A 72,089-nucleotide genomic window follows, 5' to 3' on the forward strand; every position below is an offset into this window, starting at 1 on the left:
GTGCATAAGGGGCCAAGACACATTATATTTTACATATCGCTATCCCATTTAGCCAACACCATTCTTAACAAAGACCGTCCTTTTCCCACTGCTTTGTCTTGAATCATATATCATAAATCACGTGCTCACATACATGTTCTGGATACCATTTTCTGATCCATTGATCTATTTGAGTTTCTTGTTGCCAAAACCCACAATGTTTTACATATTAGAGCATTTTAATAAAACATAGTTTCTAATAGTACAAGTTCAACTTTGTTTTCTTCAAGGTTGTCTTGGTAATTCTTGGCCCTTTGTACTTTAATTAAGTTTTAGAATAATATGGTTAGTGTCAAAACCTTGTTTGGAATTTTATTGTGATTGCATTGAATGTACAGATAATTTGAGGGAAATAACTTGTTCCCAATATTTAGTTTTACCCTTCCACAGATATTTAGTTTCAGTATATATATCTTATATAACTTTTGTTAAAATAAGTTAAATAAGTATATGTAACATATATATTTTGTTAAAATTTATTTCTAGGTATTTAAAGTTTTTTGTTCTTCTTTTAAATGGCATCTTTTAATAATTTTATTCTATAGTTTATTCTGGTCTCATAAGAAGAATTGGAAAGTGTTAATATTTTCTAGAAACAATTGGCACATGATTAGTATATCACTTTCTTAACTATTTGCAAGGATTCCTCAGAGAAGCCATTGAGACCTGTAGTTGTATTTCTGGGAATATTTTTCTATTTTTAGAAAAATAAAGGTTCAATTTCCTTAATAAATGTTATGGTATTCAAAATTAGTGATGTTTTCCAATTTTTTAAAATTTTACTTCTAATTAAAAAATTTTGATATACAGTTATTTGAAATATATTAATGTATTTTTAATATCTGTGGGACTATAATGCTGACCCCTTTTCATTCTTGTTACCTGTAGATTTTAGTTTTTTCTCCTCTCTCTGCTTCTCCCTTCCTCCTCCCACTCTCTTTCTGTCTCTTCTCCTTCACTACCTTCTTCTAGTTCACTTCTTCCTCTTCCTCCTCCTCCTTCTCTCCTCCCTCCACCATTTCCTCCTTTTTCTCTTCTTCTATAAGACTTTTTAGAGATTTGTTAAGTTTTCAAAGAATCATTTTTGTCACTGTGGATTCTTCCATATTGCACATTTCTTTTCTCTTTCAGTGACTATTGTTCCTACCCTAACTTTATTTGATCCCTTCTTTTATTTTCTTTTGATTTTTGTTGATTTAATACATTTTGATTGATGCCAACCATTGTGTGTTAAAAAAATTCTTGAGATGATTTGAGGTTCTGCATGATGTTATCTTTCTAATGAGAATTAACTTTAGGCTAGGGAAAGATAATTTCAGTACAGGCTAAGATTGAATTGATTGGATACAGGTGTCCAGCTTGTTTTGCCAATTTCTTATCTTTCCTTAATATTATATAATTAGTCAGGAGTTCCAACTGAAAATCTAAGGTGTTTACCTTGGGGACTTCATCTTGGTGGGACTTGAACTCTAATTTTTATGTCCTCAGCTCTATGAGACTGCTGGACGTTTGCTATGCTTCTCAACTTGTGGGTGGCTGCTTGCCAGTTGGCAAATACCTTACATATAGAGGAAGATAAGAACTACATCTGACTTCTCCTCAGAAACCAGGCAAGCAAGAAGAGGGTGGAGTGAAGTATTAAAGTGTTGATAGAAAAAACCCCTCCAACCTAGAATCCTGTACCCTGCAAAATTATCCTTCAAAAGTAAAAAAGAAAGAAAATATTTTCAGACAAACAAAAAATTGAGGGAATTTGCTGCCAGTCATTCTGCCTGGCAAGAAATATCAAAAGTTTTTCAGAGAGAAGGAAGTAAAATAGCCCAGGATCTACATAAAATATGGAGGATCTACATAAAGAAAGGAAGAACATCAAAGAAGGAATAAATAAAGATACAATCAAAAATATTTCTAGTTTTAAAATTTTCATATTATTAATTAACCTAACAGAGAATATCTAACCATACTGAAGGGGAAGAATAATGTTGGAAGATTGATATTACTTCACATCAAGAATTACTATAAAGCTATAGTAAACAGGACTGTGTGGTATTGGTAATAAATAAATAAATAAATTAATTAATTAAAAAAAAAAAATAGTGTGCCCAGAAACAGACCCACATAGTCAACGGATCTTTGACAAAGAAGGAAAGGCAATGAAATGGAGAAAAGATAGTCTTTTTAACAAATGCTGCTGGAACAACTGGATACCAACATACAAAAAGTGAATCTGGACACAGACTTTACACCCTTCCAAAAATTAACCCAAAATAACTAATTGTAAAATGCAAAACTATAATACTCCTAGAAGTTAAAATGTTAGAAAATCTAGATGACCTTGGGTTTGGTGATGACTTTTTAGATACAACACCAAAGACATGATCCACAGAGAAATATATGCTAATTTGGACTTCATTAAAATTAAAACTTCTGCTCTGTGAAAGACAATGTCAAGAGAATTAGAAGAAAAGCCACAGACTGGAATAAAATATTTGCAGAAGACACATCTGATAAAGAACTGTTATCCAATGTATATAAAGAACTCAGAACACTACAATAAGGACATAAATGACCTGATTAAAAAATGGGCAAAAGACCTTAACAGACATCTCACCAAAAAAATGTACAGATGGCAAATAAGCATATGAAAAGATGTTCCACATTGTATGTCATGAGGGAAATGCATGTTGAAACATCAATGAGATACTACTAAATAGGTATTAGAATGGCCAAATTCTGGAACACTGACTACATTGAAAGCTGACAAAGATGTGGACAACAGGAACTCTCATCATTGCTGGTGTGAAAACAAAGTGGTCCAGCACTTTGGAAGACAGTTTGGTGGTTTCTTACAGACTTAAACATACTCTTACCATATGATCTTTGGTATTTACTTAAAGGAGTTGAAAGCTTATGTCTACACAAAAACCTGCATATAGATATTTATAGCAGCTTTGTTCATACTTGCCAAAACTTGGAAGTAACAAAGATGTCTTTCAGTAGGTGAATGGATAAATAAACTTTGGTATATCTAGACAATGAAATGTTATTCAAAGCTAAAAAGAAATGAGCTATTAAGTCATAAAAAAGACATAAAGGAACCTTAAATGCATAACAGAAATTAAAAGAAGTCAATCTGAAAATGCTAAATAATGTATGATTTGCAATTATATGACATTATGGAAAAGGCAAAACTATGGAGACAGTAAAAAGATCACTTGATTACTAAGCCTTAGGGACAAAGGAAGGATGAATAGGCAGAACACAGAGGATTTTTAGGGCAGTGAATGTACTCTGTGTGATACTATAACGGTGGATACATGCTGTACTACAATTGTCCAAGTCTGTAGAATGTACAGCACCAAGAGTGAGCCTAATGAAACTGTGGACCTTGGGTTACTATGGTGCGTCAATGTAGGTTCATCCATGGTAAAAAATGCAGCAGTCTGGGAGATGTTGATAATGGGGAGACTATATATGTATGGGACAGGGGTATATGGGAAATCTTTTACCTTCCTCTCAATTTTGTTGTGAATAAAACTGCTCTAAAAAATCTTAAAAAAAAAAAAAAGATGTATCCACTGCTGTAATGGCTGGCAACGTATTAGTCCACCATCTCCAGGAGCTGCAGTGCTCAATGGCAGTATAAATTTTTAACAATTCTTATAAATGCAAGTCGTTTTAAGGTGCTGTAATTTACCAGTTTTAGAATGTAGCAACTCTAGGTGTTGGGAGTATGAGGATAGTTTGGATAAGCCACTAATATGTTAATATATTTCTTATAAATAGTCTTGTCTTGTGCACACCCACTAGTTAAGAAAACTGGGTTTACCTATTGTTATGATTCTTATTTCTTTTAAAAAGTGTAGGTGTTCAGAAAGTTGATGTTAACTTTTTTTCTCCCTCTCCTTAACTTACATTCACAAACTTTCGTAAAAGATGATCAATTGAACATAGAGTTAAACACTTCTCCCACACAGGCTTCTGCTTTATTCATCAAATTCTATGCTGAAAGGAAAAAAAAAAAATGCCACATCTGTAGTGCTTAACCATTTTTAACTAGAATAAGAATTCTGAGGAGTAATCTTTCCCTTTCCAGTCTGACACAAGAGAATTGAAAAAGGACTGCAGAGGGTAAATCTATATGGTTTTAAATGGAATCTTTCATAAAGGTTAAGGTGGAGATCTCAATATAGATATTGAAATATCAAGGAAGAGATGTGTCATTTGCATAGTCGTTTGAATTTCTGAGAGCTTTGAATCTATAACTTAGTTCACTAAAATGGGGAAATGTAAGTTAATGTCATTTTACTGATGAAGAACCTAAGGGGTAATTGTTGTTTTGTCCAGTATAAGATTAGAACTGAACACTCCTGACATGATCTGATCTTTTTCTAAAATAATCATACACTGCATATTGTGCACATACTCACACATGCAGTTTTAACAGTATGTAGAATATATCATACACACAGATCCCCTAAGAGCTTTAAACGGACAGAGAGCAGTTCTTTATCTTACTCTCCATATGCACACTCCAGTTTTTGTTTACCAAGGAAAATCCAATCAGTGCTTTTGGAGTTTATGGGTGTTTATAGAATTCTTTCATCCTATAAGGTATTTCAAGCGGTTTTATTGCAGCCATATCGTTTCAAGTTTACAGTACAATTCAAACAGCTCAGATCTTAGATAAAAAACCAAGGATGAAAGGATGATTGCCCACACCGCAGTTTAAACAGAAACTAGAATCTGCATTACACTTTGCGACAACACTTTTCAAATATCTCAAAACCACGACACTAAGTCTAACCCTGAACAGGAAATTATCCTAAGGCCTGAGTTAAAATTTTTTGTTTTCATGAAAATTAATGAATACATATTTTGCAAATATATTATAAATAAATTTGTAAGAATTACTGAATTAGGATATTTTCATTTTATAAGTTATTGATAAGAAGGAAAATAGTAAAAATCACACCAGTCCCACAAATTAGGAGTCAGTGCCCTATAAGGGGCATTAGCAGCTTTCAACAGGACCATGGACTGTGAAAGCTAAAGATGATTTTCCAAGTGGCCGTAGTAAGTAGTGGTGATTTTGTCATTGTAGAATCATCCCCAGCATCTGAAGCTGTTTGGGAGGTGGTAACTCAGGCCTATAGAGACGTGTATCCAAGCGTGCTCCTGTTATTTTACACTCTGTATTGATTGCCCACGTGGCCTGAATTGAAATGGGGTGGGAGAACAAACATAGGCATATTTGCCTGGCTGTTTGAATGATTCAGATCAGGTTCTTCAGCAGAAATGCTCTGGCGGGTGGGAACTCTAGGTCAATAGCCTAAAATTCAAGCGCAAGAACTTTTTTTCTTAGTTGGTGGGGGGGGGAGGCCTTAAGGAGAAAAGGAGAAGGATAACATTTTGAGAAACCTCAATTGTATCAGTTTTTATATAGGGATGGGGGGGCTTGAAAATGAGCAGTAACTTAGAATATACTTGATCCATAACAAAAGCTATTCACTTAGCCATTTTGTAGCCATTCTCTCTCTCTCCTCTCTCTCTTCCTATGCTCTTTTTTCATCAGTTTCAGGGCTAGGCTACATTCTCAAAAACCTCTGCCCATTTCCTTCCAGGCCCTCGTACATACACATCTCAAACACACTGTATCTCACTGCTAGAGCTAGGCATACCCAAGAGTGTACATTGCATTTTCCGTGTCAGTATAACTCCAGTGACCATATCAGTTAGTGAAGTCAGACCCTCTCCGGCTGGAAGTGTAGAAATCCTTTCAAATATAATATTCCCTGCTGTGTGTTTCTGTGGCAGTTTACTTTTTCTGAGGAAAAACTCAATGTCTGCTTTCTTATCCACTGGCCTTTATTTCCCCCTGTAACATGGTACAGCTCTAGAATAACGGCTCGTTTAAGAGCTATTACAAAAACCCCTCCAGGGTACTTCTTTTGGGAGAAAAAAAAAAAGACTTCAATGACATTTTCATAAATCCGCTGTTTCACTACACAGAATTCTGTAAATAGAGATAAAACATCATGAGGATGGACAGGGCAAACTTTGATATACTTATGGGAAGAGTGATGTTTGGGAAGTAGGCTGGCACCTACTTTGTATTCACACTTTGATGAAGCTAATGCAAGCCTATGTTTCTATATGCATGATGCACTCAAAACTTTAGTGGGTCTGGTCCACTTCATTACAGGGGTTCCACATCGTGGTGCTCGTATTTACGGGTCACTGCTTCTTGCATGGCTGTGACCTGTGTGGCAAATTTTCAGTCACATTCAATCCTATTGTACTCATACCAGCCTGGCTTCAAATCCCAATGCGTAGACATGAGAATGGTTTAGAACCTTTTTTGTTGTTACTGCTACTATTGTTGTTTTTGGATACACAGAAATTTCTCTGGTTACTATGGAATAAGAATGCATTAGTTTTATTAACTGTGTACAAATTCAACCAATGTTTCAAGTATTTTATGTTGTTTGTCCTATTTAATCTTCAAAACAACAATGTGAGATAGGTATTATTATACCCATACATTATATATAAGGAAACTAAAGTCTGGGAGGTTAAGAAAAGTCACAAGTTGGCAGAAATAAGATTGAAACTTTGGTCTATCTGCCTCCATAGCCCAGTTTCCTGCCACAGTGTCAAACTATCACATCCTATGAATAAATTCACAAGTATACCCCAGCCTGCTAGAAAGTTGAAATGCATTAGGTAGCTTAGGACTCTTTGTTTAGAACTGGTAGCTGACTTGAGATCTCAACTTCTTAAGGTGCAAGGTGGAGGATAGGTGGATTATAAGTAGTTGTGTGCTGGTAAATGCAACAATCAGCTCTCTGGGAGTAGAAAAAAAATCAATGTATCGAGCCCTGGCTTGTAGTGTTTGCTGGTTTCCAAGGTATAAATACTCTTACTGTGGCTGATTTCAAACTACCAAATATACATGACTGATTAAAAGCTGGGAAGGGATTTGCATAGCACACTTCATATGTAGTACTTCTACCATACAGGTAAGGATAGATATAATTAACCTCAAAATAACAGTAAAATGGACAATAGTAAATAGTGAATAATAGATACCAGTAAATTATAGTAAAATAAACAGGAAATGATGAGTTTCGTGTATTTAGCTCTATGATTTTAACATAATTTATTTCACTGTAAGTTTATATAATTTAATTTTTAGTAATGCCTGTATTTAACCACTAGCTCGCAAAATTCATGACAATTTAACAGTTGATTCCCAGATGGATATAGGGCAGCTCCAGCACTCCACTGAATAAATGAAAATATTAATGGGAAAAAAATAATGCAGGTGTACCCTCAGCAAAAGATACAACCCCATTATGATGAGGCAATTAATTAAACAGAATTGAAAATGGCCCTTGAGAAAATGGAACTAACTTATAGCCTCCTGTGCTAGTTTCTTAGTCTCTTGTATGTAAGTATTTAGGTAGACTTATCATGGGTAGAACACTATGCAAAAATTAATCTTTCATTAAAACATCACAAGACACCAACATCCTTAAAGTAATATTTCTTTTTTCCCCCACTGCTCCATCCCTTCCTCAGAGCTCATCCCCCCATTCTCTAACCCTTGGTCTCAAAAATTGCCAACTGAAAAGACAGTGGTTTGGAGGCAAGAAATATGAAGTTTCAGCTTGGCTTTTCCAATTACTGAAAGTGAAACGTTGAGTAAAATGCATTCTCTATGAGACTGGGTTTACTAAATTATTAAGTGAGGGCATTCACCAGGTGATCCCTAAGGTCTCTTCCAGCCCTAACACCGTGAGATTAATATCTCTCAGGATATTATTTGGCTGATCAGTTTGACTTTTGCTCACCATCATGGAAGTTGAACACAGGCCATCAATCAGATGGACACTCACAGTTTGTTTTTTCTCCCATTGCTGTCTTCACAAGTAGATCAGATCAACTGTTTAGGAATCCAATTTGATTTGTACTACCCTGGATATAGTCCAGCAAATTGAACATCATGATACTACCTTGGTCAGTTCCTACGCATACTGTTTGCCATAATTCCCTTCCTGATTAGTGGTAAACACATCCCCGATGGCCTGTGGAGGATTTGGATGAAATAAAGGTTTGAAAAATACATCTAAATGACATTCAAGTTAAAAAGCATTTCCTTAAGAGCTTGTGGTCACTAACATTAATGAAATATACTGTGCCACACCTGCTCATCTAATCTTAGCAAATATAATAGTAAATCCTTAGTAAATTCCATCAGCATTTAAGCAAACAAGAAGGAAATTTGTTCCTTAAATCATATGATTGGATTTTGCCTTGAAATATCTCATTGTTCTTGAAAATATTCTTTCAAAATATTTAATTTCTTAGTTTCTGTGATTCAGATAAGTCAGTTTAATACAAATTATTTTTTTCAACAATGAACTGAAACTAGTTCTAATAAGTACAGTTAAAAATAGTCCAACAGCACATGTAAGACAAACAAAAATATCCTTTACAAGAATGTGCTGTACTTTTATTGTTTATTTAAAGTGCTTTGGGATGGAGATGAATTGGCTTATCTACTGCAGCTCACTATGGGGAACTGCTCATTTGAAAAGCAGGATAATCTCAAAACCCTTGAATATAGCTGTTTTAACATAGTCACAAAAGGCCAATCTAAATATAAAACAGTTCCAATAATTCTCTATAAACCTATACCATACCATATTTACAAAGTAAAGACGGAAGTTACCTAGCTTTTCATTTTCTTCAACATCTCATTTAATTCAGTTAACCTAATCTATTTGCTTACCTACTCTATTCATGACACTGGGCTAAGCGCTTCAAGAGATGAAAACAAAAACAAAAAACTCTATCTGAGAGAAGTGGTGACAAGACAGATACAGAGTAAGTGGAAAAGTAGCTCCCTATTAGCACATGACCTCAGGAAAAATTAATTAAATAATCTGAACTTTGATTTCCCATCCATGAAATGAGCATACTATTGATACTTAAATCATATGTTTGATATGAGAATTATATGATGAATATATTAAAAAGATATTTGAATGTTTCTTGGAACATAGTGTTATGATACATGTTATAAGCAGTTGTTGGTTTATATTTGGGGGAGATAATGAGCATACATTTATATAGGTCTCGTGTCCTAGTGATGATATCCGGAATTTCCTTTCCACCCTCATACTTCTTTCTCATTGAATTTGCAGTTTTAGGTCCCAGAATTTCAGATGAGAAAACAGGGACTTATTTAATCCTGCTTTTTGGCTGCAGTTGAGGTGGACACCTGGTCCAAGCTTGATTAACCCAATTCCTTCTCCTAGAAATTTGAAATTATAATAAAGAATTTCCAGTGACTTTTGGCAGTGAAGCTGGAATGCATGGAAAACTGGAGCTAGAGAGAACCAGAAAGAGGCAGTCTGCAGGAAGAGAGATAGGAAACCACAGAGCATTATGGAAACCAAGAGAGTAATCCTTATTTCTCAACCCGCAGTTCTTAATCCCAGACCTTAGTGAGGGCCTACTTTTCTTCCTACCTTCTGTGTTCTTCCATAAATTTTATTTTTTCTTTAGGTTTGTGACGAGGATTTTGCTTATTTATACCTAGACAATTCCCTACAATCTACAGTAAACAATAGTACCATGGTTTGGAGTTTAAAGGACTTTAAATTGTGGTACAGTAATTTCAGAGTGGCCATTTTGGTTACACAGATGGCAGTGCATACGTCCAAGGAGATGATATTCTTAAGACCAAGTGTGAAGAGCAACCTCTGGAGATGTGCACTGAAGCAGCCACTGTAAACAGCCCTGCTCCCTACAACTGAAAATCTTTGTCTGCTGGAACTTATATAACTTTCTTTTGTTTCTGGGAGTAGGGGACTCAGAATGCAAAAAAGGATCAGATCAATGTCAACAAGTATTTATTAATGACCTAATATATGCAAGGCATGATGTTAGGCCCTCGGTGAAAAGTAGTGAATAATGAGTGTCTTTCCTCAAATTACTCTGTGCACATTTTTTGAAAAGCAATGATCCTGGAAAAAATGGGAATGAGTAGGAAGAGTGATATAAAATGACTTTTAATGTTTTTAATGAAATTAAAGAAATATAGGATCCAGTGAGTCATCACATTGAAGAGCTCAAAACAACTTGGGGATATTCTGATTCTGTGAACTTGAGAAGAAACGCCCAGTGACACAGGGAGAATAGACAGAGAGGTAGCACATTTAGAATTCACTTATTTATAATTATGCCTACAGCTTGTCCTTATTAACAATATCTTTCTTTTCCATCCTGTAGGAATGCTCATTTCAAAGCATTCTATGCCAAAACATTTGACTTAATTTTTGCTTTATAGCCCACTCTTCAGGACAGATTGTGAATTATCCTAAGCCTAGAAAGGTAACAAGAATACACAAACACTTGCATTCCACAGAGAAATGTAGCTAGGAAATAGGAAGTCATGTGTACAAGTCTAATCTCTTTTTATTGAATTCCATGAGAAACTCAGATTCCCACATTTTTTTTAATCCATCAAAATAAAAACCTACTGCTGTAACGTAAATAAGACCTTTATTTAAAACAACAACAACAACTTTTAAATAAGGTAAAGTATCTGCAAACAATAACTTGGGGAAGGGATGGAAAGCCTAAGAAGGGAATACAAGATATGGGAAAGGAATAATATTAAATATTCATAATGATGCCTTCATTTGAATAGCTGAAACTGCAGGGAGAAAGGTCAGAATCTATGGGAAACAGGGGCTCTGTAGTTGCCTTCTTCTGATTTTATGTGACCCCAGATCCTGACATGCCTTTGTAGGACTGCAAAGAGGGATCTGTGTGGGGTTTTGTATAGAGAAGAATATGACTAGGAGACATCAGGAGTTATTTTTGGGGGGAAGAGAATTTAAAAACTGATTAAAAAAAAACCGCACACACACACACACACACACACACACACACACACACACACAAAAGAGAATTCCCTGGTGGTCCAGTGGTTAGGACTTGGTTCTTTCACTGCCGAGGGCCCAGGTTCAATCCCTGGTTGGGGAACTAAGATCCCACAAGCCATGCAGCGTGGCCAAAAAAAAAAAAAAAAAAAATAGATTGCCAATTTTTATTCCTTATAAAGTCTATTTCCTTTTACAGCCATTCTTGTTCTGCTCCAATGTCCACTTTAAGAGGACTGAGTAGGTGAGGCGGATAATGTACTCATTCTTTGGATCAGTCTCCTACTGCAGCAGGTAAATGGGGGGCAAGGGAGGGAGTAGTGGAAGGAGGGTTAAGCACACTTGTATGGCATAGGTATAATGTTTTCAGTCATTACACTTCAAAATCACTCGTAATCATTCCTAAAAATTATCTTTCCCTAAAATCTGTGGAGAGGAATATTTTAAAAATATGTAAAAGTATATGCATATATACTAATAATAGTATAATTAATTCGAGGGAAAAAGAGCTGTTTTTAGAAGAGAAAAGAGAAATGAAATGTGGTTTGCTTCATAGTTTTTAAAACTTGAAGTTGTGAGATACTGGTCCCTGGGAACTGACACAACACTGAAATAATTCCTAAACGTGGCCCTCACCACCCACCCCTCCCCCTCTATCCTGAATCTCTGAGCAACTTGAAGGGAGGGGTGTTTATTTTTATACCCTAGCTCTTAGCATAATGCTTGGCACAGAATTCATACTCCTTATTTTATTTTTCTGGAATTGGAATTGAAGTGAATTAAATTTCTTGGCAGTTTTTCTTGTTATTGATATTGTTACTACCTTAGGATCCAGGCATCTAAGCAATTTTTTTTTTCCCACAATATACTTCACTTTTACTTCAGATACTTGCTACTCACACATTTCTCCTCTTTGGCCCAGTATTAGTTAACTTGTGCTGTGTAGCAAACCATCTTAGTGATTTAAAGTAGCAAATATTATATTTCACATGGTTCTGTGCATTGGCTAGGTTGTTCTTCTTGGCTAGGATGGTTCAAGTGGAAGCTGCAGGTAGCTTGATCTGGTGGTCTCAGCTGGGTCTCTTTGCTCTAAGTGGTCCCTTATCTTTTAGTAGCCTAGCTGGACTTCATCACATAGTGATCTCAGGCTTCCAAAAGCGGGAAGAGAAAGTAAGCCCTGATGCACAAGAACTTTTAAAGCCTTTGAATGCATCACATTTGCTTGGCTAAAGCAAACTGTATGGCCAAGCTCAGATTCATTGTCAGAGAAAAATACTCAAAAGTGTGGATACAGGAGACTATGAACCAAGTGGTTGCAAATACTTGATCTCATATTTGAACATGGTCATACTTCAGAAGTCTCTCCCTTGGCACCTTGAAAACCAAGCATCTGATCCATCCACAATTCTTAAATTTTAGGCCTAATTTTTATGTAATTAATGACCCCCTCATTGAGAAATTAGCGTTTGCATTCAAATTTCCATAGTGTTTATATTTTTAACCATAATTCCCTAAGCTATCCCCTGTTGACAACTCTGCTTCTCCTAGCTCTTTCTCATTTCTTTCACTCTAGCATCTTTGTTATATAATATTTTCATATTAATTTCTAAATGTTTAGGAATATATGAATACATGTGCTCTAGTGCTGATTTTATTTTAAGTCACATAGTGTGCTTACTGGTCACATCCCCTAGAATATTCTTCCCAACAGTTTTCCAGTACACTTTCCTTCTCATTATCCAGATTTCAGTTCAAATGTCACCAACTCAGAGAGCCTCAAACAAAGTAGTTCTTGATCAGTCTCCCTTATACCATTTCTGTGTTTTATTTTTGTTAAATCAGTGTGTTATTTATTTTGTATTGTTTATTACCTTACTTCAAATGGTACACAATGGTAGGACAAACCAGTTGATCAACTATTGAAATAATTTCATATAGTTTGATAAGTAGCCATTGCTCTGAAATCCCCAGAACCCCCTAGTCACCCAACCAGTCCTCTCTGGCACCCACTATACATCCCCATCATCCAGAAAGAAAAGGGTTAATTCTGACTTAGCAAGGGATTCTAAGCCAGCTCCTGAACTATGGCCAATGTCTCCTCTAAATGACCTGAGCCTGTGGTGTAACAGCTGTTAGATATTTGTAATGATCATTGCTTATATGATGCTTCCTAACCTGCCTCTACCATTGAGCAGTACATTTCCTTGATTTACTATTAGAGGCAAACGAGTTATTTTTCTACAACTCTGTGAACCAGATCCTCTGGGCTTGGGCCTCCAAAACTCAAACTAGACCTAAAATAGCATATGTCTTTGTTAACAATAGTGATATTATACTTTTGTATCACTTCTAGAGGAGCAAATAGGTGTGTGAGAATGAAGCTTACGAAAGATCAGTTTTGAGGATATGGATGACATAAGAGGAAAGGTTTATCTTTTGGGGCTTGATTTAGGAAGAAAGTGCAAGCAGGCCACTTGATCTCTGAATTGTTATGGGTTGGCATTAAATCAGCCAGTGCCTTTGTAATGAGAGAGGAATAGAAATAGTGTACTGAAACTGTTTCTGCTTGCTACATAATTTTAGATTTGCCAAAACATCAAGGATGGTATTTTCAAAGAGTATTGCAGAATTCACTTCAGTTCTATGCAGTGGCTTATCCTTTACCTCTGGTGCATCATATGGCAATTCAGAAAAACGAAACCACCTCCACTCAAAAGTAGTTACATATTATGACAGCAAGAAAACACCTCAACTTTGGATCTAGAAGATCTATTTGACATTGCTGTGTTCTTGACCACTCTTCCCTCTTACCCTTGTGTACTTCAGCTTCTCCCTTCAAACGAACAGCTGTGGCCACACACTTGGCCGTTGGCAGCCTAACCCCCAGAAGCCAAGCTCTTGAACAGATTTTCTAGGAGCAGACTTGGGCTCTATAGTGGCTGCCTGCACACTCCCTCCTTGCTAGCTGGTTTCTTGGCAAGTTCTTTGATTCATTTGAGTTTTGGCAGAGCAACTCCCCTGCTGACTGTGAAGTCTCTGATTTTGTCAAATGCTTTAGTCAAGCTGAATGTTTATTTGACTGCCCTTTCCTATCATACCTAAAGATTTAAGTTTTCCAAGATCTATGTTTAGTGTCATACAGAGCTAAATAAAGAAGGGTTCTGCACAGTTGTATTGATATGAAGGATGAGAGCAATCCTTTGCCCTAGGGCCAAACCCTCATTGATTCTTTCCAGTGAGAGGTTTAAACATAACACTGTGACCATTTCTTGGCAGAGATGACTTTCCCCACCTTCTGGAGTGGCAAGTTACCAACATTCTCAAAGCAAATGCTTGGCCCAGATACGAGGCACTCTCTTTCTCTCAATGGTGAAAATCTGGTCCATTATTTCCCTTTAATTTCTCTTTTTTATGGGTAAAGTTGCTGAAAGGATTCTGGAAAAATTTGCTCTAGGTACTAATTGGAACTGGCCTTCTATCACTCTTAGACCTGAGTTCTGATATGGTTAAAATATTCAGCAGCATCTCATCTGATTAATTCCCCGTCGTCCCACATGCATTTGAAAAATAACACAGGTGGATATCTGGATGTAACAGGAATTTTACAGAGGGAATTGAGAAGATATTTTATTTCTTTGAGAAAGTCTCTTCTTTAAGATCAATGCTTATCATCATGCTATGCAATAATTCACCAAGACCAAAAGAAGGAGAAAATATACATTTGGGGTAATAGCTGGTAAATGATGGCTTTACAAGCCAAGAGGACATGGACTTATTTCCTGCTTTGAGAAGATGAATTGAAGAAGAGAGCTGCAATCCCTTTTCCTGTATGAAATATGTATACCAATGCTACTCAAAATCTCTTCTTCAAATATAGTTTGTTTTTATCACATATTCAGCTAATTGTTTTAATCTTCTTATTTAGTTTTACTATTGAATAGTCTATTATGAAGAAAAACCACATAATTTTGTCATAAATTCAATCTGATCCTGAAATATTTATTCAGCACTTAGTATGTGTGATACATATCAATAATAAATATGTCAGGAACAGAAGACTACAAAGATATTAAAGGCATCTTCATTGCCATTCAAGTTTACATTTTATCTTTTTTAGGGAATTAAGAAAGAGAGAGAATTTGCCCTATTTGCATCTTTTTGTTCCATTTGGACTTCCAGTGTATTTTTTTTGACCAGATGATCTCTTATTTATTTATTTTTCACCCCCTTCACCCATTTCTCCCATTCCCCTATGCTCCTGCTCCTGGCAACCACCAATCTGTTCTCCATATCTATGAACTTATTTTTTAATTTTAATTTTTTAAAAATTTAGATTCCATGTATGAGAAAGATCATATGGTATTTGGCTTTCTCTGTCTGACTTATTTCACTTAGCATAAGCCCTGGAGGTCTAGCTATGTTATTGCAGATGGCAAGATTACATTCTTTTTATGGCCGAATAAGATTTCATTTTATGTATATGTACACCACAATTTTTTTTTTCATTAATCCATCAATGGACACTTAGTTTGTTTTCTTATCATGTCTATTGGAAATAATGCTGCAATGAACATGGGGGTGCATATATCTTTTGGAGTTAGTGTTTTCGTTTTCTTCAGATAAATACCTAGAAGTGGAATTGCTTGATCCTATGGTAGTTCTATTTTTACTTTTCTGATGAAACTCCATATTGTTTTTCATAGTGGCTGCACTAATTTACATTTTCACCAACAGTGCACAAGTGTTCCCTTTTCTCCGTGTCCTTGCCAACACTTTTTATTTCTTATCTTTTTAATTATAGCCATTCTAACAGGGGTGAGGTGATATTTCATTGTGGTTTTGATTTGCATTTCCCTGATGATTAGTGACGTTAAGCATCTTTTTGTGAACCTGTTATCCATCAGTATGTCTTCTTTGGAAAAATGTCTCTTCAGATCTTTTGCCTGTTTTTTAATGGGATGATGATGATGATTATTATTTTGCCATTGAGCTGTATGAGTTCTTTATATATTTTGCTTATCAACCTGTTATCACATATATAATTTGCAAATATTTTCTCCCATTCAGTAAGCTGCCTTTTCATTTTGTTGATGATTTCCTTTGTTGTGTATAAACTTTTTAGTTTGATGTAGTCCCATTTGTTTATTTTTTGCTTTTTTGCTTTTGCTTTTGGTGCCAGGTTCAAAAAATCATCACCAACACCTATGTCAAGGAGCTTACTGCCTATGTTTTCTTCTAAGAGTGTTATGGTTTCGGGTCTTATGTTCAAATATTTAATCCATTTTGATTTGATTTCTGTGTATGGTATAAGATAGTCATCCAGTTTTATTTCTTTGCATGTGGCTGCCCAACTTTCCCAACACCATTTTTTTTTTTTTTTGTAAATTTATTTATTTATTTATTTATTTATTTATTTATTTTTGGCTGCATTGGGTCTTCGTTGCTGTGCGCAGGCTTCCTGTAGTTGTGGAGAGCGGGTGCTACTCTTTGTTGCTGTGCTCAGACTTCAGTAGTTGTGGCACATGGGCTCAACAGTTGTGGCTTGTGGGCTCTAGAGCACAGGCTCCGTAGTTGTGGCACATGTGCTTAGTTGCTCTGCAGCTTGTGGGATCTTCCCGGACCAGGGATCGAACCCGTGTTCCCTGCATTGGCAGGTGGATTCTTAACCACTGCACCACCAGGGAAGTCCCCCAACACCACTTATTAAAGAGACTGTCCTTTTCCCATGGAATATTCTTGGCTCCTTTGTTATAAATTAATTGACCATATATGCATGGATTTATATCTGTGCTCTCTAATCTGTTCCATTAATCTGTGTGTCTGTTTTTATGCCAATACCATACTGTTTTAATTACGATAGTTTTGTAAAGTAGTTTGAAATCAGGGAGCATGGTGCCTCCAGCTTTTTTCTTTCTCAAATTGTTTAGACTATTTAGGGTCTTTTGTGGTTCCACACAAATTTTAGTATATATTTTTTCTGTTTCTGTGAAAACCAACATTGGAATTTTGACAGAGATGGCATCAATTAACCTGAATTTAAATTGAATCCTCCACTCTGAATATAATTTTATCTGTCAGTATGGACTGTATTGGTTTCACACATTGAATTATAGTTTTGCAGTTTGAAGTTCTACCGGATATTTTGATCTATAATAGTAAAAGTATGTCTGTATTTTAAAAAGGGGACTTTAAATTTAAAAATAAAATGTCCAGTTGCAGCTGTGTGTGTGGTTGAACACACACACACGCACACATCACCCGAAAATAGAAGACATTAGTTTTCTTATACCAAATACACTTTTTCTTGAAATTTATAGGTATTCAGAGACAAGTTTAGATCAAGTTTTTCACAAAGTACATTTTTAAAGAAAAGAATAGTGCTTCTTCCTTCTTTATAGGACATGATTTTACTAGTCTATTATTTAATAAAGTATAACATATAGTATTATCATCTCTTGTTATTACATATAGGTGAGGTATTACTGACTTCCATTACTAGAACGATTCGAATAACTTAACTGTAAATAAACTGTCAATGTGTTCCCTACTCTCATATACACAGAGTTGTCATGTGTAAGATCTAACTAATTAAAAGTCACACCTATAAATTGGCAGTACTTTAGGGTCTAAAAAGTATTCATGTGCATAATTTGCATAATAGGAAATCCAGGGACCATGATTCAATGTATGGTATTTTTGAGGTATGCACAAATTGCTTCAGCATAAATATTAAGCAATGATCCATTTTTAGGAGGTGGTGGTAAAAATGGATTGACTAAATAACTCATCAGTAGAAAAAAAGAAGGCTAAGTAATAAGGATAGAATTTTTAGATGTTTTGGGGAAAATTAGCATATCTAAAATAGTAAAAAGCTTATCAATTATTTGTACATTTAATAAAATCTTGCAAAGCTTTTCATCTCAAGAGATTTAAAACTGCTAAATAAAAAGTTGGCTAGAAGTAGATGAGATGAGATAGTTTATTTTTTTAATATTTCAAATTTAAAAGAGACAGATGGAATTATAGACTGATAACTCTGTGCTTGCGGTATAAAACACACACTGCTGCAGTTTGTAAGTAACTAGGAACTGATAGAGCAAATCTATATTATAATCAGTTCATTTGAATCCAAAATGTAGTCTATATATTCCAAGCAAACATACCTGAGCCAAGTGATACCACTACTATGCTTAGTACATTAAAGTGCCCTCATGAAGAGCATTGATTGCTTAAGGTCAGTAACTCAGAATCATCATAGATTTGTGCCAGAATGTTCATTAAAAAAATGACTTGAAAGCCTTCAGCATGAAGCCAAACTAAACAGAAGGACATCAAACTATCATTATGTATGGAGATATTTATTACTAGATATTTAATAGAAAACTTTGCCCTTTTGGTGACTTAGTTTATGCCACATTGCCATTACAGAAATGTAAATTTGTATTTTCTTCTGGGTGCAGTGAGGTCTCTTTTGGTTAAGAGAACAAAAGCAGAGGGGGCATGGCAACTCTTAATCTTCTGTCCAACATTAGCAGTTATTGCTTCCAATTCAGCAACCAAGTCATTTAACAGCCAGCCAAAGTGATGCCTCAATTCATACTCCATAGCCATAAGAAGCAGAGACCTTTGGGGAAATCTTCCATACACTGCTTGCTTTCCTATGCCCATCCATCAAGCAAATGAGCAATTTATTTCTGCCATGGTACACTGCCACCTCAATGAATTCCTGAAAGACATCCACCGCTGTCAATTTGAGTATCAGCAAACAAAACCACAAATAGGTTCAATTTGTTCAATTTTATAAGGGATTTTCAAGTAGTGTCCAACATACCTGCTGTGGTTGTAGGAAAGGGACTTAGTTCTGAAGGAGCTTTAGAAATTGAGTGCTTAGGATACCCTCAAAGGATTTATGAAATATCCTAGGACAACTGAACTGGGCATGCATAACCATACATTGCTGGTTTGTTGTAATTCAGCTAGGAGAAAATGATTAAGCTACAAGTAATTGTACTTAACCTGAAATTTAACTTATTTATGCAGTAGCCCATGGACATGTGTCACAAATAAAAATATATCTCATAGAAGGAAAAACAAGATCCTCAGCTTTATGTTGTATACTTATATATTATACTCTATTGAGTAATCTGACATATTAGCCAGTACAAACAATTCAATTGGATAAAAGCTGAAAATAAGTAATTAAGTTAAAAAATCACCTTATGTCAACATATCTTGACCTTAGAATTTTAGTGATATACCTAATAACATCGATGTATATTTCAACCAATGTGCCTAGATTGAGCTTTGGTTATAAATATAAGATCATTTCTAAAAGGCAGGATTTCTTTGTGCAGATGTAACATTACAATAAAGGCATATTCTTATACATATAAGAAAAGGTTTTCAAAGCTCTGTAATTTTAATATTTTACTATGATTCCTGAAATGACCAATGTAGTTACAATTATGCAATAAAATACAAGCATATTATCTATAATATTTTAACCTTAAAATCTCTAAAGTATTATTTAATAGAGAAGTACTAACATAGCTGAATTTAGGCAAAAACTATCTTTAAACATAAAAGATTTTCATTTTCATTCTGTCAACTGCATCAAAAAAACTGCTTTATCATGATATGATATAAAGGAAATTTGCAGTGCATTTTAGGGAATAAAAAAAGATGAGGGAGAGTAAAAAGGAATATTTTTCACATAACAATGGAAGCTGAGCTTGTACATTGTTACCTGTGTAGCAATGTCTACAGGCAATACTTTTAGTATTAAAAATTATTAGAGTACCTCCTGAAGCTAACTGTAAACAGTTTTTACACAGAGAGATACTTTTCAGTGATATAGAAAAAGGGGAGGAGTATACCTGGAATTAAAAAAATCTTGAAACAAGGAAGCAATCATATCACCAATTCAAAACTTATATAAAGGAATTTTGTATGCTGTACTTCTTTACAGCAGTTACCTGTGGAGTTGGAAAGTATCTATACATAAGGGAAAAGAATTTGATGAATACAATGTTAAAAAAAATATGGTTCTCATCTAGAGCACATGAGAAACAGTTGGAAGAATCCTGGAAAGCCAAAAAATACTGTGTTAAAATTTCGTTGAATTTGAATGAATTTGCATCAGATGGACTTAAAATACAAAAAAGGTGGGGTATAAGAAAGTGAATACTAATGACCTATTCCTTGTTAGAGGTGAGGGCTAGATTCAGTGTTACAGAGAACCAATGTTTTACAGAAAATGTTACCTATTTATTATTTCCTTTTTTACTCCACTTGTAAAGAGAAATATCAGCTTCCACTTCCCTATTTTTAAAAATAAATAATAGAAGACATAACAGTCTACTCAGTAAGGACATCCAAGTGTAAACATATACTTCACTTCCTTAGGATTTAAATTAAGGAAAAATAGAAGGAAAAGAAGAGGTGAAAGAAAAAGAATGAGAGTGAGGGAGAGAAAGTAGAGACATAAACAAGAAATAGAAAAGTATACAGAGAGTGAGTTAGACAAGTATTATTTATAACAGAGCAGTGAGCTTTAGTGTGCCAGTATCTCTTTAAAAGCACTTTGACAGTCAATTAAGTACTATCCATAACTTTCCAACTACTCAAAATATTAAATCACAAAATCATGAAAATATTAAATCATGTAATATTAAATAATTAAAGTGGTTTCTCAAAAACCACCTAAAGGAAAATTACTATTTAAGGAAAACAGATGTATTTTTGAGGAATTATTAAAATCAAGCAGAAGGCTGAAGTCTTCACCCCAGGATTTATCATTTTGGACTTATATGTATTTATAGTAATAAAAAACCTATGGCGAAAAATAAATACTAAAGTTAGTCAGCCTACAATATCAACACCATTTTTTCAGAGTGAGTTTTTTTTGAAAAAGATAGAATATAAAATTAGCAGCTACTATATATATTTCTTTTTTTTTTTTTTTTTTTCTGAGCCACAATTTGTATTGCTAGACTGGGGATGATTATAAACATCCTATTTAAAATTATGAAACTAGTGCACATTATTACTCATGATACTTAGTTTTACTCCATTAGTCTACCTGTTGATATTAAATTATATTTCTATTATGGATAAGATTATAGAATTTGTTGTCAGACAGACTTAGGTTCCAATAAAATATCTTTCACTTATTAATTACTTAATTTCTGTAATTAATTACTTGATTTCTATTATATAGTCACCACTTGTGAAATTGTGACTATATAATATGAATTTCAGAGTGTTGTTAGGAGAAAAATGTGTGGTGACTAGCAAAGTGTCTGACAAAATTTCAAGGCACAGAACCTATAGCTATTTATTTTTATTTTTTACACAAGTGTGACGAGCTTATAGGTTTAGTTGTCATGAGAAGGAGGTAATACAGTTTATAATGGCCATTTTCTGTGTAGTTTTGTAAAAGTCCATTTAAAGCAGGTAAGATCATGTTAAAAATGGTGAAACTTCCTTCAAATGAAGATATTGGGTGGGCCAAAAGGTTCGTTCGGTTTTTTCCATAAGATGGCTCTAGAAGCACTTAGTTGTCTTTAACTTCATTTGAAACAATTTTGTTAGATTGTATGTGACAGCTGTCATATCAGTGCGCATTTAAAAGTAGACTTATCAAAATTGGTGAATTTTTGTGTAGCCATTTTAACATTGAAGATGGAAGAAAAAAAGCAACATTTTCTGCATATTATGCTTTATTATTTCAAGAAAGGTAAAAGCACAACTGAAACAAACAAAAAGATATGTGCAGTGTATGGAGAGGGTGCTGTGACTGATTGAACGTGTCAAAAGTGGTTTGCGAAGTTTCGTGCTGGAGATTTCTCGCTGGATGATGCTCCACGGTTGGGTAGACCCGTTGAAGTTGATAGCGATCAAATTGAAACAATAATTGAGAGCAATCAACATTATACCACGCGGGAGAAAGCCGACATAACTCAAAATATCCAAATCAAGCGTTGAAAATCATTTGAACCAACTTGGTTATGTGAATCGCTTTGATGTTTGCGTTCCACATAAGTTAAGCTAAAAAAACCTTCTTGACCGTTTTTCTGCATGCGATTATCTACTGAAACGTAATGAAAATGTTCCGTTTTTAAAACAAATTGTGTCGGGAGATAACAAGTGGATACTGTACAAAAATGTGGAACAGAAGAGATCGTGGAGCAAGAGAAATGAACCACCACCAGCCACACCAAAGGCCGGTCTTCATCCAAAGAAGGTGATGTTGTGTACGTGGTGGGATTGGAAGGGAGTCCTCTATTATGAGCTCCTTCGGGAAAAGTAAACGACTAATTCCAACAAGCACTGCTCCCAATTAGACCAACTGAAAGCGGCACTCGATGATAAACATCTAGATTTAGTCAACAGAAAACGCATAATCTTCCATCAGGATCATGCAAGACCACATGTTTCTTTGATGACCAGGCAAAAACTGTTACAGCTTGGCTGGGAAATTCTGATTCATCCGCCATATTCACCAGACATTGCACCTTCGGATTTCCATTTATTTTGGTCTTTACAAAATTCTCTTAATGGAAAAAATTTCCATTCCCTGGAAGGATATAAAAGGCACCTGGAACAGCTCTTTGCTCAAAAAGATAAAAAATTTTGGGAAGATGGAATTATGAAGTTGCCTGAAAAATGGCAGAAAGTAGTGGAACAAAAGGATGAATACATTGTTCAATCAAGTTCTTGGTGAAAATGAAAAATGTGTCTTTTATTTTTACTTAAAAAACCAAAGGCACTTTTTGGCCCACCCAATACAAGGATAAGGAAGTTTATTAGATTTGTCCTATTGTCCAAGGCTCAGATTCAAAGGATTCTCAGAAAGATGACTGAAGAACTAGATTTCAGAACACACTTTTAAATTTAAAAATGTTTTAAAAAAAATATTAGAACTTTAAAATACATGTTTGTAGATGGAACTTTGGAAAATAATTGTTCATGTTACAATACCTCAATACATTTCCAAAAATTGATGCTGTAGACAAAATCTGACAGGTCTCCAATAAAATCTGAAATAACAAGTGATTATTATTTTTCTTTTAGTCTTTTTTTTAATTGCATTTTTACCGACATCCTTTTACAGCACAGATCTATGAATTTTATCATGTGTATAACTTTGTGTATCCACCACCACAAGTGGGAAACAAAACAGTTCTATCACCCCAAAAAACTCCCTTGTGCTATCCTTTCGTAGTCACGTCCTCCCCTTTCTCCTAATCCCTGGCAACCACATATCTGTTCTCCATCATTTGTCTCTTAGAAAATGGAGTCGTGCAGTATGTGAGATTTTGAGATTGGCCTTTTTCACTCAGCATAATGGCCTTAAGATCCATCCAAGGTGATGTGTGTATCAGTAGTTGCTGAATAATAGTCCATGGTCGGGATGTACCATTTTATCCATTCACCAACTGAAGGAATTTGGGTTGTTTTCACTTCAGGGCTTTTACAGATAAAGCTGCTATGAACATTCATGTCTCTGTGACTAAGAACATGCATGTCTTTGCACGGATCTAGGTTTTCAATTCTCTGGGATAAATGGCCAGGAGTAGTACAGCTGCATCAGAGGGCAAGAATATGATTAACTTTTTAAGAACCTACCAGACTGTTTTCCAGAGTGACTGTACCGTTGTGCATCCTTATGTATAATGTACGAGAGTTCCAGTTGCTCTGTACTCGTCAGCACTTGATATTGTCAGGTTTTATTTTTTTATTGGAGTAAAATTGTTTTACAATGTTGTGTTAGTTTCTGCTGTACAATGAGGTGAATCAGTTATATGTATACCTATATCCTCTCCCTCATGGACCTCCCTCCCACCCCCGCCCCCCATCCCACCCATCTAGGTCATCACAGAGCGCTGAGCTGCGCTCCCTGTGCTATACAGCAGGTTCCCACTAGCTATCTATTTTACACATGGTAGTGTATTTATGTCAAACCTAATCTCCCAATTCATCCCAACCTCCCCTTCCCCCCCGCCATGTTCACATGTCCCTTCTCTATGTCTGCGTCTCTATTCCTGCCCTACAAATAGGTTCATCTGTTCCATTTTTCTAGATTCCACATATATGCGTTAATATATGATATTTGTTTTTCTCTTTCTGACTTACTTCACTCTGTATGACAGACTTGAGGTCCATCCACATCTCTACAAATGACCCAATTTCGTCCCTTTTAATGGCTGAGTAATATTCCACTGTATATATGTACCATATCTTCTTTATCCATTCATCTATCATTGGACATTTAGGTTGTTTTCATGTCCTGGCTATTGTAAATAGTGCTGCAGTGAACATTGAGGTACATGTGTCCTTTTGAATTATGGTTTTCTCAGGGTATATGCCCAGTAGTGGGATTGCTAGGTCATATGGTAGTTCTATTTTTAGTTTTTTAAGGAACCTCCATACTGTTCTCCATAGTGGCTGTCAATTTACATTCCTACCAACAGTGCAAGAGGGTTCCCTTTTCTCCACACCCTCTCCAGCATTTATTGTTTGTAGATTTTTTGATGATGGCCATTCTGACTGGTGTGAGGTGATACCTCATTTTAGTTTTGATTTTCATTTCTCTAATAATGAGTGATGTTAAGCATCTTTTCATGTGCCTCTTGGCCATCTGTATGTCTTCTTTGGTGAAATGTCTATTTAGGTCTTCCACCCATTTTTTAATTGGGTGGTTTGTTTTATTTTGATATTGAGCTCCATGAGCTGTTTGTATATTTTGGAGATTAATCCTTTGTCCATTGCTTCATCTGCAAATATTTTCTCCCATTCTGAGGGTTATCTTTTCATCTTGTTTATGGTTTCCTTTGCTGTGCAAACGCTTTTAAGTTTATTCAGGTCCCATTTGTTTATTTTTGGTTTTATTTTCGTTTCTCTAGGATGTGATTCAAAAAAGATCTTGCTGTGGTTTATGTCAAAGAGTGTCTTTCCTATGTTTTCCTCTAAGAGTTTTTTAGTGTCCAGTCTTACATTTAGGTCTTTAATCCATTTTGAATTTATTTTTGTGTATGGTGTTAGGGAGTGTTCTAATTTCATTCTTCTACATGTAGCTGTCCAATTTTCCCAGCACCACTTATTGAAGAGGCTGTCTTTTCTCCATGTGTGTTCTTGCCTCCTTTGCCATAAATTAGGTGACCATATGTACATGGGTTTATCTCTGGGCTTTCTATCCTGTACCATTGATCTATATTTCTGTTTTTGTGCCAGTACCATACTGTCTTGATTACTATAGCTTTGTAGTATAGTTTGAAGTCAGGTAGCCTGATTCCTCCACCTCCTTTTTTTTTTTCTCTCAAGATTGCTTTGGCTGTTTGGCATGTTTTGTGTTCCCATACAAATTGTAAAATTTTTTGTTCTAATTCTGTGATGAATGCCACTGGTAGTTTGATAGGGATTGCATTGAATCTCTAGATTGCTTTGGGTAGTATAGTCATTTTCACAATATTGATTCTTCCAATCCAAGAACATGGTATACTTCTCCATCTGTTTATGTCATCTTTGATTTCTTTCATCAGCGTTTTATAGTTTTCTGAGTACAAGTCTTTTGCCTCCTTAGGTAGGTTTATTCCTAGGTATTTTTGCTTTTTGTTGCAATGGTAAATGGGATTGTTTCCTTAATTTCTCTTTCTGATTTTTCATTGTTAGTGTATAGGAAAGCCAGAGATTTCTGTGCAATAATTTTGTACCCTGCAACCTTGCCAAATTCATTGATTAGTTCTCGTAGTTTTCTGGTGACATCTTTAAGATTTTCTATGTATAGTATCATGCCATCTGCAAACAGTGACAGTTTAACTTCTTCTTTTCCAATTTGTGTTCCTTTTATTTCTTTTTCTTCTCTGATTGCCATGGCTAGGACTTCAAAAACTATGTTGAGTAAGAGTGGCGAGAGTGGATATCCTTGTCTTGTTCCTGATCTTAGTGGAAATGCTTTCAGTTTTTCCCCATTGAGTATGATGTTTGCCGTGGGTTTGTCATATATGGCGTTTATTATGTTGAGATTGCTTCCCTCTATGCCCATTTTCTGGAGAGTTTTTATTTTTTAAATGACAAAATTAAAAAGAGTTAATGCTTCTATATATCTCCTCCTTCAAAACAAAATTAAAACTGAAATTAAAAATAAACCCTGAAAGTTCAGTTTATTTATGTGATGCTCTTGAGAATTCTTCATATCTAAACATATGAGTTGCCCAAATACTTGTAGTCAGAAAAATAAAAATTGTGGCTTTAAATGCTTTTAATGTAAAAAATAATTAAAATAAATTAAGCTTTCAACTCAATAGACTAGGAAAACGGGTGCATTGTAAACCCAAAGAAAATAAGTAAAATATGTAAAAAGTAAAAATCTGAAAATAATAAGTATATTATTCATGTATTATAAATATAAATTAACATGTATATATGATTTTTTATATATAGCATACATATATAATTATATATACATATATATAGCATATATATAATTTTAAAAACCAATAGAATATGGCTTTAATATCAGCTACTAGTTTGATTTGTGATCTTTCTCATCTGGACATAATTGATGAGCATCTTACCAATGCTGCTATTGAACATGTTCCCCAGGAAGTTTAGAGTGGAGGTCATGCAAGTTGAGTTTCTACCTTTTGAAATCAAAAGTTTTAATTAATTCAACTGGACAATTCAATAGACAATGTAAATGGTCTATGGCTTGCCTAAAAATATTAATACAAATATCTATGACAAAACTAACAATAATTATTGACATGCCAGTGTATGTGCTTTGCTTGATGGTCCTTTTAATCTTCACAACAAAAAACTAAGAGGCATTTTAAAAATTATTATTATTGGGGTATATTTGTTTTACAATGTTGTGTTAGTTTCTGCTGTACAGCGGAGTGAAGTAGAGTTCCCTGTGCTATACAGCAGGTTCTCCTTAGTTATCTATTTTATACATATTAGTGTATATATGTTAATCCCAATCTCTCAATTCATCCCATCCTCCTTCACCCCTTGGTGTCCATACGTTTGTTCTCTACATCTGTGTCTCTATTTCTGCCTTGCAAACCAGTTCGTCTTTACCATTTTTCTAGATTCCACAAATATGCAGTAATATACGATATTTGTTTTTCTCTTTCTGACTTTCTTTACTATGTATGGCAGTCTCTGGGTCCATTCATGTCTCTACAAATGACCCAATTTCATTCCATTTTATGGCTGAGTAATATTCCATTGTATATATGTACTACATCTTCTTTATCCATTTGTCTGTTGATGGACATTTAGGTTGCTTCCATGACCTGGCTATTGTAAATAGTGCTGCAATGAACATTGGGGTGCATGTGTCTTTTTGAATTATGGTTTTCTCTGGGTATATGCCCAGTAGTGGGATTGCTGGGTCATATGGTAATTCTATTTTTAGTTTTTTAAGGAACCGCCATACTGTTCTCCATAGTGGTTGTATCAGTTTACATTCCCCCCAACAGCGCAAGACACAAAAGACCCTGAATAGCCAAAGCAATCTTGAGAAAAAAGAACGGAGCTGGAGGAATCAGACTCCCTGACTTTAGACTATACTACAAAGCAACAGTAATCAAGACAGTATGGTACTGGCACAAAAACAGAAATGTAGATCAATGGAACAGGATAGAAAGCCCAGAGATAAACCCACGCACCTATGCTCAAGTAATCTGTGACAAAGGAGACAAGGATATACAATGGAGAAAAGACAGCCTCTTCAATAAGTGGTGCTGGGAAAACTAGACAGCTACGTGTAAAAGAATGAAATTAGGACACTCCCTAACACCATACACAAAAATAAACTCAAAATGGATTAAAGACCTAAATGTAAGACTGGACACTATAAAACTCTTAGAGGAAAACATAGGAAGAACACTCTATGACATAAATCACAGCAAGATCTTTTTTGACCCACCTACTAGAGTAATGGAAATAAAAACAAAAGGTACTTTTTTAAAAGTCCCTTTCTAGTTGAAGCATCTGAGGCATAGAAAATAAAGTAACTTGCTCAAATTCATACAGCTAGTAAATATGTTTGTTTGTTTTACTTTTTGTGTTTTTAATTTGAAACTTCTAAGTAGTGAAAACTTAGAAGTTGTTATTGGTTAGGTTATTACTGTTCAGAGAAACCTGGTCTATAGTACTATAGTGCTATATGTATGAAGAAAGGCAACATAATATATTTGTCATAGCTGTTAAGAGTTTGACTCTGAATTCAGCCTCCTGACACCTGTGAAACACTTCCATATGTTCAGAAGTCCATAGTTAGCATATAATAACAACTAAACACTAAGAAGATAGAATTTTTAAAAAATCATATAAGAAATAAAATTAACTTACAGTGTCACTATATGAAAAAAATTACAAATCTGAGAATTTTAAGAAATCAAAAGATGGTATAATCTTATATTGTAAAAATATCAATTTTCTCAAATATAATAGCTAAATGAAAAACTTTTCAATCTTTTTCATTTACACATTCATCTCAAAGATTAAACACAAGAAAACAGGGAAAACAAGTTTGAAAATTAATACTAATGAGTGTGTTCATATGTTTGTACACACACAAATTATTATGAAGCTATAATAATTAAATGATATAAAATTGGCACAAGAAGAAATGAATAAGCAGAACAGAAATTCTGAAAGCAGACATATATATTTATATGAACACAACACATGTGTGCGCAGGCATACGCATGCATTTGTTAAAAGCTGAATTTGAAATCAGTGTGAAAATGGTTTTGCTGATACATAGGAACCTAGGATTCCACTTAATGCTATACACCAAAATAAGTCCTGGGTAGATGAAGCATTTAAAGAATTTTAAAACATGGAATTATGATGTTACTTGGAGAATTATATTTATGATGAATACTTACATATCCATAAGTGAGGAAAATATTTCCAATGTTCTAAGGTTAAAAAAAACAGAAAATATTGATAGATTTGAATAAAAACATTTTCAGCTTCAACACACTATTTAAAACAAAACCTAAAACAATGAAAGCAAAATAAACCAAGGAGAAATAGGACAAACTGGAAAAAATATATTTGAAAAATATATTAAATAAAGTAGGCATCCTGAGTAAAAGAGAACTTTGACAACTGACAAACAACATTCCTAAATATGTACAAAAATTTAGTTTCAGAGATGTTTACTTTAGTGTTGTTTGTGATAGCAAATAGGAGAAAAACATATGTAACAAGATGGTCCTGATTATATGACACATCTTACATATGTAGACATTAGGAACATTAGAGAAGAATATTTTATAATCTTTACAAATCCTTAATGTATTTTTCCATGAAACAAAAATGTTTTAAAAAGTAACTACAACTTGAATCCCACAGAAGGGGCTAGGACAAAGTCAAAACATGTTTCCTGTGTGGTCAGGGAAATCCGTAGAACGTATGAACAATGACATGAGAGATGGACCAGGAAGCCTGGGCTTCAGATGACCTAAAACATATGAATAAGTAGAGGATGAGCACCAACAAAGTGCCCTACTCAGAGTGAATCCAGAGCACAGACAAGTAGTGACTATGAGTACAATTCATACTACAAGGCAGCAAATGGAATGTGGAGAGTGAAAGTATTTTTAAAAAAGGAAATACATTGAATGTAGACCACAGGAGGACAGTAGCAGCAATTCAGAAGAAAATGTACAAATGTCTTTGGTAGTAAAGTTCTTGAAATAGAATGAACATCCTCTGGCTTTTCTTGAATTTTTACAAACATATAATGAGTAGCTAGTGAGAAGATCTATAAAGTTCTGTAATGTAATCATAAAAAGAAAATAAGTGAATGAAATAGACAAAAGCGGAATGCAGGAATGGACTGGGACTAATATTTGAGTGTTGACTCTGCACAGCATTTGAGGAATGACATTTTATTTCTACCTCAGAAATTTCATTCTATATGGAATATTAAGTATGTTAGAGATGAGGAAACTGAGATTCAGAGAAAACAGTCTCAGAAAAACTCAGTGACTTACTCGGAGCACACACTGGTAAAGAAAGGAGTTGAATTTGAAATCCAAATCTATCTGACTAAAAATCCCAGGATCCTGCCTCCACACACCTGTGCGCCCAGCACCGTGCCTTGACCACAGTGGTGCTTAATAAATATTAGCTGTGTCGCTATCGTCATAATACTAAAAAGTAGCTTCCTAATAAATGACGACAGCACAATTTCCATACTAACTAGGGCTGCGTCAAAAATGGATGCCATTATTTGGCATCTATATTTATAATTTTTTTTTAAAGAAGAATATGTACAGGGGAATGGTGGATTTAGGCAGGAATAGCTGGAATGGAGTTTGAAAATACTTTCTGTAATACAATTGAAAGACAATAAAAACAAGATGAAATTTATAACCATTTTTGCTCATGAGATCTTAGAGTCCAAAATTCAGTAGTGATTCATACACTGAAAATCCAAAAATAAGATTTTGAAGGTGACACTCTTTCCTTTTTAGAGGCTTGTAAACAGCTTTTTTACTCTTCACTTAATAATGTTTTCTTTTAAAGTATGTCATCTAAAATCCATTTGTAAGACATTTGTCAAACAAATGTCCAACATTGCTTTATTTTCATGCTTCATTGGAACTCAAATCATACACACTACTCTTTCTGCACATCCTAATTGATTTTATTTACACCCTTAAAAAAAATTACACCTCAGTGAGAGTTACTTATTAGGCTACTAAAAATGAGAAATTTATTTTCTAAAGTGCTCTTCCAAAGTATGTGCTCAGAAAATCTGGACACTTGTGCAGAATGAAGTGATTATTAAATAAGTGTTGCAAGTATTAAACCTGGATTACAAATATCTCTATTAATATCAAGTGCTAATTATCTATCTTAATGACTCAAAAACTCTTGAAAATTATGTCACTGGAAGAAATGTTAATTGCTGTTACAGTAGTTATGAAGCACATGTCAGCCAAACTGTTGATATAAATTCATTTTTTTTATGGTGGAATATTCTAGCTTTATTCATAGTGCTAAGAGCAAAAGTATAAAAGCTTTACATCAACTAATCATGTTCTCTCTCTTTCCTTCCTTCCTTTCCTTTTTTTGTAATTGGGAATTAGTCTAAATGCTTTCTAAATGAAATATTTTGGCATGTATATTGAGCATAATTTTATGATCCAAATTTATAGGCTATTAAATGGGTAACATATCTATGATTGTAATTGGAGAGTTAGTTTTGAGTGTGTTACATTTGGAAACACTGGTAATATTATTATTACTATGCAGAATAACATCTCTATCTTCTTAGCTAGCTATTAAGGATAGTCAAACTATTCTGGATTTTCAAGCAATAGTAAAAGAATTGGAGTAAGATTTTTTTCCCAGCATAATGCCACAGGAGACTTATATAAAACTCAGGACATTCAGAAAATCTCTGTTTGTGGTCAGTGAATAGTGCAAAGCCCTTTCAGCTGTGTTTCATTGTGAGCTGACAGATACTGGCAAGAATGTGGGATGATTATAAACTCTCACATGTAACCCTTGAGAAAGAAGATCATGATGAAATAAAATGCATTGACCTCAGTAAAATGTTTAATGGGAAACATATTCTCAATCATGCCTTTCAAACATATGCTTGAATTCTTATGTGAATTACTTATAAAAGGCATGTGTATAACCTTGATTACTTTAACAAACTCTTATATAAAAGCTAAGTTATATCTTCTTACCCATTAAAAGGATTTGAGCAGGGCTCCCTAAAGTCTCTACAGGAGAATTGAAGCTCAAATTTCAGAGTTTGTGAGTTCTTTTACAGGGGGTTGGCAACAGAGCTATGCAAGCACTCCGCAGAGGTGTAGCAAAAGATAAATGAGTTCTTTTGAGTTCAAGTTTTCTTTATATTTTGACTAATTAAACAAATGAGAGGGTACTTTGTTTCTTAAATCTAGTACATACAGTGAATGGAACATTTCATTATGATGAGGAATTCCAAGAAGTGTAAAGAAATCTCAAGGACAATCTTAAGAATATTTCAACATGTGCTTTTACAAGCAAAGTAAAGCCACATTCAACTCAGTTAAGCAGACTCACAATCAGTTAGGGGCTTAGTATCAGTTCTTTATTAGGCAATCTTTTTCCTAATTAATGTTCGTTACAATGATCACCCATCTAAAACTTTCATTTGGAAAGTGCCTAAGATATATTTATTTTTGATGCAGGTAAGACTATTATATAGATGCCTATGGATGCCTCAAAATCTATTTTTCTCAGATCAGTTAGAAATTACATTTTTAAAGGACACGATTTTTAGACAGGTATACAATTACACTTTATTAAAATGTCTTAAACACCTTTTCAGTCATTCTGGTTTAGAGAATGCTAAAGACATATGGTCCATAATCTTGCCAAATATCATTCTTGTAGGATTAAAAACATATTAAAAGAATTTTTTTTTTTTTAATCTTTTGGTTGCACTGCATGGCATGTGGGATCTTATTTCCCCTACCAGGGATCGAACCTGCTCCCCTTGCATTGGAAGTGCTGAGTCTTAACCACTGGACAGCCAGGGAAGTCCCTGAAATCTTGTTTTCAATTGGCACATTTGATATATTCTTTTACAGAAAGGTTTGTGGGGATGTGGGATTACCCCCTTTACCTTATCTTTGAGATTTTATCCTCATTGGTAGGATGACCATATAAATTATTATCTAATTCAGGTTACTTTTGCAAGGGAGAGAAAATGCAACTGATAATTTTTTCTCAGACAATAAGCATCAATTGATGTAGTCCTAGGGAATTCAGAAAGTATGGTTACTCCAATCACATTGGATAACATCTACAGTCTCTCATACAATGCCCTAGAGTCCCATTGTATAGAAGAGTGGCAGAGATTCCTTTCTGCTCAGAAAAATCCGTATTCTTCTTTTCTTCTTGGACACACAGCTAGACCACATTTTCCTTGCTTCTTTATCATTGTAGTCAATGGACTGTGGCACTAGATGTGGTGCCGTTTCCACATCTAGCCTATCAAAACCTCCCACTCTTGCTCCTCTGTGTCCTTTATCCCTTCTGGATGTCTGACATGGCCATAACTTTTAGGATGACTTTGGAAACCATGTTTTGAAGATGGTAGAGCTTTTGTCAATCTGGATCTTGAATGACTGCATGCAAGATGACTCTGCCAATCTTCTTACCTATCCAGCATATTACCTTAGGAAGAAATAAACTTCTTAGTGCTTGTTATGAGTTGAATTGTGTTCCTCTGAAACATGTTTAAATTCTAACTTCCGGTAGCTCAGAATGTGACCTATTTAGAAGTAGAGTCATTACAGATATAATTAGTTAAGATGAACTTATACTGGAGTATGGTGGACCTTAATCCAATATGACTGGTATCCTTATAAGAAGTGGGAAATTTGGGCACAGACACAGACCTCATGTGAAGACAGAGACAGACAAACACAGAGGGAAGATGGCCATGTGAATATGGAAGCAGAGACTGGAGTTAAGCTGCTACCAACTAAGGAATACCTGGGGCTACCAGAACCTGGAAGAGTCAAGGAAGGATCCTCTCCTAGAAGCTTTGGAGGAAGCATGGTCCTGCCAACATCTTGATTTTGAAATTTTAGCCTCTAGAACTTTGAGAGAATAAATTTCTTTGTTTTAAACCACTCAGTTTGTGGCCCTTTGCTAAAGCAGCCCTAGGAAACTGATAAAATATTGAAGTCATTGTGGACTTTTGTGGTTAGCATCACCTCATACAGAAAAAATGGCCATGGTTCTGACACAGTAGGATTTTAAAAATATATTATTCATATGACAGGACTAGATCAATTCCCCAGTTTCACAGTTGGAGCAATTCTACTTCCTTAGAGTTGTGGTTTTAGGTATTTTCAAGGAATGGATAATTTGTGGCTGGGTGTTTTATTTCAGAACCAAATAGCTTTGCCAAAAAGGGAGTTATTTGTTAAACAATCCACATGAATGGATAACAAATCTCCATCCATGTATGCGAAAAGTCTGTTTAGTAACCATCTATGCTTAAATATAAAAATTAAATCTAAATCTAATTAATTTGAAATCTCTTTGCTCTCCGAAACATAGGAAACATAAGATTTAAGCAAACTCCAAAACTGGTTAATAACTTTTCCCTGTGCAAACTTTTATTGCATGCACAAGCTTATTTCCCCTACTGCTACTTAACCCACTCCTTAACCAAATACATTCAGAAAGCAAGATCCATGTCTCAGGAAGTATTAAAAAAGCACTAATTATAAAATAGATTAAATAATTCAGTCATTTAGAAGGAAAAAAAATCCCAAACACATCTGAGTACTAATCCATGAATGACAAACATGTTTGTAAACAATAGCCTATGAACTGTCTGTGAAAAAGCTTGTGGCTGAAATGAGTTTGCATTGTTACGTGAGAAAGATGTACAGAGGAAATTTTAGAAAGGATAGAGAACAAAACATTGTGATCACATTTAGCATTTGAATAGGGGCAAAGCATCAACTGTAAGTATAATAAATATCTGACATAGATCACCAAAATCAGTACGACTTGTATTTATTTACCATCAGGAAATACAACAAAAGCATTTGTGATATACTAAATAAATCAACAACAACAACAACAACAAATCCCAAAGATAAACAAATGGGTTCTAAGCTGAATGCCACATAGGAAATGTATAAAAAGCAGTAATATCTGATGCAGTAGATAGAGCACCCCTGAACTTCATTCAGGAAAGGAATTGCTAACACATGGCAGCCAGCAGCAAATGCTCAGCCAGCTCCCAGTCAGAGAAACATGCCTTATCCACAGGTTATGGAATAAACACAGATGCAGCAAAATGAGTCACCAGAGGAAAACAAAAATCTAAATTGAAGGCAAATGAAGCTTTGTGCACATGCATGACAAGAAATCCATTGAGCAAAAGTAATTTTATATCTGTGCCAGAATGGCTGTCTTATATATTGGAAATAGGGAGCAGGAGGGAAAGGAAATTGTCACATAATAGCAGACCTTGAAGTGTACTAAAATAGAGAAGGCCTTCTGTATTGGCACAAAAAGAAAAAAATATATTCTAAGAGGTAAAATTCATTCAAAGTGCTATCAAAATGGGATGAAGAAATGTTGATACATAAAAGAGAGGGGGAAAATGTCCAACGGAAGAAAATATTGAGAATAAAAAAAATGTTCAATGAAAGATGCAACAAAAAATGATGAGATTCTAGAAAAAATGCCTTCCTTTATAGCACACATAAAATGACATAAAAATCAATCATTTCCAGAATATATTCTTATAAAGTTACTATATAACTCTTGCTATTTTTTCAAAAGTTACTGTAAAACTGTCTTATTTTATTTGAATCAATTATTAGTGCAGGGAGGACATTAATTTCTGAATTATACTGTATACTAGCACAGGTTTTTCTATGCATTCAAAACAAAAATTCCATGAAACTTCCCTTGTTATTTTAACCTTATTCAGCCTCTGCAGTGTGTCTCTGCATTTGTGGGTATCTAGGATAACACTGGCAGGAATTTCTTGAGACAGAAGATTATAGGTTTGCCCCTTGGAAAATTTTTAAAGGGTCTATAATATTTTTCACTTAATATTGATTGCAGAGTTCTTTTGGCTCAGCTTGCTTATCAGAGAAAGGAAGTCGTATTTTCATGTCTTATTACGAGCTAACTTTAGTTAGTAACCTTGATGTGAATTCACCTTCACCGCCTGCCTTGTGTTTTTAATGAGAGAGTAAACTGAACAAATTTAAGTATTCCAAATCTCTTTTCCAAATGTGTCAATAGCATGAAGTGACCTTGGAGAGGATCTCGGCTCACCCATAACGGTATCTTGATAGAAAGCCATTTGGCCCTAATGGGAGCAGTGGGTCAGCTCACCCTGCCCAGTTGGCAGGGACATGCTATCTCGGGCACATGCTGCTCAGTGGAACCATCCACATTTGTAGCCCTGAATGTTGGCTGCTACAAGGCGAGAAGGAAAGAAGAAATCACTCTCTCTCCCTATGCTGATTCTCTCTGAGCAAATCTGTCTTTTTTTTTTCATTTGTTTAGAAGTCTATACAGGTTCAAGATACAAGTTCAATCAGTGAAGCAATCTAAACTAGAGTTTTGCTAAAATAGCAGACCTGCAGTGGAGACCTTACTGGAAATTGGGAAGGGATGAGAATGCATTTGCTGAAAGATGTTTGTCCTCTTAGGAATGGAGATAAATTTGGATCCTTGTACAAGAAAAGTATGATAGAGTGAGACCAGATTAATAAAGACTATGTAGTAGAAAAATCCTGTAGTTTTATCTTTTCCTTTTTTTCTTTTACTTTTCTTTGTGGTAGGAAATAAAAAATTAGGCACCAATAGGAAAACAGAAGAAAACAAAAAAGAAGCTAGTGGTCCTTAGATAATATCCAAAGGAAAAGCAAAAGGCTAAGCGTAATATATTTGCCATATAATAAATGGGCTTCTCTGCTTTTAAATTTTTTTCTCATAAAAACACCAGCAAAACCATACATGTGAATCTTGATTCACCAAGAAAAAAGACAGAAAACAAGAGATTTCTTTCAGTAAAGACAGCAGTTAATAGGTAAAGAAATATTGAACCTTCTCACCTGGTGATTCTGAACTCCCAAGGACCAATAAAAGCCTTTGAACTCTATAATCAAAGCTACTCATGACCCTAAGGGCTATTTGATCCCAGAATTGTGATCTGAACCTCATAAGAGGTTCCAATTCTCCAGGAAAGGAATCAGGCAGGATAGGGCATAAGGATTTTAAGGTGAAAGTTTGTTTAGGGAGTTGTAACTCTTGTTGATATTTCTATTTTGTCAGTATGGTTGGCTTCTAATGTGTCATTTTGGCTAAGCTGAACTATGTTTCCTGGAATCCTCTTCCTAGAATGTTTCTGGCTAAGATTGGTCAGGAGACAATACATGAGAGATTCGGAAGCAGTGACCATGTTTATTCTTGGAAGGTTGAAGTAAATCATGTATGTCTTTCTGAATCTGCTTGCTCACCTTGTTGATTGGGCAACAGTTGGGTTCCTCACTGCCAGCTCCCAAGAGATTTTTTTCCCTTGCACTTCTCCATATCCTGGTGTGAGTGAGGCCAGAGCACACTGGAGACATCGTAGATTCTAATGAAAGACAGACACAAGCCCCATCTTGTTCCTTGAGGTCTTCATGTGTCACTGCTCGTCCCCACATTCCCTTCTGATTGTCCAGGGACTTCACACTCAACACCAGCAAAGAAGAAACAGTGGAACTGAGACTGTCCCACCAGCTCCTACAATCGTGTAAGTTTGCTTCACGTTACACATCTCTTATTCTACATTATTTTCTAGTGGTTTTGAATGAATGTTGACTGATATGGACCTTTTTCTCTAAATGCTTTGATATATTCTAAGTCTGGTATATATTAAGATTCATTCTTTTAAACTATCATGATGTATTTTACAATTATACTGCTAAAGTTTCCTTATTAAGATGAATTTACTTAAGATTTTTAGAATCTTCATCAAAAAATAATAAAAATGGTTTATACAGAAATTCAGTAGTGCCTTCACCATCTAACAATTCTCTACATCTTTTTTCAGATCAAACTCAGTTCTGCATTGTTCCATTTTTTCTAAGACTAAATGAGACATCAGAATTATCTCACATCCATTTTTTTCTGTTCTTAAGAAAAGTAGGCACTTGTTGCTACTGGCTCAATTGTTTTTGTAATTAGAGTGATAAATCTTATAATATGTGAAATTGTAATTAACATTATTCATTAGGGAATGCCACAGAAAATATAACAGATTTCTGGCATTTAAGAAATTTAGTTCTAATAACTTACATCTTTGATTTAGTCTAAGGTGACTATTCCTTTTTTCCCCACCCACATCAGTTCTTGTTTTAAACAGCTGTCTCAAATTAATTAAAAATAGCAATCTTTTTATTTATCTAAATTATATAAAATACACTAAAACTCTGATAATTAACCTAAAGAAATACCTCCCTGTTTCTATCTCAATATTTCCCAATTTAGATTTGACCGGAATGAAATAAGATGGTATGTTTGAAGAGTTGTAGATCCTTTACTATCCTAATGTCCCAATTCTAGTTTTACTTAGTTACTTATAGAGATTCCAAAGGATGTTTGAACAAACTAAGTAGTTTCTCAAGGTAACAACTAACGCTGTTTCACAGGGAATTAGACAGTTTGTCATATTTGAAATAAATTTCAAGTGAGAGAAAAATGCAAACAAATACTCAACCAAAACAACTGTGTAATTTATGGGCAACAGTCATAAATACAAAGCCACTGGCATTAAATATTTTATCCTCATTTTGCAGTAAGAGGAAGTTAACAGCTTGCAATATGTATTTGTTGGAAATTAAATACTAGTGAATAAGATAAAGAAAAAAAAACCGGTCTCTGCATGATTAGATTCTTTTTTTAGCACACACTGTTTAATTTGGAAAGTTCGGGACCTGTAATAAGCCCAGCTGGTTTCTTATGTGTTAGCTATGTTAAAAATATATTAGAGGCTAAAATCTAACTTTCTAATTTCAATAGTACCTGCATATGGCTTTTTTGGTTGCCAGAATGATGCTAGGTGTTCAGTTGCATTATATATATATGTCATATATATATATATTTAATTTCTGTTTTAAAATGCTTGTGGAAATATAGATGCCACACCTGAGAATGGCAATATGCTTTTTTTTTTTTGGTAAATGTACACTGAGATTATGTTATTAGAACAAAAAATAAATATTTTACAAAATATTACCTAGCATTTACTTAATCTTTATCAGTCATTCTGAATATGAACCTTACTTAAATTACTAGATAGAATTATTCACTCTTAGAAAAATATCTCTCATGATACAATTCAACAATGCTTGCAGTGATTATTGCTTTTCAAAGATATAGTTAAATAAAGCCTTTCTTCTCTACTATATGCCATTATAGATTATATGGAATATCTATTAGAAAGGTTAAAGGCTGACTCCTTCAAAACTACAAATTTGACAGTGCACGTTTGTGACCTTCAAAAGATTAATTTTAATGACCTTGAAATCTCTTTTAGATAAATTGAAATATATCTGCATGCATGTGAAGCAAAGATGAAATAAAGAGCCTAACAGTTGAATAAAATAGAGAAAAAACCAGATAGTTTTAACAGAAGAGCCACTTTAGTCTTTTGTTTTCTCTAGGAGGCAGGTTGATGCCAGCTAACCACATGGGCATAACAGAAGGTACTGTGGGCAGGAATATCAATGAGCTTGATTTTCCTCACCTTAGGGAAGTGAAGCAGGCTGCTATACACCAAAAGGAACTGCCTTCTTGGGAAGAACGTGGTCCACCTTTGCCCCCTTTCTCCCACCCAGAGCACCAAATAAGCAAGAGTTGACTCACTCTCCCTGTACAGCTCTGTAGCTTCACAGTTGGAAATTCTACCACCAATGGAGCCAGTTGCTGTCACACTCCCTGGGAACATTTTTTTGCCAAGCAGAAAAAAATCCTTCCTTGAGTCACAGCAGCCCAAGCATGTATGATGGTGGCAGTGCTCCTCCAGCTCTGTTGAGACAAGTTTAAACTTGGTAGGCAGATCACAGGGATTCTTGGCCTCCACATAAACCCTAGTATTTCTCCATGGTTTTTCCTTTGCTCCTTCAACAGCAGAACTATGCTTCCCTTAGCTATATGGCCAGGCAAACATTCCATCAAACACAGGAGTTTCACAATTTAGCTCCTGCACACCAAGAGCAGCTGCAGCATACCTCTAAAACAGGAGTCCTGGAAATGGTAAAGAGAATCAGATAGTGTGTACCACGGTATTTCCCAACCCTTTTGTGCTCCAGGAATATTTTTCAATGCATAATTAAAGAGTTTTTAGGGCATTGTTAAAGGGGGTAGAATATGGTGCCCTTCAGAATTAGCATATTGGAGGTTAGTAAATGAAAGAACTTTAAAGGGAAAGAAAACCCCAGACACTGATGTTTGCTCTTCTCTGCAGTATTCTTTTCTCTACCTCATTATTCATTGCAGGTCTCTGCCAAAAATATTGAGGGCTCTATGCTGTATGAGTGTGGTGGGGATAGGGCAAGAAGAAGGGGGGTTGAGTGTTCATATGATTTGCAAAAGATATAATCTACCTGTAGTATTAAAGCTAAGATTGACATCTGGGGGGAGAAGATCACTGATTTAAGTATTCCTCATATTTCCTTGCACATGGCATTCAATTCAGTCAAACAAAACAAATCAAAACAAATAAAAGTCTTCTTGTGAATTAATACAGGGCTCATAGCATTTGAAGATGGGACTAATCTTCTCTCCACAGAATAATGTATCCGCTCATTCAATAAATATTTATTGAGACCCTACAGTGTGCCAGGTACTAATCTAGAATAATGTTATTTTGCAATGAACAAATCAAAGTCCCTGCCTTCAATGGAGTATCCATTGCAGGGTGGGCAGTAGAAGGAGGAGACAGAAAATAAACATTTAAAAATGGTTTGTCAAATGGTGATGCATGCTTTGGGGCAGAGTAAGGAGGAAGGAAGGATGAGGAGAGCAAGGATAGGGGAAATGGGTTGTGATTTTAAATATACTTCTTAAGAAAGGCTTTGCCGAGAAGGTGACATTGGAACAAAGATTTGAAGGTTGAGAGGGCAAAACATGCGTATATCTTGAGTATTCAGGTGGAGAGAACAGTGAGTATGGAAGTATAAGGCTTAAACTTTGCAGTGTGCTCAGAGTGACTGAGGAACAGGAAAGGGGCACATCACTGAAGTGAGCAATGGTAAGGATGGGGAAGATGTGTCAGAAATAACCGCCGGGGCTTCCCTGGTGGCGCAGTGGTTGAGAATCTGCCTGCCAATGCAGGGGACACGGGTTCGAGCCCTGGTCTGGGAAGATCCCACATGCCGCGGAGCAACTGGGCCCGTGAGCCACAATTACTGAGCCTGCGTGTCTGGAGCCTGTGCTCCACAACAAGAGAGGCCGCGATAGTGAGTCCCGCGCACCGCGATGAAGAGTGGCCCCCGCTTGCCACAACTAGAGAAAGCCCTCGCACAGAAACAAAGACCCGACACAGCCATAAATAAAATAAATAAATAAAATTAAAAAAAAAAAAAAGAAAATGCTCCCTATTAAAAAAAAAAAAAAAAAAGAAATAACCACCATGCTTGCTGTGAGATAAGATATTTAAGCAGAAGTTATATAAGCAGAAGAAGAATATGATCTGACTTACATTTTAAAAGGTTTGCTGTGTTATTCTATTGAAAATAATATGTAGGTAGCAGGAACAGAAATAGGTGGAAACATTAGGAGGCAAGTGAAATTTTAATTCAGGTGAGAGATGATGCAGTGTTAACAAGGGTGGTGGCAGTGAGAGTGATGAGAAGTTATGGAATTTTGCTCATATTTGAAAAATGAAACCAAGAAGATTTTTATGATGGTTTAGATTTGGGATATGAGAAGAGTTGTTAAAGACAACCCCAACATTTTTAGCTTGAAAAGATGGAGTTGCATCTATTAACCTAGGGATGACCTCAGAACAATTGGTTAGAGACATGTATAAGTTTTTTGAAATCTGAAATAACAATTAGGCGTTCAGTAATCGATGCTGAGTTGGCAATAGGACATACAAGTCAAAACTTTAGGGTTGTTTATGTCGGAGGTACAGATTAGGCATTTTACTTATAGAGAATATTTAAAGCTATGAAACTTAAGGAAGCAAAAAACAAACACTTTAGCCTGCTTTCATTATTATTAAGCATTTTACATACTACAGTTGGAAAAACAAACAAACAAAATGCTCTATGCTCTGAAATTAAGCCAAAACCAAGATTGCCTTTATTGTTTCTGGTCCTCAAATTAATAAAACCTTGACTATTGCTCATAAACCTGGATTTTGTAACAAAAGGAAATCATCCCTGAATTATGATATACCGATATCTGAAGATATGCATGACCTTTTTGAATATAATAATTTGAGAAAGTTGTTATCTTCCTGTCATGAACAGACTAATGCAAACTACTACCCTTGAGAAGTTTGTGGGGTTTTTCCCCCATTCAAATATGTGTTGTGATTTTTATTTGGTAAATCAGTACTCCTGATATCTGACTCCCTTCCACACTTGAATAGAAAAGTTTTTCTTTTGCAAAATGCTGTCTCCTAGGAGTGAATCCAGATAGAGAAGAGGTACAAACTGAGGCTGGACGGTGATTCTCAATTCTGGCTGGATGTTAGAAATGCCTGGGGAGATGAAAAAACTATCACTGTTCAGGTCCCGTGCCAAACAAATTACATTAGGTTCCTTGGAGGTAAGGTTCCGGTATCTGTTTTTAAAAATCCATAGGTAATTCTAGTGTATAGCCAGTGTTGTGAATCATTGATCTGTAGGTTGCAGAGATGAGAAGAAACCAAAAATGAGGACCAGGAAGGAATAGCTAGTGAGAGATGAGAGGACAAAAGAGAGAGAGAGAGAGAGAGAACAGAGTGTTGGCCTGAAACAAATAGACTGCCAGATATTTCTCCTGCAAAGATGGATTTATTGTGAATCAGGAGAGAATTGCAATTTGGGGTCTGCAATCATGGTGGGCCACATGCAAGTCCCTAAACAGTAAGGGAAGGAGAACACTTTTAGAGAGAAAAAGGAAGTTGGGAGGGCTATAGTAAACGAAGAGTCCATGGCTTTACACTGGATGGGTCCTTATCAGGAAAAAAAAGTGTATCTTCTTTTTGTTGGGCTCTGCTATATCAGGGCATGAGAGTTTCCCTTCTGGTCTCCCAACTCTGTTTAATTGAGGTTTTTGTTTATTAGTTTTAAATATTTCTCCCTTTTGATCAATATCTCTCTCCAAAAGCATAACTGATCTAGAGTCAGATTTTCTAGTTTCAGGGGCTTTTTGTCCCTCAATGTCAGGAAGGAACTTTTCTGGGTGTGGTGTCTCACACTGGAAGGAAAGTGCACCATGGAAATCTTTTAAGGTCACATTCAAGTAACAAGGAGGGGTAGGAGAGAGAACTCTCAGGCACTTTTAATCTAAAGTCCATATGTTATCAGGATCATAGACATTAGAGATGTCTGTTCATAATCTGAAGTGTTACGTCATCATCAAAATTTTGGCAACAAACTTCCAATAATCCTGGTCCAGATATCTTGGGAAGGATGTCTCATCAGATGTCATCTGCTTCAGTTTTGGGAAATCTTTACTTTCAGGTCACCAGATGATGTGCAGGTCTAGTCAGGGTTTGGCACTTTCTTTAGGTGCGTCACAGGAATTCAAGTCTATTCCTTGGAGTTCAGCAGCACGAGGGTTACTTAGCAGTACTTGACGGGGCCTTTCCCAAGAGGTTGAAAAGAGTTCTTCTGGAGGTGTCTTTTCTGATAGACAAAATCTCCAGGTTGCAAGGTGTGATGCTTAAGGTCTTCATCTTCTGAGGGTGTCCTGTGAAAAGACTGCTCTATCAAAACATGGTTATTTTTAATGGAAGCAATATTAGAGTATCTCTCTCTTTATCAGCTGTGAGTCAAAAGAAGGAGCTAAGTGCATTAGGCGTCCCATGGTTATCTCAAAGGGTGAGAGTTTATGAGTTCTTAAAGGGATGGATCTGGGATTTAGAAGGACCAACAGCAATACCTTTGGACAAGGTAGTTGGAGAGCCTCTATAAATTTTGCAAATTGAGTCTTAGTAATACTGTTAGTGTGTTCAACTAAACCAGAGGATTGAGGGTGGTAAGAAAGTGTATGTGTTGTAAAACTGACCAAACAGTACAGACTTGTTTAAGCACCTGGCCGGTGAAATGAGTTCCTTGATCACTATGAAGTTTGAGAGGAGTTCCCCAGGTAGGGATTATCTTTTCCAAAACAACTTTAGCCAGAGAAGAGGCAGTAGTCTGTCTGCAAGAGAAGGCTTCAGTTCAGTGTGAAAATGTACATACCATAACTAAAACATATTTGTATCCACTTGTTGGAGGAATTTGTATAAAATCTACTTGCCACAGCTCAAATCGTCCATTAAGGCAGTTTAAAATGTCTGGGAGCAATATCAACAGGCTTCCCTGGGTTGTACTTTGGACGAGTGTGACAAGACCGCACTTTTTGCAGCTTTGTTAATGTTTCTCCACCGATATTGATTCAGGAAGGCTATCATTTTGTCAGTAGACTAATGGTTTAATGCATCTACAGTGGTGAGGATTGGGAATTTTGGAGTCTCCAGTAGGACTGGGTTGTTATTTGGTTCAAATCAGAGCTTTCTCTTTTTATAAAACAACAATTGTTGAATTTCCAATCTTGCTTTTTTCTTTTCTGAGGTCAATTACTGGGCTTCTCTAGCCAGCTTTTCTAAATTATCTTTGGGGAAATATCCCTTTGGACCATGACAGAGGTTTGGCTGTTGTTGGTCCCTTTAAGGGAAGTATTCCTTGCAGAAATATCAGCAAGGTGATTTCCCTTAACTTCCAGAGAGTCAAGTTTAGAATGCCCTAGAATCTTAATAATAGCTAAAGCAGCAGGTAAACGTATTGCATTCAATAATTCCTGAACACAGGGGCCATTTTAAATTTTATTTCCACTGAAAGTAAGGAAGTCACATTGCTTCCACAATATTCCAAAATCATGAGCTACTCTGAAAGCTTATCTACTGTCAGTATGAATATTGGCAGTTTTGTCCTTGACTAAAGAACATGCCCCTGTAAGAGTGTATAATTCAGCCTGTTGGACTGAAGAGGCCATAGTAAAGATGCTGCCTCAACAACATCAAAAGGAGTTGTAATAGCCTACCCAGCACAGTATTTGCCATTGTCACCTTTTAAATAAGAACCATCAGTGAACCATGAGCAGTAAACGTGACCCAGTGGGATTTCCTGTAGATCATCACAAGGAGCTGGGAGGTGGTCTGTCAGCCTCAAGCAGGCATGGGGGACGTCATTGATTATGGAGGGGAGAAGAGCAGCAGTGATAAGTTTATTACCATGTGAAAGAGTTATGTGAAGAGCAGTTAACAAAAAGACCTCATAGGAGGTGAGGCGGCTGCCTGAGAAGTGCGAGTTTAATGGAAATTCAGGAAAGCCTCTAGAGCATGAGGTACAAAAATGGTCAAAGGGGATCCCACAATGATTTTTTTGGTGGCCTTAACCTAAAGGGGTGTGGCCATAATGGATCTAAGGCAAAGAAGGTATCCCCATGCCACAGGGTTCAGTTGCTGGCTATAAGACCCCATGGGTCAATGGCAGTCCATGTTTTTGGGCGAGAACCCCCAGGGTATTTCCTTCCTTTTCATATACAAAAAGGAAAAGGGAAATCTGATAATGGGGATGCCCAAAGGCAGGTAGGTTTATCAAATGCTCTTTAAGCCCTGGAAGGCTATGTTGTCCCGTCCCACCCATAAAATTGGGTTGGGGTTGTTACCATTGAGTAAAACATATACAGTTTGGCCGTAGAGAGAAATTTGGAGTTTAATTTCAGCAATAACCAACTAGCCTGGGAAAACCTCACTGGTTCTTAGTTTTGGGTTTGGGGAAACTTAGGACTCCATGAAGTCTATCTGGATGTAGGTGTAGCCCTTGTTCTAATATCAGATACCCTAAATATTGAACCTATATTTGGGCAAACTGCAATTTTTATTTGGCAAATTTATGTCCCTTTAAGGCTAAAACGCTTTAGTAAGTGGATGCTGTCTTCCTGTGAGGAGGCTTGAAAAGGAGAGCAAAGAAGCAAATCATCCACATGTTGCAACAAAGTAGAACTTCTCGGGAACTTTATGTCCTCCAGATCAGCCTTCAGGATTTGCAAGAAATAAGGAATCTCAGTATAACCCTGAGGTACTACTGTCCAGGTAAATTGTTTTTCTTCCCAAGTGAAGGCAAAAAGGTATTGAACAGTTTCATCAACTAAATAATGCACTGCATAAATCAATTACAGTGAAGAATTTACTTCTGGTAGAATGGATGTTAGTAATGTATGAGGGTTAGAGATAACAGTGTTGTTTATTGCTTGTAGATCCTGGACAAACCTCCACCCTTGGCCCTTAGGTTTTCTCACTGGTAAAATGGAAGAGTTACATGTGCTAGTACAAGGGATAAAGAGGCCTTGAGCCTTGTAATCTTCTGTTATGGTCTTCACTCATTGAAGGGCTTCTTTACTTACAGAATATTAATTCTGGGAAGAGGTTTTGAGGTGTCTATTTGAATTTTCTTGGGAGGTGTGCTGTAAATTTTGCCATCAGTTGGAGATTCTGTCCAAAGGAAAGTTGTAGCTGATTCAATAGGGACAAATTTTCAATGTTTCCAGAATCAGCTATAGTACTGTCAGAGATGGAACAAATAAAAGATGTCAAAGGGTCATTTAATTCACCTGGTGGGATACTTTGATGACTACTGTCAATTTCTAGAATTATTTCCCCCTTTTGGGAGAAAGAAATTCTGGCATGATACTTCTCTAAGAAGTCTCAGCCTAGTAAATGGATAAGGGTGGAGAAACTAAGGGAAAAAAAGGTGTGTATCTCTCAAAGGGCCTAAACAAAAGGGAATGGGTTCTGTATGGTCAGGCCACTCAAGATGGTTGCTCTCTTGCTCTCTGTACATCCCCTGCTGACCAGTGCCTGCTTCACCTACACCCTACTCACTTGACTGACTTTCCCGTGTACTTGCTCCAGACCCCAGCTAGTGATTGTTCTTATCAAAGGGGCGGTGAGGGGTGTGCCCCTCCACTGGTTTCTCTGGTAACTAATGAGCCCACCTGATGTCAATTCCCCTATAAGTGGTAATCTTCCCCCTCCCCCCACCTCCGCAAAACCGGGAGCGAAGATTGCCGCCGTGTCCTGCTCGCTGCGCTCTGCACACAGTGGGGTGTTGCTCCAGGACCTTGCTTCAGACGTGTAAGCTCCCCAACCCATTAAACCATTAATGTCTCTGTTGCTGACTCTGGGCTCCTTCTTCAGTCTTGAAGCTGGGCAAGCACAGGCCTTGCAGGCCTTCGAGGTACAGCCCAAGAGTTCAGAGACAGGAACCTCCTGAGATTCATTAGAGATCCCCATTATTGGAGCTGTTTTAGTACTCCCAGGCAGGGGCTGTTATATTGTAGTGGGGCTGTGAACAAAGAGTGTGGCTCCAATGTCATTTAGGATTGGAAGAGATTCATCTCCAATCTGGAGAAATGTTTTTCCAAGCCAACTAAGAGGGAGAATTGGGAAGGGCCCTGTAGTTCTTTGGAGCTCCATCACTGAGAACTGGAAGGACTTTGGAAAGCCCGGTTAGAGGGCTGAAGGAGCCTCAAGTGCTTACATTTGTAACAATCTCTTTTCCAGCATCCTGACTTTTTGCAATAATAGTGGAGACTAGGAGGCTTTGGTTTCATTTAGGAGCCTTCGTTTGCCTGAGTTAGAATAAATTTTGGTGGTCTTCCTTGGAGGTGACTCATCTAGAGTACAAGAGAGCTGGTTTGCCAGATAAAAACTACTTGGGAAGAATCAACATCTGAAGGAAGACCAGAATTTTCTTTAAAAACAATGTGAAGTTGATTGTAATATTTACGAACAGTTTCCTCAGATTTTTGTGGGTGAGCCTGAATTTTGTTCCAATCAACAGGCATTGGAAAAGCCCTAAAAATTGTTGGATAAAGTTACCTAGTGATCCGGCCTGAGCCTGATCATATATAGTTGACCCTTTAACAATGAGAGGGTTAGGGGTACAGCCCTCTGAATATCCATGTAAAATTCATAGTCGGCCCTTTGTATATGTGGTTGCATTCCCCCTGTATCTGTTACCCCAAAACTGGGTTTGTTTTCTTGGTGGGTATCAAGCCAACAGACACAACCAAGCCAAAGATTGGGAGAAGGAAAGATTTATTACTTGCAGCAAGTAAGGAGAACACTGGGGATATTTCCCAAAGCACAGTCTCCCAGAACAGCAAAATTGGGGAAGTTTTAAGCTAAACGTACATGCATATTTGTGAAGGGGCTTGGGCAGCCCACAGAGTCCAAGCTTTAGTTGATTGAGGTATAGAAAAGGTCAATATCATCATCCCTTAGGTTCCAGTTGACTTGGTGTTTGAGTGCTTGAGGCTAATCTTTACCATTGAAACAGAACTGGGAGTCTTTCCAAATGACATATTATCTTTGCTCTTATTACTTCTCTTTCCTGATAATAGGCAATGTTTCTGCATTCTTTTGTTCCCTTAAGAACACTAATTACTAACACCTGTCTAAGGACAAGCATTGTGGCCAGGCTTAGCTCATAAAATAGCTTACGCCCAAAATGGCTTCTCTTATGTCAAGAAAACCGTGCCTGATTGTCTTTCTCTGGAGACTCCCTACCCTATCTACTTACATCTGCAGTTTTACATCCTCAGTTTCAACAACCAAGGATTGCGTAGTACTGTAATGTTCACTGTTGAAAAAAATCTGCATGTAAGTGGACCTGAGCAGTTCAAACCAGTGCTGTTCAAGAATCAGCTGTAATAATTTAGTGGGCTGGTTGCCCAGTTGTAATTCTAGAGGCCTTTCAGGATATTCTCATTTAGCAGTTTTCATCCAATGCTGAGCCTGGCTTTCACTGACAAACATGAACCAGGCGATATAAGTCAGAAACCAGGTTGATAAGTTTGAATGACAGTATTAAATTCTTTAGCAAATTTGTGAGGCTCTTCAGTTACTTTGGAAAAAATCTTTGACTATGGTTCACAGTTCATTTTTAGTCCAGGGAGCATAAGAAATTAAGGGGTTAGCCTCTGGATTCTTAATTTTAAAGGGGCAGGTTCTGACAAGTTCTAGAGGAAAAGGGAGTAAGGAGAGTTTCAGAGAAAAGGGGAGGTTTGGTGAGAGAATTAGTATGAGATAATTGAGGGTATAGTGGAGGCACAGTCAGTGTAGAAGGAAAGGCAGAAGATGGTGCAGGAGGTGAAGTCTGGCCGTGATGAGCAAAGGGAGAGAGACATGACCACGCCAAAGGTGAAGCCTGAGACAGAGGAGCCAAGAAAGAAGAGCCTGGGGTTTTGGGGGCCATTTTATCTTATTTTAATTGTTTGCCTCAGTTAATCTTAAAATTATAGTTTTCGAAGAGGCAATTTTAGGCTCTTGATAAAGTTGGGAAGCCTCAAAATACCAAATGAAATAAGCACTCCATTCAGTTCTGGAAGGTTTAGTTATTGTAGTCCAGTTCGGTTTTAAGGAAATTAGGTTTGTGGATTTCGAAAATTCCCCATGATGGTCATTGATATTCTAAATTGCCTTTGGTCAGGTGAGTCCATTTAGTTAGAAATTCGCAAGAGGAAGGACTATGGTTTTTAAATATAGAATTGGCCGGAACCCTGGAGAGGGGGAGGGGGAGGTGTCCTCAAAATACTTAGATAACTGGGATCCCATTTCCTAGAGGTTTTTCCTCTAGAGTAAAGAACAATTTTCAAACAGCTCAAACAACTTACAGAACAAACAGCTCAATTCAAACAGCTGGCAAGCCAATCCCAGCCAACTCAAAGGAAACTGCTTGGTCCCAGAGGAGCCAAGCCAAAGGCTTTTTCAGCCCATTTCTAGAGAATAGCCCTTCCAAAGGAATAGACTGAAGCCTGAACACACAGCACGGTTTCATTTGAAGCAACCCCTTCTAAAGGAATTGGGCCGAAGGCATTTTCAGCCAGCTTCAGTTGAAACCGTCTGATCTCAAGATCAGACCAAAGTGCCAAATGAGTACTTGTAAACAGAACAAGGCCTTGAGGAGAAAGAGGAAACCTTAAAATATATCCCGAATAAAGCCTGGAGAGCCTCAAGTGCAAGGTGGGCAAGAGCTTAGATTCAGGAGAAAGAAGTACCATCAAACTCCAGGGTAGGGAGAAAGCCGTAAACAACAATGGGCTTGATTGTGAATACTGCACCTGTTTTCTCACCAGCCTCAGAGCCTTCGGGAGTCTTCTCTGGTCCCAGTATGGGCCACCAGATGTTTACCTCAAACAAATAGACTGCCAGATAGTTCACCTGCAAAGATGAATTTGTTCGGGACCAGCAGAGAATTGAAATTCTGGATCTGCAACCATGGTGAGTCATGTGCAAGTTCTCATATGGCAAGGGAGGGAGAATACTTTTATAGAGGAGAAGGAAGTTGGGAGGGCTATAGTAAACGAAGAGTCCGTGGCTTTTCATTGACTGAGTCCTTGCCAGGAAAGAAGAGGTGTGCTTCTTCTTCCTGTTGGGCTCTGCTGTTGTCACAGGTGCGAGAGTTTTCTCTTCTGGTCTCCCAGCTCTGTTGGACTAAGGTTTCCGTTAATTAATTTTGAGAGAGGGAGAGGGAGGAGGAGAGAAGTGTGGTTCCCAAAGCCAGGTGAAGAAATTGAAGGGGGAAGCTGTTATCAATTATGTCATGTCTACGGATAGGCTAAGTAAAAGGAGTACGAATACTTGGTCATTGGCTACAGCAATGTGGCCATCCTGTGTAAATTTATAAAAGATGGTTCTGTGGGTTCAAGAGAAAATGAAGGTGGGAGAATTAGAAAAAAATTATATAGACAACACTTTCAAGGAGTTTTTCTCTAAAGGAGGAAGCAGAGGAATGTGTAGTCACTGGCAAGGCTGTGGAATTAAGAAAGGGATTTTTCAAATGGGATAAAGTACCTCATGTTTATATACAGTTGAGAAAGATTCTGTGTGTGTGTGTGTGTGTGTGTGTATGTATATATGTGTGTGTATATATATATATATATATATATAAAATTTATGATACAGTGATGAAAGAGGTGAGTTAGTGAAACAGTGGCCCAGAGTACATGAAAAGGAGTTGGATCCAGTGAATAAATTATGGGTTTGGCCTCAGAAATAGTAGCATATGATTCAATTCCAAAAGGAGGGAAGATAGGCTATGTGGGTACAGATGCAAGTAGATAGGTAGTTTTACAGAAAAAAGCTTGTGGAAGTTCTATCTGATTCTCATTAAAATATGAAAGAGGTCATCAAGTTAAAACGATAAGAAGGAAGAGTGTTAATGGGATGAAAGAGAAAAATTGTCCTGCAAAGCTTCTCAAGGTAGGAACCCCAAATCAGCAGCCATTCATCATCTGAAATGCAGAATTTTGGGTCCCATTCTAGATCTACTGAATCAGAATCTATGTTTATCAGGATCCTCAGGTAATTTATATGCAGATTCAAGTTTGAGAGGTATTGATCCAGAAAAAAGAGTGAGAGAGTTAAAGAATTAGGGAAATATGGTAGGATAGCTTGCAAACAGGAAGGGCCTACTTGAAGATAATGATCACGAGTTTAAGATGAGACCAATTAGTGTGGTTATGAGATTTTATTCAAACAGTTCACCTATGTGGTGCAGGTAAAAGAGTAGCAGAGAGTTGCTTCAATTGAAGTTGATTTTATCAGGAGAAGACAGAGTGATAAATAAGAGGGCTTATGGTAATTTCAAGGGAGTGATGATTATGATGATCAGGGATTTAAGGTTGAGTAACGTAGGAAATGAGGACTAGAGGCTTGTTCAAAGCCCTGTTAAAGTACTGTGAAAGTATTTTCTATGTTTACATCTCTCAACATCTCCAAAGTAGTATCGTATCTCCAATTTGACTCCAGTAGGGATAATTCAATTTCTTGGAAAGCAGTAGCAAAAAAAGAAAAAGCTACTTACCAAGGACCAGAGAGAAGATTGGGATGCATATCTGAAAAGATTATGGTCAGTTTCCTGAATGTGGACCAGGTTTTGGTTGGGCGTGAAAGAAGAAGAGGCTGAGTAACCAACTTGGAATGCAGCAGATTTGAAAGAAGGACCTTTAGTTAAAAATAATAGGCGACAGTGTGGAGAATGTCTCAGCTTTGGGCTCTGCCTCTGGTAACAGTTCAGAAAAGACCATCAACTACCAACTATTACACTTACAAAACACGGAATTTAAATTGTGTTAGACACTGGGTAACTTGTCTAAGAAAAATTGCACCAGACACACAGGTAAGGGAGGTTTTATTAAAAACTGTTGCAATAGAGATCAAGACTGTTGCAATAGGGGAGAGATATTGAACTCAACTCTGCTGAAATGAAAGGGAGGAGAGTTTTAGGCACTGAAGTGAGCTGGTGGAAAAGTACTGGAGGACATTGGTGGGAGGTTGGTAAATGTGATTAGACCGTTAACTGGCACTTATTGAAGTTGACTCCTAGCTGGCACAGAGACTAGGAGATAGGGGCATTATCGTTCTTGACAATTATATTTCAAAGGGATGGCTTCTAGGTCCTGGAAAGACATTCCTGGGTTGTAAAATTGGCAAGTGGATGGGAGAAGATTTATGTCTCAAAGGAGCAGAGAAAAAATTTACAATTGCAGGTTCTCTAAGAAAAGGAAGGTTAGAAGTCTATGTTTAGGAAGAAAAAATATAAAGTTTAGGCCATCATGGGAATGGAGAATGTTAAGGCCATCTTGGTCAAATGCTTCCCTTCAAAGCCCATCACCTGTAGATAACCTACCATATAACAGTAATTAGACATGCATAAACCATTTAACAGAAAACAGGAGACTTGAGCATCTTGGGCATTGGTGGCATAAAAGGAATGATTTTCCCCTAGATTGAAGTTGGACTAGACAGAACCAGTTGCAAGTTTCTCAGGAACTCAATGATAAACATAGTGCTTTTATATTAATCTCTACTTACCATCATAATCTATAAATCATGTTACTAGACACTTTCAATGTTTTCATTATTTTGCACTCAACATAAATGTGATGTTTACTATTAATAGATTAGCACTAAGTACAAAAAAAAATAAACAAAATCAGAACAATGGACATGGCTAAATTGTTCTGTTAGGACTTCTTCCCCCTGTTGGAAAGTGGCAAAGGGTCTTGCTCTGGAACACTGTTCATATTCGTGGAAGTTCTTAACTTTAAGTATGTGAGTTGGAAAGTTTATGTGTTATATTTTTAAATATAAAAATATATTTTTGGATTAAAAATTCAAAACCCTCAAATCAGTATTAAATCACACATCAATCACTACCACATTCTATAGCAATATCTATTCACAGTTACTGATGATTTAGTAGGTCATTCTCAACACTGTGTTGCCTTGACCATGTACTTTTATATATGCTTTGAGCAATGATGTTAACATGTGAGAAATTTCTTTGGCACTGGCTTGATGTCATTTTAGGACTTTGACTTGTTGAAGCAGATGTATTCTACTTTATTCTGTGTGATGCAACGTGCTCCTGCTTAATGACTGGGAAGGAGCAGGGGTACCTCATGCACTGTGACTTCAAAGATCATGAACAATTACTCAGCCATAAAAAGAAATGAAATTGAGTGATTTGTAGTGAGGTGGATGGACCTAGAGTCCGTCCTACAGAGTGAAGTAAGTCAGAAAGAGAAAAACAAATACCGTATGCTAACACATATATATGGAATCTAAAAAAAAAAAAAAAAAAAAAAAGAAGGTTCTGAAGAACTTAGGGGCAGGACAGGAATAAAGATGCAGACATAGAGAATGGACTTGAGGATATGGGGAAGGGGAAGGGTAAGCTGGGACAAAGTGAGAGAGTGGCACTGACATATGTACACTACCAAATGTAAAATAGATAGCTAGTGGGAAGCAGCCACATAGCTCAGGGAGATCAGCTCGGTGCTTTGTGACCACCTAGAGGTGTGGGGTAAGGAGGGTGGGAGGGAGATGCAAGAGGGAGGAGATATGGGGATATATATATATATGTATAGCTGATTCACTTTGTTGTAAAGCAGAAACTGACACACCATTGTAAAGCAATTACACTCCAATAAAGATGTTTAAAAAAAGAAAAAAGATCATGAACATTTTACTATTTTCTGATGCCTTACACGGTCCAAGTTATAGACAGGTGTTTATTATTTAGATTTAGCTATAACTAGAAATATGGCAAACCTCCAGAAAATTAATAACATCTGCATATAAAGCAGTAAATCAGTATATCCCTCAGACGTCGCCAATTAGAATTTTGTGTCCTTAGTAGATAAAATTTGCTGAAAATGTCTGCCACAGAATTGTCATCATTGTTTTCACTGAAAATATTTTTAGGGGCTAATGTCAAGTCGTAATGAAATGTGTCCAGAAAAATGTTGAAGAAAATTGATAGAAATAAAGCTACATATCTATTTATTTAGCTTGAAAGCCTGTTTTCAAAATATCTAGCACTTTACAATCTTTTCTTTACCTTCAGGAGTTGTTTATTCAATAATCATCATCTCTGGTATTGGTGGATTAAATCAGTATACCTCAGTTCTGAATTTAAAGTATAAAGAAGGAGAATGGGAAACAAAGAGAAAGAAAATATTAGAATTGCAAAGCAAAGTCATTATACAGTGTTTAACTCCTGTGATAAAAATTAACTGTTTCAAATATTGACAGACAAAGGCAGTTTATGAGAAAAAATACCTTTTATGTAATATTGCAAAGCATCTCAAATCTTAGTTTTAAATGGTGAAATGAGGGTTAGTTGAAACAAAAACTGCCCAGAGAATGGTTTAAGTATACTGAAAGCCTGGCTGAGATGCGTGTTATTAAGGAGACGAAAGGTACACCAGGAGGGGCTTCATGAAGCAGGGACACAAAAGGTACACCAGGAGGGGCTTCATGAAGCAGGGACACAAAAGGTACACCAGGAGGGGCTTCATGAAGCAGGGACAAAAGTACCTTCCAAGATGAAGCAGAAGTGAAACTGTTTCTAAGCCTGTGCCAAAGTTAATGCCACTGCAAGTACGTACTATGCTTAGCAATTTTAATGATGCCATCTTAAAATGAAAACCTGTGGATACGTTGGTGTGAATCAAATTACCATAAATTTTTAAATGCTTGAAGTTAGAAAATAGACAAAAATCTTCACTGGTAACTGAAAATGAATCAAACACAATGGAATGCTAGTTGGAAATGAAAAATGTGCAAAGAAGCAGAAGCAAAACAGACAATAATTAAAATGTAGAGACACCTAATTTATCTGATATAGTCAGAGGAAGAGTTCTTCCACCTAAAGGAAATATTCAGATGATTGACATTTACCCCATTAAGTGCTCCAGTTATTTTCTGTTTTAACTATTTTTGATGGATATCATTCTTAAATGAATTACATACTTCCATGCCTTATTAAACAAGAGGTACTGAGTATAATCTAACTATTCTTCGATGCCCTGGATTAATAACGGCAGATAAATGTAATGGAAAAAATACAGAGCTGATGTTTAGATAGATTTAACAGCCTCCTCCAATTACTGACTTTGTGACCTTGGATAAGTTGTCCTCTGACCTCTCACTTATTTCTATAGTTGGAGAAAAAACTATATACCTTGTAAGGTTATTGTGAGGATTAAAATATTAAGATATTTGTAGTTTATATAGTAGGCATTCAAAATGTTAGTAATCATTTTACCATGACATAATATACAATTGATTTCTTTACAAGTTATTGCAGTTACTGCAGAGACGATCAAGAGAGGCTGAATAGAAAGAGATCTGAAGTAAGTAGTTCATGTTTGAAGGACATTATTTGCATATTAGCAGGCGAATCTGCAGCAAAGAATAGTACTAAATTTACCTAAGGAAACAATTAATGAGATTGGGGAAAAGCAGAGAGGCAGCATGAAGCTGTAAAGGTAAATAAAGGCTGTTTCATCCAGGAATATATAAAAAATAATATAAAGATGTTTGTATTTTGAAAAGTAAATCTTCTCTATTTTTCCATACCTCTGTAAAATTTGCCACAAACATACACATACTATGCATAAATGTTGTAGGGTATGTTTTGTTTGTGTGGTATGTGTTTGTAAGCACCTAGTATGTTACCAGATTTGATCTTGTCACTTTAAGCTTTTTAAAATTACAACACTTGTGGGAAAAAAAGCATCCATTTGCTACAATTGCATAAGAAGATTTTGCCTTTGTGAAAAAAGCGTCCATCTGCTACCATTGCATAAGAAGAATTTGAGTTTTCTCAGTAGGTCCCTTCCTTTTGACCATATTTAAATGATTTGGCAGGTAATATCAGAGATTCTTATTTGGTGTTATGATCACTTACCTGTTTCAACAAAGATAGCTTTTCTTTTTACTTCTCTTTTTCATTTTTTGGCTAGTTTTGGTGATTTTTGGAGAATAGAATCAAAGTAAAATGCCTGTAATACCCATCATTCAGGATTTCATTCAGGATTCTCTTTCCTTTCTATAGATGATAAATAAATTTTTAAAAATTCAGAGGAAAAAGCAGGAGAGCCCCAAACTTGAAATCAGATCAAATAGTATTATCTATGAGGAATAAGCATATTCTGCAAGTTTTTATATCAGTGATTTAATTTTTCTGTCAGTGATCACAAGCATATTATATTCCCTTCAGTACAGTAATTCCACAGCAAATGATAGGAATATAGTGACAAATACATACATAGCAAACATAGATAAATGTAAAGAGAAAAATTCAGGTCAGATATTTAATGGAACCCTGATAAATTTTAAAAGGACACTGGAGATTAGAGAAAGATGAGAAAGTGACAAATTAATAAACAAGATACTTTTGGGAAAATAATTTTAAGAAAAGAACAACCGTCCTGATTGTGTATACAAGTTTTATTTTCTTTTATGTGTTGGCCGATTTTAACAGGAAGTTCCAAAATTTAGATGAGTCATATTAGACTTCTAAATCTATAGAGGATGAAGTTGATGACATTTTAAATTTCCATAATTATAATTATGTTTTCAGTAAGGCACAGATTAATCAAGATGTATGCTGATTGGATGGAAAAGGACTGCAACCATTTCTAAATGATCAATATAATAATCAAACTATGTGTAAAATCTGTATTGTACGATGCCTCTTTTTATTATTTTATTTAACAAGGCATTTTAATATATTATAAGTAAAACGCTCTCTTCATTTGATTAAAAGAGCATTTGATTAAATAATGCTCTTACTGAGCATTATTTAGAAACTCAGGTAGTTTCTTCTTTAGGAAGAAACTACGTTTTTAATTTTTAAAATTTTTATTTTATATTGGAGTATAGTTGATTTACAATGTTGTGTTAGTTTCAGGTGTACAGCAAAGTGATTCAGATATATATATTCTTTTTCAGATTCTTTTCCCATATAGGTTATTATAGAGTACTGAATAGAGTTCCCTGTGCTATACAGTAGGTCCTTGTTGATTATCTGTTTTATACATTGTAGTGTGTGTATGTTAATCCCAAACTTCTAATTTATCCCTCTCCCCCCAACACCTTTCCCCTTTGGTAACCATAAATTGGTTTTCTAAGTCTGTGAGTCTCTTTTTGTTTTGTAAATAAGTTCATTTGTATCATTTTTTAAATTACACATATAAGCAATATCATATGATACTTGCCTTTGTCTGACTTACTTCACTTAGTATGATAATCTCTAGGTCCATCCATGTTGCTGCAAATGGCATTATTTCATTCTTTTTTATGGCTGAGTAATATTCCATTTTATGTATGTACCACATTTTCTTTATCCGTTCATCTGTTGATGGACAGTTAGGTTGCTTCCATGTCTTGGCTATTGTAAATAGTGTTGCAATGAATATTGGGGTGCAGTATTTTCGAATTATGGTTTTCTCTAGATATATGCCCAGAAATGGGATTGCTGGATCATATGGTAGTTCTATTTTTAGTTTTTTAAGGAACCTCCATACTGTTCTTCACAGTGGCTGTATCAATTTACATTCCCACCAACAGTGTAGGAGGGTTCTCTTTTCTCCACACCCTTTCTAGCATTTATTGTTTGTAGACTTTTTGATAATGGCCATTTTGATGGATGCGAGGTGATACCTCATTGTAGTTTTGATTTGCATTTCTCTGATAATTAGCCATGTTGAGCATCTTTTCATGTGCTTTTTGGCCATCTGTATTAGAAACCCTCTTTTAATTGCGGCATGTCAAAAAATGTTCGCTGTATCCAAGTGTGAATGTATTGTTTCAGGAGAGTCACATTTGCAAAAACACATTGTGAAAGATCTATTAGAATGGGAACTTGTTATGGGAAGAAACTAACAGAATAAAACTTTTGAAATCAATCCAAGGCAAATTATAAATTTATATTAACTAATCATGTCAAGGAAGCATATCCTCATTGTTGGTATTTTAGGGATACCAGTAGGTAGTCACAGAATCAGAATTTATGTCATAATCAAAAAGTGTCTCTGTTAGTGATGTTTTTACATATACTGTAAAAAAAAAAAAATACAGTATATATTACTGCCTCAAATAATCAGCTACCTTTTAGAGCAATTACAATAAGTGAAAAAGGTTATGTTTATATTCATTCATTCAATTTTTGATGCTTTTTATTTTTGGTGTATAATGTAAATTTATGACCTTATTATTACTTCTGCCTGAACAATTTCTTATTAACTGTCTTATAGGATAAGTTTGCTGGCAATAAACTCTAACAGTTCTTTTCTTTTCCTGATAAAATCGTTATTTCTTCTTCATCTTTAAGGATAATTTTTCTGGATATAGAATTCTGAGTTGACATTTTTTTTCTTTAAAAATTTTAAAGATCTCACTCTATTTTCTACTGTCCTGTATGGTTTCTAATGAGAAGTCTGCTGTAATTCTTATCTTTTCCATTGTACGTAAGGTGTCCTCCCCAATCCCAGCTCACCCTTGATTACCATCAAGATTTTTTCTCTCTTTTTTTTTGGTTTTGTTTGAGTACGATATACCTAGTTTCTTTGTTGTTTTAGTATTTATTCTCTTCGGTGTTCACTGTGGTTTGGTGTCTGTTACCACTAATTTTGGAAATTTTAAAGCCATTATTTCTTCAAATATTTCTTCTGCTCTGCCCTCACCTCTTTTTTCTGGTATTCCAATTGCACATATGCTATATGCTATATATATCATTTGATATTTTACCACAGTTCATGTGTGCTCTGCTTTTTTTTCTTTACTCTTTTTTTCTTTTTGCAAATTGAGATAATTTGTGTAATTTCTATTGCCATATTTTCAAGTTCACTCATACTTTCCTCAGCTGTTTGAATCTACTGATTAGCCCATCAAAGGCATATTCATTTCTGTTATTGTGTTTTTAATTTCTAGTATTTCTATTTGATTATTTCTTATTTATTTATTTTTTAACTTTTTATTTTATATTGGAGTATAGCTGATTAACAATGTTTTGATAGTTTCATGTGCACAGCAAAGCAACTCAGCCATACTATTTGATTATTTCTGATAGTTTCATCTTTGTATTGAAATTATTTGCCCGATCTAGATCTAGCATGTTTGACTATCTTTCCATTAGAGTTGTCAACATATTAATTATAGTTATTTAAAGATACATCTGAAAATAACAATATCTATTATCATATCTGAGTCTGCTTCTGGTAGTTGCTTTATATTTTTAGACTTTTTCCGCCTTGCCTTTTGTCATCCCTTGTAATATTTTGTTGAAAGTGGAGTATGTTATATAGGACAGTAGACACTGAGGTAATAGGCATGTAAAGTGAGGATTTGTGTTAATATAGTTATGCTGTATTCGCAGTATGCTGTTGCTGTGGGCACCAGGGGGCTCCTCTAGTGACCTTATTCTTTTATTCTCCACTCTTGGCTTCAGGTCTCCCTTTTCTAAAATGCTCCTCAGAGAGAATCTGTCTCTTGCAGATCTCCCAGGTGTAATTCACTGGTATTATTATTGGAGGCTTGTAGTGTGGTGGTAGGGTGTAGGACAGAGAAGCTTATGCTAATGTACTGAGTAAGTCTTAGTCCTTGGAGTGTGCAGTGAGCCTGTGTAGTTGAAGTATGACCTTCACAAATGTGCCTGTCCTTCCACCATAAATACAGTTTTTCTTCTCCCCATTTCTTTTCTCAGCGGTAGTGAGTGTCCCCTAGTGTTCAAAAGCTATATCCTTGAGGTGCTCTTCCTTGCAGATTGAGACTTTTATTTTTTTTCCCTCAGGTGAGATAGTGTTATGGGCTAAATTGTGCCCTCCTCCCCCAAATTCATATGTTGAAGCCCTAAACTCTAGTACCTCAGAATGTGACTGTATTAGGAAATAAAACCTTTAAAGAAGTGATTAAGTTAAAATGAGGCTCTTAAGGTGATCCTTAATCCAGTCTGACTGGTGTCTATGTATAGGAAATTTGGACACAGAAAGAGACACCAGGATACATATGTATAGAGAAAAAGCCATGTGAGGACACTGCAGTAAGACAGCCACCTACAAGCCAAGGAGAGAGACCTCAGAAGAAACTATCCATTCTGACACCTTGGTCTTGGACTTTTAACCTCCAGAAGTATGAGAAAATAAACTTACATTGCTTAAGCCCCCCAGTCTATGGTATTTAGTTATGGTAGCCCTAGAAAGCCAGTACAGATAGGGAGACTGAGCCTGGGTGGAGTTCCCTTCCTCTGAGATGAGTTTTGCATGTGTCCTCAGGCTCTATTCTTCCCTCTGCAGATTGAACATTTGCTCCATCAGGGAGAAAAATCTTCATCCTCATCCTCACTATATGAGCTTTCTTAGGATTCCTACTGATCTTTCGTGGAGTTCCTGGAGGAAAATCCTTTAAATGGTTGGGAATCTCCCTAATACTGCATCTCCCAAGAGATTTTCACTTTCTTACTAGCTCACACTCATGTTTTAGAAATTTGTCAAAACTTCTAGTTTAATATTCCTATAAGATTACATAGTATCTAATGGTTTCTTACCTGAGAGGTAAGCACATGCTCAGCTTCTGTCTCTCCCTGCAGGTATCTTTCTTTGGGTTGGCCTTGACTCGTGACATCTGTTATTTGATGGTTTCACAAAAAACCATTTGTTGCATGTCCAGCTTTTTTCTTGTTTTAAGGATAGAAACTTTCCTTTTTTAGTTCACTACATCTCTAAGCTTAAACTGAAAGTCATGTTAGGATATTTAAAAACATTATAAATATTAAGTAAGCATCGCTTATTGTTACAGACAAATAAAATCTTTGGAGTTTAATACTGAAAATAAAAATACACATTGTATGTGGTGAATATTTAAGATTTTTTCAATGTCTAGAATCCACTTCTTCTTACTTACCACACCCATTTTATTTAGAGAAATTTCCTTTTCCCCCTATGTCCACTAACCAATGGCATGTTTCCTATGCTAGACTAATATATACTTCCTAAAATTTGGATCACACGCAGAAGGACAGTGGAACTGAAAATGGTTGCATTTCCAGTCATCCCAAGGCTATAACTTTGACCATAATAATTCTGCTACTGGAATGTTATTTTGTTTCTGTTTTCTGGACTCTGGAGATAGCTTAGTTTCTACAATTTTAAGTCTGATTTTCTAGCATCCCTTGGATTCTGTGTTTCAAATATCTTTCCAATAAATTCCATTTTGCTTGGTTCGATTAGAAGAGTTTCTGCTGCTTGCAATCAAACAATCCCAAATGATAATCATAATAGAAGATGCTGCTTTCTGGCTTATTTGTTTATAAGTGAAAGTTTAGTTTTTCAATGGATTTGTTTGTATATTTTAGTTACCTCATTATAACATTAGAATATGTATAAGTTTGCATTATTCTTAAAGCTTGTTTTTGGAAACAAACATTAAAAAATTGCAATAATCTGTGAAGCGATTCAAGGATGGGCACACTCAGCAGGGGTAACTGAAACTGGGACAGGTGTTGAACAGTTCAACCAAATGTACAATTGGTTGGAACACAACAATCATCTGAGTTGATTGTGAAAGTTAGGTACATATAAGCTGTTAAATTTCCCTGTAGGAGTTCTCTTACTTTCTTAATATGTCCTAGGTATTTGACTCTATGACATTGTTATCTCAATGGTAGCACAATAGATGACACACAATAGAAGTTGGTTGCAATAACTCAAGCATGCAGCTAGTGAATATTTAAACAGGAGGCAAAGGTAAGTTTCATGCTAAGGTAAGCAAACAGTTCCTACTATTAACACATATTGCTTTCATATAAGGAAGATAAATATTCTATAGGAAACATTTAAAGGAACGTTACTATCAAAAGAGAATATACAGCTTACTAAAAACAAAGATTCAAAATGAAAAGAAAGAAGCAGAAACATGACCCATAGGCTAACAACTGACCTTGTTCATACTTACAGTATTAATTACACTGCAGCACAAATTTGGTCTATAGAACTACATTCTCCATTTGATCATGTGTATCTTGAATGTGATAATATATCTTTTATATTTGCATTCTCAACCCTATCACTGAGTCTGACATACAATAACTTAATGGTATAGTTTTAAGGAATAGATAATAGAATAATGCTACAAACTAAAGAAAAAGTACTCAGCTTATTGCTGTCTTTGCACTTAATTTTTAAAATAAGATTGTTGGTACAAAGCTAAGAAGGAGGAGCAGTGGAAAATTGCATCATTGAAACTTCCCATTATGTCTGTTCTGGGTTTCTAGGTGTCAGCCTCTAAGAATTATAGAGATAGGAAAGTAAAAGAGTAGACAACTTATGTTAAGTATAAAACGACCAGAATTGGCTGTAAACATAATTAAAAAGTAAGTTATGGTAGGTTGAATAATGGCCCCCTCCCAAGATATCCACATTCTAATCCCAGCCTCTGAATATGTTGACAGAAGGGACTTTGCAGGTGTGATTAAATGAAAGATCTTTAAGTGGGGGGGATTATCCTGGATTATCCAGCTGGGCCCAAATGAATCACAAAGGTCCTTGTAAAAGGGAGGCAGGAAATTTGGAGACAGCAGAGAAAGGAGTGATGAAGGAAGCAGAGTTTGGAATGATGTACTTTGCAGATGGAGTAAGGGGGCCATGAGCCCAGGAATTCTAGAATCCAGAAAAGGCAAGGAAATGGATTTTACCCTGGTGCTTCCAAAAGGAATCTAGCTTTACTGACACTTTGATTTTTACCTTCTTAAGATTAGCTTGGGATATCTGGTCTCTAGAACTGTAAGATAATAAATATGTGTTATTTTAAGCCACTAAGTCTGTGGTAATTTGTTATAGCAGCAGTAGGAAACTGACACAGAAATAGTCTATGATATCAACACTAAGTGTTTGGGAATTCCCTGGCAGTTCAGTGGTTAAGGCTCCATGCCTCCATTGCAGGGGGCACGGGTTTGATCCCTGGTCAGGGAACTAAGATCCTGCAAGCCACGCAGCATGGCCAAAAAACAAAAAACAAAAAACTACTAAGTGTTTTTATGATTCTTAGTTAATACCCTTAACTGTGCAAACAAGACTATTATTTACTTTAGGATATTATAATAATACCAGTATTTAATTGTAATTTTGAAACTATTGTTTTTTCTAATAGTAGACTTGCCAGTCTTTAAGGTAAAACTATACTAAATAACAGTTTTGATCACTGAAATAAGGAAAGACCTTAGAAGTTTCTTAAGGAAATATTGCTTATGTTATTCAAATAAATTACATATTAAACAACCTATGGAAAATTATATTGTTTGCATTTTTGGTCTTTCATTCAATTCACTATTATGTGAGACAACTCAAACGTATATTTCAGAAACTTAAAAGTGATAGGAACAACTACAGAAAAAATACTTTCATGAGAAATCCTAAATTTATTCATGTGTGAACAAATGATTATATCATGTGATGTCTTCACTGATAGATGTGTAAATAAGTTAATGGGAGAAGAGAAGAGAAAATATTTATATCTCCTTAAAGAGGCTCAAAATGATTTTCTGAAGGAGGTGGTATCCTTGTCCCTATTCTAATGAGGCTTAACTGGATGTTTCTAGTTCCCCTTTTTTCCCTTTATTTTTATCCAACTTTTAGACATATGCACTTGGATGTTCCAAAGGACCTCAAATTCACCTTGCCTAAACTCATGCTCTGTTAAAAGAAATCTTTTTCCTCATCCCTGTTCTCTCTTTTTTTGAAAGATACCTATATTCCCCCTTTCTCCCAGGCACTAAATCTGGGAATCTCACTTGACTTCCAAGGCATAACATATGTCTTAGTCTCTTTAGGCTGCTGTAACAAAAGTACCATAAAGATTCACTGGGAGATGGGTTGTGTGACTAAGTTAGAACTGTAGGAAGTTCAGGGAGAGAACTATACACTCTTCCACAGTAGATAGTGACTCCAATTTAAAAATTGAGAAATAGAAGTAAATACATGATCTTTAGAACTAAGAAAGTAAAAAGAGCTAATAAGTTTAAAATCAGCTACAGGACTTAGAGTTAAGTAAGGATAGATTGAAAATACCTCTTTTTCATTGCACACCTTATATTTTAAGCTAGGTACATGAATTGCTTAGTTTAGAAAGAATATAGTTCTAATTTTGAAAAACTTTTGGGGTGTTAGGACTTAAGGTGAAGATATCCACATGCAGATCTGTTCCATAGTACCTTATCCTCATCCCCATCCTTAGATATTAATAATTTAAAAATCAGTAATATATTAAATTTTATGTGTAGTATTTTATAAAGTCTCTTCATATGAATGATCAAATTTCATTTTGCTAATAATCCTATGAAGTCCGGAGAGCAGAGATCGCTATGTCTGGGCTAGGATTATGTATATGTATTAAATTGTTATATATAATTTATATATTACATATATATAAGCAGGATACTATATCTACATACTATATCTACTTGCTATTTATATAAAATCTAGAAAAAGCTGTGTACATTGAAATAAAGCTTACAGGAAAAACTGATCTTTCAAGTAATTAAATGAGTAGCAAACAGCAGGATGTTACACAAGGTTATGTGAACATACTGAGCAATAGTAGAAACAATATAATGTTTAGTAGGAATTATAAAGAAATTGGCTGTGTGCTGTGACTAAAATGGGCCTAAATTATTTTGATTTTTATAAAAAAAATTGAACATATAGTAAGTTCAAGTTGGTGTCTTAAAAATGGGTTATAAAGAGGAATGTAAACTCTTCACTAACCTCAAATAGTTTACAGTGAAATGTAGAGTTTAAGAAAGTAATGATAGTGATAAAGGGCTTTCTGTGTTCCAAGCACTGTACTAAGTGCTTTACATGCATTGCCTTTCTCAGTATAGCATCTACCCCAGGTGCTGGACCCCATTGTCATCCCCAGTTTACAGAGGATGGAGCCAAGACTTAGAATGATTAAGTAATATGCCCAAGGTGTCACTGAGATGGTAAGTGTTGGAGCAGGTATTCAAACTAAGGTAGTCAGGATCTAGAGACATGTTGATAATCACTATACTTTAAATATATATATATAAATATAATAGCAGTAAAAATAAATCATGAAAGTAAGGGTTAAAAAGTAGATAACATCATGAAGGACTTTGGAGCATAAAATACATATCGTTTGTGCCCTTATAAACAATCATAATAAGCAGAATACTTAGGGCCATTGTATAGCACCACTGTAAGAAAAGTAAAGGTAATCACAACAGGGATTCAAAGAAGCAGAACCATATGGGAGAAGCCTTCTGGATTAAAAAAAAAAATTATCTTTAGAAGCTTAACAGTAAGATGGTTCACATAAGTGCACCTAAGAGCACAGACCTTGGAACCAGATAGCCTGTGTTTGAAACCTGGCTCTGCAATTTACTAGCTTTGTGACTTTGGGCTAGTTACTTAACATCTATGTTCTTGGATTTCCTCATTGATTAAAGAGAGATACTAATAGTATCTACTTCATAGACTTGTCATGAAGATCAGATCTTTGCTATATATAACATGCTGAGAATAGTGTCTGGAAAAGAATAAGCACAATTATGGGTTTTTGATACTGTCATCATCATCATCACCATCGTCGTCATCTCATTATCATCATTTTCATTGTTGTCAATATCATATTTCTATTATTACATAATAATTAATCCATTGGTGAAAAAGTGTACTGTAAATAAGGAGTTGAGACTGTGAAAGACATAGTGCAGCAGACAGTTAAGGAGATGATTTTATTCAGACTATAGCACAATATTAGGGAAATGTTCATTAGTGAGACATGTCTCATATGAAAGGGATCTGGGAGCTTTATGGAGATCATGATAAAGTTCAACATGTCAGTTCTCTCTTTTGTTTAAGGCACATGTTGCTCACTGATGAACAACTCTGAGTGGATTATAAATTTCCTGAGTGAGACAAAGCAGCTTGTAAGAAATAGTCTACGGAGGATTCTTTTTGGTATTTTTTTCTGTAAAACTAGTTTAACCATCTATTGGGTCACTTAAAGTTGAGAATCTTTATGGTGACAATGGTTTATTGTCCTGGAGATAAGGCAACTTACAAGAGGAATGCCTAAAATGAAAAAGAGAAATACTAATATAAGATTATATTAAAGGGTCCAGTGTTGAACCTTGAGGTTAACTTGTCTAGTGGATTCCAAGAAGCTGTTAAAAGTTACAAAGCACTGCTAGTTGAGTTTTCAGAAAATTGATGTTCTTTAGGTAGAAAATTGATGTTCTCAGTGTTGTTGGCTGCAGCCTTGGTGACCTTTTGAATGCATTACCCAAGTGTTTTGCCAGACTTCTTTATGGTCCAGACAGCAACTTGTCCAGGAAAGATTCTGGCCCATGCATGGTCTGTTACAGTGGTGAGTCCTTGAAGATTTATATCAAGTAACTGGGCTTCAGCTTGTAGATCCTGAGGAGAAGGGCCAGCTCCAAGGCAACTCAGAGTCATGATAGTGATCTGGGCAGTCATGTTTTACTTCTCTTGATACTGAGTCAGACAGTAGAGGGAAAGATTGGAAAAGTAAGTTTGGAGGATTGTAGACAGATATTAGAGAAGCTTGGTAAAATTAAAAATTTGTTAAGGATTGACAATTTGGACATGGAATTGGATCCAGTCCAATTTACCAGTAGGTATCAAAACTGATTGAAGTCAATTGAACCTCCACAAGGCAAGACAATTTGCATATCTGTTAGTTACCTGTAATTTAGAAGGAAGTAAAATATATCTCAAAAGACAATGAATGGGACAAGAATTTGATAACCCAGAATGGTATACTATAGATGATGCATAGTTTACCATTGAAACACAAAATTTTTCTCTAAAGTAGCCCCTCTTTTGATCAAAAGTCATCTCAAGGAAAGATTATGCTCGATCACAAAATAAGACTGGCCTCAGTAGATTTGGTTTGATTGTTTACATAGAGGAAGCAAGAACAGTAATTTACTATATTGGCCTTCTTAAATTTGCTTTACTGGGTGTTTTCATTAAAAAAAAAAAAATCTCAGATTGGACTTTTAAAAGCCTCATAAGCCTAGAAGTCAAGCCAAGAACTGGTATAGTAGGCAGAATAATGCCCTCCCACCCCCCCAGAAAAAGATCTACATCTAATACCTGGAATCAGAGATTTGACCCCTACATGAGAGAAGAGGGAGTTACAATTTCAGATGGAATTAAGGCTACTAGTCAACTAACCATAAAATGCTGAGGTTATCTTGGATTATCCAGTTGGCCCTGGTTCCTGCTGCTGGCCCCAGCCCTCACCAGTGCAGCTGACCACTGCCACCAGGAGGCACCTGCAGTGGGACCCCACAGCCAAGTGTGATACTGTATGCAAATAAATATATATGTATGTATGTATGTATGTAGTCTTGAGGGCCTTATGCTAAATGAAATAAGTCAGACAGCGAAAGACAAATAGGTATGATCTCATTACATGTTGAATCAAAAAAAGTCAGACTCCTAGAAACAGAGAGTAGAATGTTAGTTGCCAAGGGCTAGGCGGTAGGGGAGATGAGACATTGGTCAAAGGGTACAAACTTCCTGTTATAACATGAATTCTGGGGATCTAAGGTACGCATGGTGACTACAGTTAACAGTACTGTATTATGTACCTGAAATTTGCTGTGAGAGTACAGCTTTAATATCATACCATAACAACAACAGCAACAATAAAATGGTAATTGTGTGAAGTGAAGGATTGTGTTAAGCAACCTTATTATGGTAAGCACTTTACAATACAACTTTCAGTTATAAGAAAAATAAGTTCTGAGCACCTAATGTACAGGATAATGACCATAGATAATAATACTGTATGGTATACTTCAAATTTGCCTAGAGTAGCTCTTAAGCTTTCTTACTATACACACACACAAAAGGTAACTATGTGAGGTGATAGATATGTTAATGAACTTGATTGTGGTTATCACTTCACAATGTATATGCATATCACATCATCACAGTGTACACTTTAAATATATACAATTTGTCAGTTATACCTCAATAAACCTGGAAAAATGAAAACAAAAACAAAAACTCCCACAAGCTATGAATTAGAAGAAACTTGTCAAAACAATGGGAAAACTTAGAATACTAAAATACTGTTAGAATTCTAGGATAAAATCATACTTATAATAAAGTTTTCATACCCTTTTGGCTTTAAAACCTTGAATTGTTCTGAAGATTGGTTGAATAATAATGTGAACATACTTAACTACTGAATTATACACTACAATGGTAATTTGGTAAATTTTATATTTTATGCATATTTTACTACAATTAATTGTTTTTTTAAATTTACTAAAGAAAGAAAGAAAAAAATTGACCCGCACTTGCTGACTTTGTGGATGGAGGAAGGTGGTCACCAGCCAAGGAACGAAGGAATGTGGACGGCTTCCAGAATCTCAAAAGGGTAAGGAAATGGATTTTCCTCTAGAGCCTTCAAAAAGGAATGTAGTCCTCTTGATACCTCGATTTTAGCTTAGAAAACCCATTTTAGACTTTTGAACTACAGAACTGTAAGGTAATAAATCTACAATGTATTAAACCCCCAAATTCATAATAATTTGTTACAGTAGCAAAAAAAACTCACACTAACTGACCGTCACATGAAACACCTATAAATGTGGGTGAATGCCTCTCTTCTTATAGTCCCCGAAATATACTATATTTCCTGAGCTTGACAGGAAGTGACCTTCCTTAGTCACCTTTATGGCTGGAAATCCTGTAAGCCAGACACTTGGGCAGTTTTCCCAAGAGGGCTTTGTGATCATTGGCTCCATAAAGTCAGCCTTCGTTCCTTAACATTGTTTGGTCACATCTGATAAATTGAGCATATCAAATATGATATCCTAGGCAAGGGCTTGGTCGCATGTTTCCAATTATGTTCTACTAACAAGAAAGACATATTCGTATTGAATCCATTCAAATAATCATATTTCCACAAAAATAAGAATATTCAGTAAGATTTTTTGAATTCTGGAAGGTCAGGCAGGGAGCAAAGGATATCGTTTACAAATGTTTCAGTTTACAAAAGTGTAATTTACTAAATTGTTATGAATTATAGATAGCTTAAGAGAAAAGATAAAGATTCTTTAAATGTCCAAAAACTAGCATATCAAAACATCAAAAATGTTTCAAAATAATCCACAGTCATCCCTCATCAACTCACTCAGTCTTATGTAATCAGTCCTTTCTGTGATCTATCTTGGGTTAGCATCTCATGAACTCACCTGTTTCTTTCTTAGAGTTCTAGAAATTCTGGCACAGTCCAATGGAATGGACCTAAACCTTTGTAACACTGCTATCAGGAGCCTATACCAAAAAAGCACCTTGCATAGTCCTTTTCCAGGGATCTCTGACACAGTCCTTTGTTAAAGATAAAGGATTCTGGCTGTAGCTGATTACAGGTGCTTTCAGGGCAACATCAGAATAAAACAAAAACTACCTGTGAATGACAAAGGACTTAAAAAGGCTGTAGTTAACTTAATACTGATAATTTGCAAAACGGAAAGAGCAGATGAGAATTCATAACAAGAATAATGCAGCTGAGAAAAGAATTTGGTTGTTTCTGTGGAATGCAAAACAAGACAAAAGTCAACTCCAAATTTTTTTGGACAAAATATTTATAAACATAATAATTACACCTATTTTCAATAATAGTGCATATTAAAATTAATAGTACAAATGAAAACACATGTTTACAGAGTAAAAAAACTTCAGATATAACATATAAATAAATTGACATAGTGGACCATGAGTATACCAAGCATATCATTAGAATTTACTAAGAATATATGAAGGCTATAAAGTAAAGAAATTCTTTAGGTCTAAAGAGGTCCTAAACATCTGTATATTAATAAAAACTCCACAGTTAAGTGATATAAATCTTCAATTGAAAACCAGTATTCTAGAAGAGGCTATTTTAAATTAAAGAAGTAAATTACAACCAAGTTAACGTTTTAAAATTAATTGAATCTATGACTGAAAACACCATGTCTAATATGGGGCAAAGCAGCCGCAAGGTGCTAATAAATAGGAACATGTCATGGACAGCAAGGACGGTGACTTCCCATACAGCATATATTTTCTGTAATAAATATATTGATAATACTTGATCAATGCAAATTTAACCCAAAGAAATCTATATATATATTCAGATTTGACACCTCTCTCCGTGCAACTCATCAATAGTAAAACATATCAAATAACCCTAATTATTTCTGGCACACCTATTTTTACAAAACGAAAGTGCAAGTCTTTTGTGATTTTCCAGGAGTCCTTTGGGAAATCACAAAGGTAATTTTAAGTGGAAAAAGTCACTTATGATTGAATTTTTTAAAGTAATAGACTATTTTTTAGAGCAGTTTCAGAGTTACAGAAAAATTGAGCAGAATGTATGGAGTTCTCATATATTCCTTTTCCCCACCTCTGTTTCTCCTATAATTAACATTTTCACTGGTGTGATGTTACAATTGATGAACCAATAGCGATACATTATTGTTGACCAACATCCATAGTTTACATTAAGTTTCACTCTTTGTGTTGTACAGTTCCACAGGTTTTGCCAAATGCAAATGTCATGTATCAACCATTATAGTGTCATACAGTATAGTTTCACAGCCCTACAAAATGCCTGTGCTTCACCCATTCATTCCTTTTCTCCACTACTCCCTGCCAGCCCCAATCTGTGGCAACCACTGATTTTTTTTTTTTTTTTTTTTTTTTTACTATCTCTATAGTTTTGCCTCTTCTAGAATGTCATATTGTTGGAATTATACAGTATGTAGTCATTTAGATGGGCTTCATTCACTAAACAATGTGCATTCAAGTGTCCTCCATGTCTTTTTGTGGCTTGTCAGCAGCTCATTTCTTTTTATTGCTGAATAATAATATTCCATCAGATAAATGTGCCACAGTTACAGTTGCTGTTTTTAATCCATTCACTTATTGAAGGACATCTTGGTTTCTTCCAATTTTTAATCAATTATACAAAACTGCTATAAACATTCATGTGCGGGTTTTTTGTGTGAATTTGTTTTCAACTTCTTTGGGTAAATACCAAGGAATGGGATTGTGGATCAAATGGTAAGAGTATGCTTAGTTCTGTAAAAATCTTAGAAACTGTTTCCAAGCGGCTGTGCCATTTTGCATTCCCACCAGCAGTGATGAGATTTCCTGTTGCTCCACGTCCTCACCAGCATTGGTCTTGTCCATGTTTTGGATTTTAGCCATTCTAATAGGTATATAGTGAATATTATGTTATTTTAATTATTAATTCTCTTAGTGGCATATAATGTTGAGCATATTTTTATATGCATATTTGCTATCCATATATCTTCTTTGTTGAGGTGTCTGTTGGGATCTTCTGTCCCCTTTTACAGTGAGTTGCTTGATTTCTTAATGTTGAGTTTAAGGAATTTTTTGTGTACTTAGGATACAAGTCTTTTATCAGATATATGTTATGTAAATGTTTTCTCCAGGGCTAAGGCTTGTCTTGTCATTCTTTGAACAGTACTTTCCTCAGAGAAGTTTTTAATTTCAATTAAGTCCAACTTATCAATTTTTTCTTTTGTGGATTATGCTCTTGGTGTTTTAAAAACTCGTTGCCAAAACCAAGGAATCTAGATTTTCTCCTATGTTATCTTCTAGAAGTTTTACAATTTTACATTTTTTTTTAGGTCTATGATCCATTTTGTGTTAATTTTTGCGGAAGTGTCAGGTCAGTGTCTAGACTTATTTTCTTGCAACTAAACATCCAGTTGTCTCAATTAAATGTCAGTTATTCCATTTGTTAAAAAGACTTTGTTTCTGCATTTGATAGTCTTTGCTTTTTTTTTTTTTTTTTTTTTTTTTAATCAAAGATCAGTTGAGTATATTTGTTTGGGTCTATTTCTGGTTCTCTGTTCTGTTCCATTGATGTATTTGTCTATTCTTTCACCAATT

At 35.7% G+C, this 72,089-nt stretch overlaps 1 non-coding gene across 1 annotated transcript; it reads left to right on the forward strand.

Annotated features, from left to right (window-relative positions):
- The first annotated feature begins 11,027 nt into the window (after positions 1 to 11,027).
- On the forward strand, positions 11,028 to 11,100 carry TRNAE-UUC (transfer RNA glutamic acid (anticodon UUC)). Its single transcript has one exon. It is a non-coding gene; the product is annotated as a tRNA-Glu (tRNA).
- The last annotated feature ends 60,989 nt before the right edge of the window (positions 11,101 to 72,089 follow it).

The sequence above is a fragment of the Eubalaena glacialis genome, chromosome 5 (genome assembly GCF_028564815.1).
Source record: "Eubalaena glacialis isolate mEubGla1 chromosome 5, mEubGla1.1.hap2.+ XY, whole genome shotgun sequence".
NCBI lineage: Eukaryota > Metazoa > Chordata > Mammalia > Artiodactyla > Balaenidae > Eubalaena > Eubalaena glacialis.